The sequence below is a fragment of the Triticum urartu genome, chromosome 5A (assembly GCF_056163025.1).
Source record: "Triticum urartu cultivar PI428250 chromosome 5A, HENAU_Tu73, whole genome shotgun sequence".
Taxonomy (NCBI): Eukaryota; Viridiplantae; Streptophyta; class Magnoliopsida; order Poales; family Poaceae; genus Triticum; species Triticum urartu.
In genome coordinates, this window is record NC_141877.1 from 579723878 (window position 1) to 579795412 (window position 71535).

At 44.8% G+C, this 71535-nt stretch overlaps 3 protein-coding genes, 2 non-coding genes and 1 pseudogene across 8 annotated transcripts; 3 read left to right on the forward strand and 3 right to left on the reverse strand.

Moving 5' to 3' along the window:
• Positions 1-31151: 31151 nt before the first annotated feature.
• LOC125510727 (tubulin alpha-2 chain) lies at positions 31152-33605 on the forward strand. Its single transcript, XM_048675976.2, has 4 exons — positions 31152-31363; positions 31954-32188; positions 32293-32663; positions 32798-33605. Exons 1-4 carry the CDS (start codon positions 31271-31273, stop codon positions 33452-33454), a joined length of 1356 nt encoding a protein of 451 aa, XP_048531933.1. The 5' UTR covers positions 31152-31270; the 3' UTR covers positions 33455-33605.
• A 439-nt stretch (positions 33606-34044) lies between these two features.
• Positions 34045-36474, forward strand: LOC147973028 (uncharacterized; annotated as a pseudogene). The gene is made up of 3 exons (XR_015602726.1): positions 34045-34915; positions 35572-35721; positions 35935-36474. The product of XR_015602726.1 is annotated as an uncharacterized LOC147973028 (transcript).
• Positions 36475-39114: 2640 nt separating this feature from the next.
• On the forward strand, positions 39115-43126 carry LOC125510728 (pectin acetylesterase 9). Of its 3 annotated transcripts, XM_048675977.2 has the most exons (11): positions 39115-39446; positions 39567-39779; positions 40087-40166; positions 40248-40334; positions 40455-40579; positions 40675-40735; positions 40857-40913; positions 41037-41114; positions 41199-41304; positions 42608-42753; positions 42857-43126. In XM_048675977.2, exons 1-11 carry the CDS (start codon positions 39290-39292, stop codon positions 42962-42964), a joined length of 1218 nt encoding a protein of 405 aa, XP_048531934.2. In that variant the 5' UTR covers positions 39115-39289; the 3' UTR covers positions 42965-43126. The 3 variants fall into 3 exon arrangements, 2 of the variants coding, with proteins under 2 accessions (XP_048531934.2, XP_087377949.1); XM_087521823.1 differs by having other exon boundaries at positions 39116-39446; positions 40087-40334; XR_007284729.2 differs by lacking the exon at positions 41199-41304 and having other exon boundaries at positions 39117-39446.
• A 319-nt stretch (positions 43127-43445) lies between these two features.
• Positions 43446-43519, reverse strand: TRNAT-AGU (transfer RNA threonine (anticodon AGU)). Its single transcript has one exon. It is a non-coding gene; the product is annotated as a tRNA-Thr (tRNA).
• A 1101-nt stretch (positions 43520-44620) lies between these two features.
• TRNAT-AGU (transfer RNA threonine (anticodon AGU)) lies at positions 44621-44694 on the reverse strand. Its single transcript has one exon. It is a non-coding gene; the product is annotated as a tRNA-Thr (tRNA).
• A 488-nt stretch (positions 44695-45182) lies between these two features.
• LOC125510729 (uncharacterized) lies at positions 45183-48713 on the reverse strand. The gene is made up of 8 exons (XM_048675978.2): positions 48471-48713; positions 48234-48315; positions 47699-47752; positions 47504-47595; positions 47305-47418; positions 45848-45915; positions 45612-45723; positions 45183-45522 (listed from the first exon to the last, which is right to left on the reverse strand). Exons 1-8 carry the CDS (start codon positions 48522-48524, stop codon positions 45427-45429), a joined length of 672 nt encoding a protein of 223 aa, XP_048531935.2. The 5' UTR covers positions 48525-48713; the 3' UTR covers positions 45183-45426.
• Positions 48714-71535: the final 22822 nt, after the last annotated feature.

Sequence of the window (71535 nt, forward strand, 5' to 3'; positions counted from 1 at the left end):
CCACGAGGTAGGGGGCGCGCCCTAGGGGGGGCGCCCCCCACCCTCGTGGAAAGGGTGTGGGCCCCCTGGTCTTCTTATTTGGTGAGGATTTTTTATTGTTTTTTCTAAGACCTCCCGTGGAGTTTCAGGTCATTCTGAGAATATTTGTTTTCTGCACATAAAACAACATCATGGTAATTCTGCTGAAAACAGCGTCAGTCTGGGTTAGTTCCATTCAAATCATACAAGATAGAATCCAAAACAAGGGCAAAAGTGTTTGGACAAGTAGATACGACGGAGACGTATCACTTCTCCCTGCCCGCGCTGCTACTATTATTTCGTATTTTATTTCTTTTTTATTTCATGTTGTATTCGTACACCTTTACACAAGTTTTCATACAACATGAATTTAGAAATTGTTTTTACATCATAATGAGTTATTACATCATGGGGTGAAGGAACCGTGGACTAGTTTCAAGTGGATGGACATCCACTTGAAACTAATCCGCGGTTCTTTCAGCCAATGATATAATAAATATCATCATCATCATCATATCATTAACAACTTATCATCATAATACATCATTGTCATATAACACCTCCTCAAGATCATCGTTTTCATCAATGAGACATCACATAGCAAATTGGTCACTAGTCGTAATCACAAGTACTCCTCATCATCAACTCTAACACATTGTATCACATAATAAACATATTGTACCTCGTATGACCTACTACATTCTCTTAGGACCAACTATATTCTCTAAGGTAAAATAGCAAAAAACAAGATAGCCCCTGACTCTCCATTATGGAGAATGAAGATTATCCTATCTCCAATTCTTGCCTTTCGCTTAATGTTACTTCCAAGAACCTCCTTGCGAATGTCCAAACATTTTTCCATTCTTTGATTAGCATGTGTTCACCGGTTTTAGAAATCCGATATGCACAGGTGAGCTCCTTAGATTGACCTGGCTGTATGTTCAAAACTGCAAGGCGGCCATTCTGACACATCAGATGGGGCACACAATCCATCGGGATTTTCTATTGAAAAACATAGTAATAACTTCGTAGTTAGCAATGATGTACTAGTTTTAGAAGTATGCAAAAGATGCACAGATGTCGTAATAGTAAAAAATCTTACCAGGGTATCTCCATAGAAGTTACCATGGTTCAACACGTGCACTAGTGGCACGTATTCACCATAATTTGGAGGAGTTCGATAATAGGTATTGTAATTCTCAAGATAAGTACAATAAGCAATCAGATGACTTTTCTCCTTATAAGTTAATTCGGAGCCATCAGTGTAGTGGGTTTTGTCTACCATCTTCTGCACATTCTTTGAAGATTCAAAATAAGCTGTCAATGGAAATAAGTTGTTAACTATTTTGAAATAAACAATATAAATTAGTTAATAACTATGTTTGAGAAACTCACATTGCGGTAGAATCGGAAGCGTATCAACAAGGACCCAAATGTCCATATTGTGTTGCTCGATGTCAGGATCACCAAGATCCATGGTGACAATCATACCCTCATAAAAACCATACATTTTGCAAAGTGCTTCCCAATTTTGGCAACCAAAATGGGTTACGCTCTGAGAATTGTATAGATTTACTTCAACATCGATATCATGATGGGTCCTTAGGTGTATTTTCTTTGTTTGAAAATTTTCATGGTCTTCAAAACCCATCCTCTCCAAGACATAGCGTCTTGCATGGCATGGGATAAGCTAGTCGAATTGTAAAAGATGAAAATTAGACGTTGAAATAGTTGAAGTCATGCTTAATTACGAAAAAAACACTTGTCGTTGTTGCGTACCATTTCAACATCGAAGGTCTCCTCGAGCTTAATGCTTAAGCGCCGATCTTTGTCCAGCTCAACGAACCTGTCGCACATACCTCGATCGTCGTGGCACCAGCTGAACTCCCCCGAGAGACTGTCGTCGTCCGAGTACGACATTTCCTACGTTCATAATTCAAAGATTAAACTTGTATAATTAAATATATGTACTAAAAAACCTAAATTAGATCATTATTTTTCAAGAAAATCCAGGCCACTCGATATTTCCTACATATTTTTGCACAAGTCATGCCAGAATTCACGGAAAAATCCGGCATGACCTTTGCTAAAAAAGGACATATCGAGCGCCTGAAATTTGCCAGAGCGGAAATTAATCAACACTCTGGCAAAACATAGGCCACTCGGAGGTGTAAACTGAACATGAACGTCCACTTGGGCAACCACATATCCTATTTGAGCAACACAAGATATACATGGATATTTGGCTGGTCTCACCTCGATGTTGGAGGGGGTCGGTGACGGGGACGACGGCGGGGATGATGGAGGGGCTCCTTGATTTCTGCAAAAGCAAAAACCGTATAAGTTATCACTAATACATCCCGAATAATTGCTTAAACTAAAAAATAACAACAAATATGACATGTTCAACTAGTTTTATTAATTCAACTAGTTCTTACTAAATATAAACTTACTATAAATAGAAAAAACTAGTTCTTTCTAAAAATAAAGTAGTTCAACTAGTTATATTAATTATCTTACTAAAAATACATTAGTTCTATTAATTCAACTAGTTCAACTAGTTTATTAATTTACTTACTAAACTAGTTCAACTACAACTAAAGTAGTTCAACTAGTTTATTAATTTACTTACTAATTATTTTAAACACTTACTAAAAACAGTAAAAATAAACTACATTATACAATAGTTAACCAGTACCATCACTACTACTAATTAACATCTACTACTGCTAAAAATCATTATCTATGAACCCTAAATTAACATCTACTACTGCTAAAAATCATTATCTATGAACCCTAAATTAACATCTACTACTACTAAAAAACATCTAGTACTAACTAAGCAGAGAGAACGAGGGTGGGGGAGGGGTGGGGGCTTACAGAGAGGGGAGAGACGGTGGCGGGGAGGTGCTCGGCGACGGAGAGGTAGGGGCGGCGAGGGCGGGCTCGGGATCGAGAGGCGGCGGCGGGGTTGGGGGAGGCGACGACGACGGTGAGGTCGAGAGCAGCGGTGAGGTCGAGAGCGGAGGGGGTGGGGAGGCGGCGGCGATGATGAGGTCGAGAGCGGCGGCGGTGAGGTTGACGGCGGCCTCGGACGGCGGCGGTGAGGGTAGGCTCGGGCTCGGGCGGCAGCGACAGAGGAGTAGGGGAACAGTGGGGGAGGAGGACTTAGCGAAATTTTGAGCGGGCAGGCGGTTAAGTCAAACTAGGAGTAGCGCACTTCAGGAAACGCGCTATAGCTAAAGTAGCTATAGCGCGTTTTCAGGAAAAACACTACTGCTAAGTCTAAGCACGCGTTAAAAATATACGTTGGTCATCATTGATCTTTTTGTGTAGAATCTAAATAGTCAACATATTTAAGGTGGTAAACACCTTGTTCGCTTAGCAGTATGGGACTAAACTTAATTAGGTGCAACACTTAGCAGCAGCGAGTTTTGCAGAAACACGCTGCTACTAAGTACTTTAGCAGCAGCGCGTCTAGGGAAGGGTGCTACTACTATATCTAGCCTGGGGGCAAATCCATGGCAATTATAGTAATAGCGCTTGTTTCACCTAGAGCACTACTGCTATCTAGTTATTAGTAGCGCGGTTCCTTTAAGCTCGCTACTGCTAGTTAGCAGTAGCACCTATTTTTAAACTGCATTGCTGCTAAGATTCTGTGTATAACGTTTTCCCTAGTAGTGCTTCCTCTTTGGGGAAATATCGACGTAGCTTCAAGCGACATCAAATGTGCAAGGAAAAATATTTCTAAAGAATTAAACTGGAGCATCTTTCTTCTTGTGCAAGGTTAGATAGCGAAGAATAATCATTGCAAGATATCTAACCAACAGACATATAAAATCAAGGAATATATATTGTTAAGAGATGCATGATTTTCAATCTTCCTTGAAATGCTTTTACTTCCTTGCACGAGATATTAATATCGAGGATAATCATTGCTAGGGAGTAAACTTTCGGTAACACCTGCAAACGTATAGATGAAAGCAAATAGCATTGCAACGGGGGTTATTAACATTACACGATGACCAAGTATTTCAACACCACACGCAGTATGTTAAGTTTCAGAAGCAAACAGTTTGACGGGACCAAATTGTTCGGAAGAAAAGCAAATGACGAATAAAAAAACCCTGCAAATAGCCCGCCGATCTATCACTTGATGTACTACTCCCCTTTTTGTCAACAAGTGTCAAAAAGGAAAGAGAATGCATACGAGGAACTACTTGATACGTCTCCAGCGTATCTATAATTTTTGATTGTTCCATGCTATTATATTATCTGTTTTGGATGTTTAATGGGCTTTAATATGCTCTTTTATATTATTTTTGGGACTAACCTATTAACCGGAGGCCCAGTGCCAATTTCTATGTTTTTGCCTATTTTAGTGTTTCGCGGAAAAGGAATACCAAACGGAATCCAAACGGAATGAAACCTTTGCGATGATCTTTCTTGGACCGAAAGCAAACCAGGAGACTTGGAGTGGAAGTCTGGAACTCCGTGAGGTGGCCACGAGGCAGGAGGGCATGCCCCCCACCCTCATGGGCCCCTCGTAGCTCCACCGATGTACTTCTTTCGCCTATATATACTCTTATAGCCTAGAAACATCAGGGGGAGCCACGAAACCACTTTTCCACCTCCGCAACCTTCTGTACCCATGAGATCCTATCTGGGGACCTTTTCCGGTGATCTGCCGAAGGGGGAATCGATCACAGAGGGCTTCTACATCAACACCATAGCCTCTCCGATGAAGCGTGAGTAGTTTACCACAGACCTTCGGGTCCATAGTTATTAGCTAGATGGCTTCTTCTCTCTCTTTGATCTTCAATACAAAGTTCTCCTCGATGTTCTTGGAGACCTATTCGATGTAATACTCTTTTGCGGTGTGTTTGCCGAGATCCGATGAATTGTGGGTTTATGAACTTGATTATCTATGAATATTATTTGGTTCTTCTCTGAATTCTTATATGCATTATTTGATATCTTTGCAAGTCTCTTCAAATTATCGGTTTAGTTTGGCCTACTAGATTGATCTTTCTTGCAATGGGAGAAGTGCTTAGCTTTGGGTTCAATCTTGTGGTGTCCTTTCCCAGTGACAGTAGGGGCAGCAAGGCACGTATTGTATTGTTGCCATCGAGGATAAAAAGATGGGGTTTATGTCATATTGCTTGAGTTTATCCCTCTACTCATGTCATCTTGCTTAATGCGTTACTCTGTTCTTATGAACTTAATACTCTAGATGCATGCTGGATAGCGATTGATGTGTGGAGTAATAGTAGTAGATGCAGAATCGTTTCGATCTACTTGACACGGATGAGATGCCTATATTCATGATCATTGCCTTAGATATCTTCATAACTATGCACTTTTCTATCAATTGCTCAGCAGTAATTTGTTCACCCACCGTAATACATGCTATCATGAGAGAAGCCACTAGTGAAACCTATGGCCCCCGGGTCTCTTTCTTATTATATTGCATCTCTTTTATTATCGCATCTCATTTACTATTTTGCAATCTTTACTTTCCAATCTATACAACAAAATACCAAAAATATGTATCTTACTATCTCTATCAGATCTCACTTCGCAAGTGATCGTGAAGGGATTGACAACCCCTTTATCGCATTGGTCGCGAGGTTCTTGATTGTTCATGCAGGTACTATGTGACTTGAGGGTTGTCTCCTACTAGATTGATACCTTGGTTCTCAAAAACTGAGGGAAATACTTACGCTACTTTGCTGCATCACCCTTTCCTCTTCAAGGGAAAACCAACGCATGCTCAAGAGGTAACACTACTCGTTCGAAGAACCCTTAGAACCAGAACTCGAATTGTTCGGAGATGTGGAGTGAGAAATGGCCGAGGCCGGAGCAGGAGTTGGAGATGCAACACGAGCTTCGGGATTCACTTCGGGAGTAGCAACATGAGGTGCTTCTGGCTTGTATATGAATGTTACAACAGTTTCTTCAAGAACACCATCAGGTTCGACAAACAACAGATCAGTTGAGGCAGACCGCTGAGGGAGCACTGTTGTTTGCCTTTGAATCCAAGGTACTTCAAACTACTCCAGGTAATCATATTCCTTCTCGATGCCCTTGATACGTCTCCAACGTATCTATAATTTTTGATTGTTCCATGCTATTATATAATCAACCTTGGATGTTTTATATGCATTTATATGCTATTTTATATGATTTTTGGGACTAACATATTAACCCAGAGCCCAGTGCCAGTTTCTGTTGTTTCCTTGTTTTAGAGTATCGCAGAAAAGGAAAATCAAACGAAGTCCAATTGACCTGAAACTTCACGGAACTTATTTTTGGAAGGAAAGCAACCCGGGAGACTTGGAGTCCACATCAAGGAAGCTTCGAGGAAGCCACGAGGTAGGGGGCGCGCCCTCCACCCTCGTGGGCCCCTCGTGGCTCCCCTGACGTACCTCTTCCTCCTATATATACCCATATACCCTAAAATGATCAGGGAGCACAATAGATCGGGAGTTCCGCCGCCAGAAGCCTCCGTAGCCACCGAAAACCAATCTAGACCCGTTCCGGCACCCTGCCGGAGGGGGCAATCCTTCTCCGGTGGCCATCTTCATCATCCCGGTGCTCTCCATGACGAGGAGGGAGTAGTTCTCCCTCGGGGCTGAGGGCATGTACCAGTAGCTATGTGTTTGATCTCTCTCTCGTGTTCTTGATTTGGCACGATCTTGATGTATCGCGAGCTTTGCTATTATAGTTGGATCTTATGATGTTTTCTCCCCCATCTACTCTCTTGTAATGGATTGATTTTCCCCTTTGAAGTTATCTTATCGGATTGAGTCTTTAAAGATTTGAGAACACTTGATGTATGTCTTGCCGTGCGTATCTGTGGTGACAATGGGATGTCACGTGATTCACTTGATGTATGTTTTGGTGATCAACTTGCGAGTTCCGCACATGAACCTATGCATAGGGGTTGGCACACGTTTTCGTCGTGATTCTCCGGTAGAATCTTTGGGGCACTTTTTGAGGTTCTATGTGTTGGTTGAATAGATGAATCTGAGATTGTGTGATGCATATCGTATAATCATACCCACGGATACTTGAGGTGACATCACTACAAAAAAATACACTTCCGTGATGATACGTGTTTGTCACAGTAGGTCGCGTTTTTTGTCATGCATGTACATCCATGACGATTTTATGACAGAATCAAGATAGTCATACATGTGTTGTCGTAGAAGTGTTCCATGACATTACCAAAATTATCATCACGGAAGTGTCCACTCCAATGACGATAAATCGCGCGTCACAGAAGTGCTTTCGTCAAGGGTGACCGACACGTGGCATCCACCATAACGGAACGTCGTTAAGCTATCGGGACGGGTTTTGGATCCGATAACCCGTTAACAGCCCCGACCAATGGGGATTTTCCACGTGTAAAATCATCATTGGCTGGAGGAGACACGTGTCAGGTCCGCGTTGGCACATGTGTCACTCATCCAATGGGCGAGACGCGCCTATGATATGTTGACACGTGGACCGGCCCATCAAGTTTAAATGGGCCGGCCCAAATGAAGGCCCACAAGATTTTGCGGACCATAATGGGTCGGCCCAGCTAAAGGCCCACGAGATTTTGCGGACCATAATGGGCTGGCCCAGCTAAAGGCCCACAAGATTTTGCGGGCCATAATGGGCCGGCCCAGGTAAAGGCCCACAAGATTTTTGTGTGCCATAATGGGCCAGCCCAGGTAAAGGCCCACAAGATTCTTGCGGATCATAATGGGTCGGCCCAGCTAAAGGCCCACGAGATTTCGCCGACATTAATGGGCCGGCCCAGCTGTAGGCCCACAAGATTTTGAGGACCCTAGTAAGACGGCCCATTAACGGGCTGCCATGTTTTGGGCCAAATGCCGGCCCATATTTGATCCGGTCCATTAATGGCCTGCCACGCTCCGGGCCTAATAGTGGCCCATATGAGATCCGGCCCGTTAAAAGCCTACCACGTTCTGGGCCAAATTATGGCCTAGATCAGGTCCGGCCCTTTAAGAGGCTTTGGGCTCAATTATGGCCCATATCAGATTCGGCCCGTCAACTGGACACTATGCTTTTGGGCCCACTTGCTAAAGGCCCACTTAGTAATTCGGCCTGATATTAGTTTTTGGCCTGTTAAGGGCCCGTTTAACATTTTGGCCCTATATTAATTTCCGCCTGTTAAATGCCCGTCATATAGTTGGGCCTAACCGCGGCCCGGATTGCATCCAGCCTGCTCACAGCCGATATGTGATTGGGCCAAACAAGGACCGAGACAATTTTGGCCCATTTAAAAGCCTGTGATTTGATTCGCACAATCATGGGTCGGGGTTCATTTCGGGCTGCTGCCGGCCTGTGAGCTGTTCGGCATGTTTCAGGCCCAACCTACATCGTGATTGCATGATGGCCCGATTATGTACCATAATTTTACGGTTTGGCCGGTTTACTGCGAAGATAGGATATATATATATATACAGTAAAATAACTGGAACATCATGAATAAGAACAAACCTAGACTATACAATAAAGAAATTACGGCATATTACATCCACTGGGCATCAAAGTTCGCCACTATGATAATAAAGCACAAGCAGACAGCAGATTACATACACTGGGCATCAAAGATCGCCACCAGTGCAAATAAACACGCCGACAAAATAATATACAAAACCGACAGCACTTCAATAGAGTTCAAGAAAGGTTAGCCCTGCTGGGGAGCTGCAGCGCAAGCAGCTGAGCAAGATGATGAGACTGCGCTTGTTCAACACTTATATCTTCCTCACTCTGAAAGATAAACAAGCAGACAGATGACAGGTTTTGCACATAAAAGTATCAGTGCTGACAATTCATCACATTTCTTACTAACGAATAAAGTGACATGGTTTAAAATTTCATTAACACAATATTGTATTGTTCAGGTCAAGACATGGCAGGAAATGACATTGTGAAGGAGTTGGCAGCTTCACGACACCACTGGATTACAAATCAAGAACTCATAAGTATCAATGGTTAGTGTGCTCTCAATTTATACCATTTCAGATTGGAAAATAAAGAGACGGTTTAAATAATAGTAGAATGATATGACATTGTTCATAGTTAAGACATTGCAGAATATGACATTGTGTTGTAGTGGGTAGGTTCACCACACCACTGGATTACGGATGAAGAACAGAAGCATACATGTAGTGCAAAAGAAGATCACTTGCTCTGTATTATTTAATTTACATGGTATGGAGAAGGAACTTGGTTGTACAACTGAAAACTTAAATTGACAAAGGACAAACTTTTGTTTATGAACTACATAATAAACTTTAAACAAGCAATTTGATGCAAACACCAAAAATAAACAGCTGTTGCAGTCATGCCTAACCAAATATATAAAACAAAGTTTGAAGGCTTGAGATGGACAAACTTACATTATTGGTGAAGACAGGCTCTATAAAGGCCTTGTCCATGCTGATGGGGAGGCAATTCAAGAAGTTTACCACAGAATCTTCTTCAAAAGCATTGCCTTTATTCTACATTTTGTTAAGAGTAAATATAGATGTGATAATATACGAAAAAATGGAGAATATTTAAGATAAGATGAAGAGTAATGCTACATAACCAAGTAGCTATAAATGTAAGTGCAGCGATACAGGCAAAAGGTACAGCCAAGAGCAATGCACAGCTAAACTTCTTCAGTACCAACCTTATGGTAAGAGTAAATATAGATCTGATGTGTAGAAAATGGAGGGCAAAGGAAAATAAGCTGTAGAGTGATGGTACATGAACAACTACTTGTCATTATAAGTACACTGATAAAGGACAGCATGTACTTACAAGAACAATGCAGAGCTAAAAAAACATTGGCATTGGATATATTCTACACTATGTAACCATTCATACAGACCAAATAATTTGGAGTGAACAATTGATAAGCAAGCTATCATGCATACTGCTGTCACATAATGAACCAGGTATGTATGCAAGTACAGTGATACAAGACAACAGGTACTGAGCAAAGCAGCGGGCAGCATATTTGCGATATCCTGTCGTTCTTGTCAAACCGGAATTCATCTTCGAGCAGATTTCCTGCAAAAAAGATCCATAAGGCACATGCGGAAAAGTAGAAGTTCAAATTGTCATGTGATTTCATAGACAGTACCTCATCCTGGGAACAAGACCAGTGCATAACAAGGTTTTTCCATTCAATGTCTTGTAAATTTAGCACAGGAGACTTCACCGGAAATTCGTTTATAGACTTGCCATCAAAGTGTGATTTTCTCAGGTAACACCAATACTGTTGCAATGCTTCCTTGAAAAGCACAAGCAAGCTTTGCTCGTCGTGACTATCCAGATTGACCCTCACCTAGTTACAACAATGTAATGTAAATCATTGGTGTGTTCAATCAGCAGAAAACAGGAAAATAATAACCATGAATAATAGCACTTACACGTAAGTTGGACAAGAAGATGTGAAAATGGTGTTTGTCTTCACAATAATCTTCCCATGATGGGAATATATGCACGTAGTCCCTAACAACATTGAAAGCATTGTCTTTTAAACTGGGAATAAATGGAATGGGGTTCCAATCTGCAGGAATTGGCCGTCTCTGCAGTTGGGATAGGTCTTCGGTCGGTGGACTTGCTGTACTTTTTGCTCGAGTAGGATTTTTTTGTGGTACAGCTGGTACTATGACAAATGAAATCGGTATACCTTTTGCTGGAGTGCAGGTCCTGTGTGGTGGGGTTAGTGGTGTGGCCAGTGAAGTATGGGTACAGTCTGCTGGAGTCGGTCCTACGTTTTGTGTCACTTGTTGTATAACCAATATAAGTGGGGTGCTGTCTGATTTCTCTGGCACCACCACGTTTTTCAAGGACTTTGCTGGTGCTCCTTCAGGTTCGGCAATCACCCTCTTCCTTTTTGATGTCTGATGCACAAGAACAGCATTTGAGTGGAAAAACATGGTATGATGACAGATGGAATATGTATTGATAATGGATGGGCATGGCATCTCGACATATATGATGAGTAAACTAAGCAGATGGCGGTGCAACAAAGTAGAAGAAATGCAAGACAACATATGCAAGATACCCGCAATCAATAAAACATTGCCAAATTAGAATAGGCACCTTGATGGGTGAACAGGACATGCCATCTGCCTTCAACTCCTCGAGGTTAGAATAGTCATTAGGATCATATTCTGAACAAGAATCAACAGGTGGGGAGCGTATGAGTTTCATTGCATCCAGAATGGCACTCAATTCCTTGGTGCCAATTTTGTAAGTCATTGCAGTGTTTAGCTTCAAGAGTGGACTGCTGCTAGTGCGACACAAAGCAGCTAAACAGATCATAGTGTAGATATAACGGGAAAACCTTAAGCATCAGAGTAAAATCAGCAAAGTGGAACTTGTTGGAATATATGTGCTAGTATTGCCGGTACGGCTAGAAAGGCTTTGGATACGAGCTCTCTTCAAGTGAAGGTGCGGTACTGTTAATATCAGTGTAACTCTCAAAGGCGACATAGCTCCACGCATTTCCTTGCTATTCTTATAGGATTCAAGTGGGCAGGCCACTACAAATCATATTCCTATGTTTACAAGATCCTACGAATCAAAGAGGCTCAAAGTGTCCATCACAACCGACCGTATAGATCTCTACACTGCAAATGTCCCTGCTCATCTTCAGTACAAGGAACATACTGTACTACTATCATACTCCCTTCGTTCCAAAATATAAGTCTTGGTAGAGATTTCCACTATGGATCACATACAGATGTATCCAGATACATTTTAGAATGTAGATTCACTCATTTTGCTCCATATGTAGTCCATGGTGGAATCTATACAAAGACTTGTATTTAGGAACGGAGAGAGTACATATTAAAGAAGAACGGAAGAGGAACATGGTAAAGAAGAGCAAGCAGATTTTGGATAATAAAATGTTGGTTGTGCAGTGACCACACATGATGAACCAGAGCACATTAAGAATGCAACGCCCAGCTGTTTCTCGACCATTTCAGGCGGTTGGATGAAGATCCTACGTCTCCTAACCCTTCTTCTTCCTCGTCTCTGATTCTTCCCATACAGAACACCGCACGGGCCGCCGGCCGGACCACCGGCCCCCACCGCCTGTGTTCCTTCACCACCCCCACCCCCGCCCCACCCCCCACCCGCGTTGAGTTTTCTTCGTTCGGTGAGGCCCCACAACCACCCGAGCCCCTTCGATCGCACCGGCGAACTCCGGCGAGCTCTGAAAAATCGACTGACCCAATTTTGAAATTTAGTCTACTGTGATTTAACTAGTGTGGAATATAAAAGGGGAAAACCATAAGCATTGGGAGTATAGTGTTGAGCATGCCATGGCGGATCTGAAGGTGCAAACCGGACAAAGGAAACTTCGCAACCAAGACAAGAAATCAGAGTAAAGCAGTGGCGATCTATTTTCTTGCTGCGATAAATAAGTTGAGCAGATGCGAAAGAGTGCCGCCTCTGGTGCGGCGCCGTGTACGCATCTGCTGAGAATTTGACGGTGTTGCGGTAGCGATGGCTGTCGGCGGCGTGGAAGCAGATATAGGAGGTAGACGGTGGTGGCGAGGCACGGTGGACGAGACGGTCGTAGGAGCGGCGCCGGCAAGGTGGACGATGGTGGGGATGAAGCGTGAGGACGGGATGCAAGGATCCTGGTCCGAAGCCGTGGATGAGAGAGGTCGATCTCTTGTAATGGACGGCGGCATCGGGGTATCAGCTCCGGCATGGTGGAGGAGGACGGCGGTGGATGGGATGGCGGACAGCGGCGGACGGAGGAGGGTGGGGTGGAGAGGGTGTTTTGGCGCCCACGGAGTACGAATGGGGAAAAGGGAGGTAGAGAGGAAGGGGGAACCATGTATTCAGGGCGCGCTTGTCTCAAATGCGAGGAAATTTACAAACTTAGCCCCCGTTTCAAATTTCTACTACATCACAACAACATTAGTCGGTTGGGGATAGGAGGGTAATCTCGCATACACCGAATATTTGCCGACGAGAGTTTGTTTTTGGCGCCCACCGTGTATGAATATGAATCGGGGAGGGAGTCGATTTCGGCCGAGGACACACTGTGTTTTGGCGCCCACCGTGTATGAATCTGGGTGAGAGGCGGTTACATCATGTTTGGGTGAAATTACAAACCTACCCCTGTCAAAACCTATAGAAATCCAGCAGACAGGCTTTGCGTGGCAGGGATAGGCAGTAGTGATTTCCATCTTGCAGATTTTGGTTTCGGGCGGTTATTGCAACTTTCCCCGCTTTGTTCAAATTTTGCAGAGTGCATGTTTACCATGCCAACTCAATTCGAATCCCGTTTGTATTCTATTTTTTTCGGGCAGGATCCATTTTCAATTGGAATTACATTCTATATACATCATTTTTTTCTATATACTTTCAAAAGCACAACAAATAATTCTGCTCCTTTATATGTATAATATGATTTACAAATACAACGATCTCGAAATCTTAAGGTTGAATTTGAATTTTTTTTAACCAAATTATGTTCTACTAAAATGTATGGATTAGTAATATCTACATATTAAATAACATAGATGTGCGTGAATTCATATGAATATGCATGTTTGATAGATCAATTTTGGTTCGAGTATGGATTACATGTATCATCATCTCGAATTCAAATATTTGAATCCCTTTTTTGTTCACTCCTTTCACGCCCATCTCTCTCGCATGCATGCTCCTTCAGGTAGCTATCACTCTCTTTTCTCCAGCTCACCCGCATGCTCACTTCATGTTTCTCCTATCCTCGCAAACATGGTCTCTCGATGTCTCCCTTGAGAAGTGTCACACTCTCCCTATCATTATACATTACACGGTTTTCATTATCTCTCATGTCTCTACTGTTCTCTGGTATCACTCGGTACCTAAGCTTTCTTCTTCACCGCCACACACACAGTCTTCACTCGTCTTTCACTTTGTCTTTCTCTCTATGGGATTCTCTCACACACCCTATATGTCTCTACATATGACTCATACCACTAAAATTACTCTCTCTCTCTCCTGTAGACACAACATTTGTTGTGGTCTCCTTTTCGTCTCCATCCCAGACTGACATTATTCATTTGTTTACCGATCAGACAACCCCGACTGCCGTCTCCTCTCTCTCTCACAGACACACACACACAACTCCTGCTTCCACTCCCCTTCCCACTACCGTCTCTCTCTCTCTCTCACACACACACACAAAACTCTCGCTTTCGCACCCCGACTCGTATTTCTCTCACAAACATTTATCGACTAGCTAGCCTCTAGATAGGTTTATACACCCGCACACTCGTGCTTCCACCATCGCATACATGTCTCTCTCCCGCTCCTTGTATCTATGTAGATTTTTCTTCCCTTCTTGAGACACGCCATCTCGATCGTGCACACACACACTATCGCCTCATTTTAAGTTGATACATGTCGTACACACACTCCTTGTGTCTTTGTCACACATGCACTCCATCCTCCTCCACTCTCCCTCTCTCTCACACACACATGGGCTTTTTGCAACAACTAGCAAGATGCCCATGCGTTGCACGGAACATCAAGATGCATTTGTATGAGTAGTTTATCTTGTGGGGGAAAAGGATGAATGAGGGAAGGCCTTATTTGCAAATGTGTAGAGGGGTGTGGGTATCTTTTTGCAAAATTGCCATAGTTTCCTTCCTATCCGTCAGATATAGATCGGACGCCCTATATTGCAGGATGGCAGGCACACGATCATCACCGACAATGCTTTTTATAAGATAAGAGTAGGGATAAAAAATAGAGTTGGTGATGATGGTGGGCCTGCCATCCTGCAATGTAGGTTGTCCGATTTATATCTGACGGATAGGAAGGAAAATATGGCAATTTACCCACACTCTTCACCACATTTGCAGATAAGGACTTCCCTCATTCATCCTTTTCTCCCACAAGATCTTGATGTTCTGTGCAACGCACGGGCATCTTGCTAGTAAGAGTAGAAATTAGACATATACCACTTCTCGAATCTTGAAACCAACAAAATTCCTCCCTTATCTCATCAAAACCGCCAAAGGAATATATTTTGAGTGAAACATAACATATTTTTAGTGATATACGTATTTCAAAACTAGACTTTTTTTTCTATCAAATTGGTGAATATGTATTAATCTACTTTGATCGTGTGGCAATGCATTGGCACATTGCTAGTAGTTATTATAATTTTTTGGACACCAGACAAACGATGGAGTACATATACGAAGAGAAGAGGTGCACGCACGCAGTCGGCCTCTCGCTGTCTCGCACACATGAGTGTTACGTAAAGGCGACGTTAACAAATAAACCCTAAAACCCTAGGTGCACGATTGCTGCATTCGCGGGTACCGGGTACGTGGTGGAGCACCTTTGTAGGAATAGTCAGCTCGCGTGATAATTTGATCCATAGGAGTTGATGGTCGGGACCACAGGTGAACGACTTGGAGCGCGGTGGCTCGCGAGTTGCCACAGATCGAGTAGCCACGTTTAAAATATCATTTTTTAGCGGTGTTAAGAGTTCCGATTTTCAATGGCGTGTTATAAGTAGTAAGTAGTTTTTAGAACGATTGGTATGGAGCGAAAATGGAATTCATAGTACTACGTACCTCCTTGGCGTATGGTTGTATGGTTTTTTTTTGCGATGGAGGTTGTATGGGTTTATGTTGCGAGATGTTGAACCTGGTAGTTCTAGGGAAAATACTATGGTTTAGATTTAGATGCTGGTTTTCAGTAATGAAAATCGGAAGGGGAAACCCTTCTTTGATTAAAAAAACTACTACCTCCATTCTGGTTTACTAGTCCCCATCGTACTTTGGGTCAAAGTTTGTCCACGAATTTTACATGTAAAATGTGAATGGAAAACGAGATGCATGCATCAACACTAGTTACTCTAACCCCCCTCTAACCCCCTCTCTTCTTTAATTCTTTGCCACATCAGCATGTTTGCTATTCCCGTGTGCATGATACCAGCTAAGATACCACCATTATGGCCAGCCTTAATCATCGCATGCAATAATTTAGTGCACCTTGAAATATGAACATGTGTGGGGCATGTATGTTTTTAATGACTTGAGACTATACCTAGCCCGGCATGCAAGATGACTTATTATGCACCGTTCCCCATACCTGTAGGAAGCCCGTTCGTCTCCAAATCTTTTCCTCTCCATGTGTGGAAACAATATGCCTACCAAACTCTCCTTCTCCCTCCGGCGGTCCCACCACTCCACCCCATGTGAAAAAATCTGCATGCATGACTCTCCTCCCCCCCACTCTCGTCCAATCCGTTGTGACCAGCAATATTTCCACCCCTTTGCTCCCCCGTAATTTACTCCAACAAATATGCCCACGTAGCTGTTACTTAACTGCATGTGCATTGGGTCACTGACATATGGGCCCAACAGGGGTCTGGCCCACATATCAGTGACGCAACTGGACCTGCAGTTAAGTCAGTGCAGCTCAGTCCATATCTTACATAGGTGTGCCATTGCTCGCTATAAATACTGCGCCTCCCACGACATCGCTATCTCCTCCCCCTCACGTTCACGTTCATCCCTATCTCCTCCCCCTCCCTCTCACGTCGACCACCATGGCATCGCCCCTCCCAAGCCCTAGGAGCCCCTTGCTGCACCGCACGGACGGTCACGCGTCGCCGTTCCGTTCCTCGCCGCCACTAGTCGAGGAGGACGCGTCGGTGTTCCGCTCCTCGCCGCCACTAGTCGAGGAGGACGCGTCGGAGTTCCGCTCCTCGCCGCGACGCGATGCGTCGCCGTTCCGTTCCTCGCCGCCACTAGTCGAGGAGGACGCGTCGGCGTTCCGCTCCTCGCCGCGACGCGTCGAGGTGGACGCATCGGTGTTCCCAATCTCGCCAACACGCGCGCCGGAGTACGCGTCGGCTCCCCGCTACGAGGAGAACGCCGCGCCGCCCGCCGAGCCTCCCAGCCTTGAGGAGCTTTGAAAAGAAATGGATGTCGCCTTGTGGGAGGCTTTGCCTCCAGCAGAGCGCGCCAAAATAGAGGCGGAGAAGAAGGCCGAGGAAGAGAAGCGCACCGCGGAACAAGCTGCCTGGGAGGCCTATGTCGCGTCCGAGAGAGTCAGGCGATTAGCTCTTTGGCAGAAGGCTCGTGCGAGGGCCGTGAGGGTGGCGGAGGACGCCCGTGCCGATGCCCTGAGTGCAGTCGGGCCCAAGCGCCTCATCTACGCTTGGCGGTACGTGGACCGGGTGCACGCTTCCAGCGAGGAGGAGTACCTGTTGGCGCCGGATCACCACACCGGTGAGATCGCGCTCGCCCGCCGGCAAGCCACCAATCAGCACCTCGCGAGTTGCGAGGCTGAGGAAGAGGCGTTGTGTCGGCGCGCTAGGAAACGGCCGCGCACCAGGGCACTCGTGGCGCGCCGCAAGCGCTCCTGCGAGCGCCGTGGCTTTTAGGAGGAGTATAATTTTTGTTTCGTAAGGCGATCTCATTAGTTTTGGGACGCAAATGATAAATCCCAAACGTTCAGGAATTTTTAGCGTCCTTAATTAAGTATGTAAAAGGGAAAGTTTGGAAACCTTGTGTATTCGTACGCATTTTGCAAGTACGTGCATATAGCACAAACTTTACTATATACTATCGCACTACACGTCTCTCTCGATATATGCTTGCAGACTGTGCTACTCCCTCCGTCCAGGTCAATAAGTCATCTTTGGTTGTGCACCGTGACCAAGAAGGAGGGATGACTTATACACCTAGACGGAGGGAGTACTACTATTACTTATGTACGGGCAAATGCACGTTTTAACATTACGATGCGGTTTTTGTAAAAGTAGAAAAACAGCACCAGTCAAGCTTGTGAAACGATTCAATGCAAAACAAATGCAAAAATGCTCATTTGATTGTTTACTTTTAGCTTCCTTCTCTGTGGTTATTTCTCTGTCGTACTTTGTACGGAGTATCTCACTGGTTGGAAAGGCATGCAAATTCCCAAACCGCTTCCTACACCCTGTATCAAACTTTTTGCCTAACAAGTTGTGCCGTGCAATTGGAATTCCAACTTGAGTACTACTACTAGTACGAGTACCAGGGGCCGGTTCTTTTAGGCTTCTAGATTAGTAATCCCATAACTACTACCTCCGTCCTGGTTTATTGGTCCCCATTGTAATCTCTGTCAAATTTGGTCATAAATTTAACTAATGAAATGTTAGTGCATGTCACATGCACTACTCCATCCGTCTAGGTGAGTAAGTCATCTTAGAGCAAGGTTAATAGTAAAGCCTGCTGCCGGCTCTATAGTAGAGCCATGTCACCTGTAGCCTGTATTTGAAAAAGTTCATACAGTAGAATGGTTGTAGTGTTGGCTATACATTTAATGCATGCATGCTGTGCTAGGCAAAGGAAAGTGACCGGATTGGCTGGGGAAGCTGAACGCCGGCCGTAGCGCTCGCATGGGCTGCATGCAGGCTCCTTTTCCTCGTTGCTTGTGCTATCCCCCGGCGACCCGCGAAGCGCCCGCTTGGTCCTTTCTTCTCACTTCTCTCTCCTCCAGCTATGATTTTGCTGATGTGGAAGATGCTATAGCCTGCTGACTAGTCTCTCTTGTACTTGCTCTTAGGCGGTGCACCGTGACCAAGGAGGAGGAGAAAACGAGAAACGTTAGTGCATGTCAACAAAAACTATATCGTTGGATTCGTATTTGAACATAGTTTTGAATGATATAATTTTAGGTGACATGCATCAGCATTTATCATACTATATATAATGTTAGTTCAATTTTTGGTCGTACTAATCTATAGTAGTAAGGTGCCCGTGCGTTGCACCAAAGAGTGAAATGCATTGATCGGGGTGTTGTTTATTTTGACAAAGGATGTGGGGGTCATCTCATTGTAACGGGTATCGATAGGTTTCTTCGGATATTATTTCATCTCTAGAGCTCACAAACATCCGGGTGAAATAGATAAAAAGGTATCTTTTGCAAACAAAAGCATTCAACTGTTCAACCTGCACCCAAAACTTGTGAAGAAATAACACTTATTGTGCTTTGCAAGAAATGGTCTTTTCTATACTATCTATACTACTATAATAGTATATAGTATACGAGTCCTGGATTGCACCTAGAGCATCAATCCTAGCCACTCATCTCCTAAATCTAACGGCTGATATTGGAGGGATTCGCAGTGAACAGTGCCTGTAGCTGAATCTACTTGGTTCTAGAACCATCGCTGCACCGTGTCATACCTTCCTGAAAAGAAGACCTATGCCTCCTCTACTATGCTGCAATTGTCAGGTTGTGATGAGTAAAAAAAGAGTTGGTTGTGAGCCGATGTGAGATGATCTGGAGGAGAAACTAAAGTTGAAGTAAACAATTTGTGGGTTCCACCACGTACTTTTTTTTATATTCTTCGAAAATTTCTAGAACCGCAGGCAGTAGTTGCATTTTGTACAACCAATTAGTAAATTTCTAAACTCTATTTCGTGTGCATCAACAATATTTTTTTTGCTCGGAATTCATTTTTCAAAGTATTTTTTGGTGGAATCACACCATACTGTTAAGACGTGCATTGCACATGCATACACACTAGTAAGAATTAGTTTTTGAGTATCGATTGTTATACATGTTAGCTACAGATGACATGACACTTTCTTATAATCAACAGTTGGCTATACTATTAAGTAATATTAACCATGCCCTTATACACCTAGACGGAGGGATTAAATCAGGATGACTTGCAAGCGGGCAGAGGAGATGTAAGAAATGGTTCATCATAAGTCTTTCACCAGTATTGTAGTAAAAATCATGGAAGATTCTAGACTAAACCATAAACGGATACACTTTTATTCATGTGCGATACTCCAATAGAGCAAGATCCTGCATGGAAGTCTCCACATGCTTAGACAGCGGATTACATTGAGTGAAGACTAATGATCAACATTTAACTTGATAATGTGTATGTCCAGGTGAACCTCCTTGGAGTCCCCATGCACCGCGTCGGCGGGTAAAGGATGCCATGGGTTTTCCAAGTCCACATTGGTGGGATAGTCCCAGCTCCCCAGAGTCCAAGTCCATTCGATGAGGCCGGTGTCGCCGCCCACGCGACCCGGAGGGGTAGTAACACTGACCACGCACGCGTACATCGGCCTCGTGTCAGTGTCAGCGTCAGCGGTGTCGCCCCTGACGCACATTACAGAGACGGGGCGGCGGCCTGCGCGGGCCTCGCCGGTGCCCACGATCAAGAGGAAGACGCTGCCGTCCTCCTCCGAGACTAGCAGGCGGCGGTGATCCTCCAGCGACTCCGGCATGGTGAACGGGTAGCACGTCTCGTACTTGATGTTCTCCGCCAAGGGCCAGCAGTGACCGTTGCACACATCCATGAGGTGATGCACCATGTCCGTCGGCGAGCCACAAAACGGCATTGGACACTCATAGCAGTGGACGAAGGGCTCCTTGGAGGCATCGACCAGGCCGTCCATGAAACGGGAGTGGCTGTAGGGGGCGTTGCGCCAGTTGAGTATATGAGCAAGTTACTACGAGATTTAATCCAAATAAGCACAAAATAAATCATGACGGCTATAACAGAGATGAAACTAATCATGTGGACTAGCATAGTAGTAGGATACAGAGTAGAAACATGAATTCCACCACGATTTCGAACAGGAAGGACAGAAATACATACGGTGCAACGGGAGCAGCACCGTTGGTGTTGAGGTTGTCGCCCATGTCCAAACACCACATAGACACTTGAGCACGGTTCGTAGTCGTTCCACGCTCGGGCATTGAAGTTTGTAACTATTTTAGATTAGAATATACTACTCCTCCGGTGCTAGTAGTAGAGCAGAGTCCTACTCTACTACTCTACTCAAGCAAGTTAGGGCATAGCACTGTAGGGAGTACTAGTACTGTGATCACTCAAGCAAGTTGTCTAGCATCGACATGAACCTACGCTGCTGGTATGTGTCTCGTAAGTCAAGCGGCGTGCTATAGTCATCATCACCTGTCCACTTCCCGCAGCACATATTCGCTTCTACATCTTTGTCCGCACATAATCTCGTCCAATCTTCTATCCCCGCTAAGGCGCCTCCCCCCTTGTCCGAAACCCAAGCACTAACAATGGCAGAACCGAGCAGCGTCCGTCGAAAGAGTGGCTGGAATTCGCTCCCCACAGAGGTAATCAAGCTCATTGTTTCGCGTGTGGACAATCTCAGTACCATGCAAGGATCATGATGGCAGGGCGGTTTCGTTCATCAGGCAAAACTGTGTCTACACAGCGTACCATGCGTCTCTGCATGCACCATACCCTGATATGTGCCGCCACGCTCTGCAGCCAAAGTAGGAGAGAGGGTCGCAAGTATCAGACTTCGACCTGCTGGCTGAAGTTTCCCCCGTCAGGCACCCATCTGGTTCAATCCGTCAGCCAATCTCCACAGCTTAATAAATAGTAATGTCTAACTGAGCCAGTTAGTTAGATGCATACACTTGGTGTAGTAGGATCTTTATTTAGTTTGATGCATACACTTGTTCTTTTTTGGTAGCCCTTTTGTAATGATGGTTGATGTTTGGTTTGTAAGAGAGAGCTGTGTCTTCACTCTTCTGGCCTGCTTACTGCTTCTGTTGCACCCCCAGCCCTGGTTGTTGCTGCTGCTGTTTTCAATGTACAATCAGTAGTATATTTCGTCTATTGGTTGAATAAATGTGTTGTTAGAACGACAAACACAATGTTTTGGAAGTCGTTGCACGGTTCGATCCTTTAGTGCCCCGTCCCGTACGTAGCGCATACTATTTTTCGTATGGAACACATTTTCCACTTGTTGATAACATGCAGCCCACTGATGAAGGCCCAATAGAGAAGCCCATAATTAACTGGAAGGGAGGCTCTCACATGAATCCGGCCAAGGTACATGCTCATGGTCCCCTAAACATAAATAAGTAAATAAATAAATAAATAAATAAAGCTAAATGCTCATGCACCAGTTCTTTGGAAAAATAGGTAGCCCCGTATTTCTTTTTGAAGAATACCCAAGCTAGGCATATTTGTTTTCTCCGAATTACTGGGCTGCAAATCTTTCAAGACGAGGAGGGATGCATTCCGTCCTGACTTAAGAGTATGGTCAATGGCTGTTAAAAGTAATATCAAAAGGGTTGAAAATTCCAAAAAAAATATAGCAAACGGGATATAAGTTTCTTTTTTTGTTTTTGTTCTTCACCGATATCTTATACGTATTTCATTGGATTTAACATGACATAGTACTAATTTATTTTTAAATTTGTTTTAGTATGGCTACTAATTTTTGGATTAAGAATATTTCGTCGCCCAGCAAAAATTTGCGAATTTTCAAATTTTTCCACATATTTAGTTAATTTTTTGACCCTGGTACTGACCAGAAAATGGCCAGCAATTCTAAAAATGGAAAACGGGCTGCAATAAATTCCATATGAATTAGAAAATGAGTAAAATTATAAAAATAATAGCAAATGGGCTGTACACGCTACAAATTTCGAGGCTGACTTGTTTACCCAAGGCTTTGTCAGTGAACACACGATTCTAGCAGCAGTGATTGTTGGATGCCCATCCAACGGCCGACATGCCTCTTCAATCTCTGATCTTCCTGCTCTAGCCGCCTAAACTAGCGCCGGCGGGACTGCCTGCTCATTCCTCTTGTGGCCCGTTGTGATGCCGCGCAGGCTTCCCCGGCCCATCCTACTCCCTCCGCTGGCCTGGCCGCACGCAATCAACTGCCTCCTTATTACGTGAAAAAATGATTCCTCCCACTGATATCTGGGGCGCACCGGTTGGGAGGCTGACCTGTGGGCCTACTAAGTTGACGCGTACGCAGGGCTTGTCAACTTAGTCAACAAACGATTCTAGCAGTGGTAACCGTTGGATTTGAATCTAACGGTCATGCTGCTTCTTCAATCGTTGCTCTTCTTGCACCAGCCGCCCAAACCAGCGCCGGGGAGACCGCCTGCTCCTGCCTCCAGTGGTCGGCTGTGCTGCCGTTGAGGCCTCATCGCCCACTACTACTCCCACCGCTAGCCAGGCCCTGCGGCGATGACAGCCTCACACCGCAGCCGAACCAGTGAACCCTCGTACTCCTCTCCGCGTGGGCATCCACTGCCGTGTCTTCCCCGGCTCCCCATCGTCCCCTTCCTAGGCCTCACCGTCGCCCACCGCCTTGGTGCTCTCGGCGCGGCGTGGTCAACTTTGTTAACGACATTTCATCGGAAGAGTACTGTACGTGGAGAGGCTGACAGCTGGGTCCACGGCCACAACCCAGTTTTTTTGTGATTTGCCAAGTAAGTCGCTTTGTCAGGCCTGTTGGGCTGCAAATCTTTCAAGACGAGGAGAGCTTTCATTCGGCTGGCCGAGAAAATGGCCCATCGGTAATGAGAAATGGGCTGTACATTTTTAAAACACATCAAACCGACAATTAGTTTAAAATATCTTTTTTTTCATTTCGCGATTTTAAATTACATTAATTTTTATGCGTGGAGAATTTGTTGGATTTTATATTGATATACATTTATTTTTAAAATCAGTTTGAATGTGAGTCGAAATTTCCGGATTAAAAACAATTCGGACCGCACCGAAATATGCAAAATTTCGTATAATTTTTTAACTGTGGCCATAATATGGGCTGTAATGCTAACAAAAAGAATATAGGCTCCAAAAAAACCTTAATAATTAGCAAATGGGATGTAAATTATTAGAAATAATGGCAGATGGGTCGTATGCTGTTTTCCATAAATTTGAGGCTTTCCTAAAAAAAGGTTGACGCACAAGCAGTGACTGTTGGATGGCCATCCAACAACCGTTGTGCTTCTTCAATCTCTGCCCTTCCTGCTCCAGCCGCTCAAACAAGCGCCGGCGGGACTGCCTGCTCCCTCCTCCCGGCGGCCGGCTCTGCTGCCGCGCAGGCCTCACCGCCCCATCGTACTCCCATCGTTGGCCTAGCCATCCCTCTACTCACCCACACCCGCTGTTATTCTCCGGCAACGGCAGACGAACTAGTAAACCCTCATACAGTCGTACTTCCCTCCGCGTGGGAAACAACTGCCGAGTCTTCCCTGCCTCCGTGTCGTTCCCTTCCTAGGCCTCGCCGTCGTCCACCGCCCTGGTGCTCTCGGCGCGGCCTGGTCAACATGGTCAACGAACGACATGCATCTGAAGTGGACTGTACATGGAGAGGCCGACAACTGGGTCCACGGCCGCACGCAAGGAAATACCTCCTTATTACGCGCAAAATAATGATTCCTCCACCTGACATCAGGGACCCACCGAAAGGGCCTTTGTATTTCACAAAAAAAATGTTACCGCCGCTGACAACTCGGACCCACCAGCTATATCTTCGCACGCAAGGAAGTGCCTCCTTATTACGCACAAAAAAATGAATACTCCCCTTGTTAGTTGGGACCCAGTATAGTGGCAGGCTGACATGTGGGCCAACTAAGTTGACGGGGACGGAGGGCTTTGTCAACTTAGTCAATATGCACGATTCTAGCTCCAGTGATCGTACGATGTCCATCCAAGGGCCGTAGTGCTTCTTCAACCTCTGGTCTTCTTGCTCCAGCCGCCCAAACCAGCGCCGGTCGTGCCTCGTGCTCCTGCCTCCCGTGGCCGGCTGCGATGCGGTGGAGGCCTCACCGCCCCCTACTACTCTCACCACTGGCCAGGCCATCCCTCTACTCACCCACACCCCCTGTTATTCTGCGGTGACGGCAGCCTCACACCGCATCGAACCAGTGAACCCTCGTTCTCCTCTACGCGTGGGCATCCACTGCCGCGTCTTCCCCGGCTCCGCGTTGTCCCCTTCCTAGGCCTCGCCGTTGTCCACCGCCCTGGTGCTCTCGGCGCGGCATGGTCAACGTGGTCAAGGAACAGCTTCCATCGGACATGGACTGTACGTGGAGAGGCTGACAGCTGGGTCCACGGCCGCAGCAAGGAAGTGCCTCCTTGTTACGTGCAAAACAATTATTCCTCCACCTGACAGCGGGGACCCACCGGACAGGCCATCGTATTTCGCAAAAAAACGTTTGCCCCTGACTGCTGGGACCCACCAGCTACATCTTCGCATGCAAGGAAGTGCGTCCGGGCAAAAACAAACGATTCGCCCCCTGACTGCTGAGACCCACCAGCTACATCTTCGCAGGCAAGGAAGTGCCTGACAGTCGGGACCCATCTGGTCGAAGCATACGTAGCGTTGTCATTCTGGTCGCGAACGTGTACGTACATATATACTGGTGGATGTAGAGGGGCGCACGTGTCGTAGTAGAGGCGCGTACGTGTTGTAGTAGAGGCGCGTACGTGTCGTAGTAGAGGCGCGCACGTAGCATGTACACGTAGGTACAATGGCCAGGGTGCAAGAAAGAAAATACGGCCACGTATGTGTACATACGGGCGGGGTCTCGAACGCCTACTCGCGCATACGCACGGCCAGAGCTCGTGTACATGGCTGGGTCGGAACGGAGAAACAGCGTCGTCGTTGTGTTCATGGGGAGGCAACAGAATGCGTCATGTTCATGGGGAGGCAACGAAATGCGTCGTGTTCATCAGGAGGCAACGGAACGCGTGGGAGCCAACCGGCTGGGTCGGAACGGAATGCGTGGTCGTGTTCATCGGGAGGGCTTGGACGGAACAAGCGATGGAAACGAGGCTTGAACGAGGTCCTGTTGATTGGGAGGGGTCTGGCGTACCGTAAAACGGAGGAAACGGACCTCCTACGGTCGAAACAGGGTCCTGTTGATCGGGAGGGGTGTGGCGTACCGCAAAACGGATGAAACGGACCTCCTACGGTCGAAACGGGGGTCCTGTTCATCGGGAGGGGTGTGGCGTACCGCAAAACGGACGAAACGGACTTGTGTTGGAGCGCTACAGTCGAAACGGGGGTCCTGTTCATCGGGAGGGGTGTTGTGTACCGCAAAACGGGACTCCACGGGATACTGTTCATCTCCACCGTCGACCTCCTCCAGCGTCCACGGGCTACCGTCGACCTCCTCCAGCCTCCACGGGCTCCTGTTCATCCAGCCTCCACCGCGCGCTACTCCACCGGCTACTGTTGAACCACCCCTCCACCGTCTACTGTTCATCCAGCCCTCCACACCACGGGGTCATGTTCAACCACCCCTCCACGGGCACCCCTCCATCGTCTACTGTTCATCCAGCCCTCCACCACACCACGGGGTCCTGTTCATCCAGAGGCAACGCCACCGCTCACTGTTCATCCAAACCCTCCCGCAACGCTCACTGTTCATCCCAGAGGCAGCATCGATCGGCTTCAATTAGCAGCAGTAGCGAAGGAATCGCTCGATCGGGTTCAGTTAACAGCCATCGATCGATCGATCGGGTTCAGTTAACAGCCATCGATCGATCGCTCGGGTTCAGTAATGCGTAGCCTGCAGTGCGATCGCTCGGGTTCAGTAATGCGTAGCCTGCAGTGCAATCGCTCGGATTCAGTTAGAGACCAACACCTCGCTCGGGTTCAGTTAGAGCCAACGCCTCGCACACACGCGCGTACGTGTGTACGAGAGAAACGCGCATCGCTCGGCCCCCGACCTCCCACCGTAACCGGGAACTCCCTGAAATTTTCCTCGCCCTCGCTTCTACCACGTTATTTTCCGTCATGGACGGCCCAAAGAATGTCATGCAGCTGCGTCTCCAGCCCGCCTAGGACGAAAGCCCATTTTCTGTCATGATTTTTTGTCATAGAAGTAGGAGCCCACCACATCTATGGTGATACCGAGTTTTGTCACAATTATCATCATAGAAGTGTCATATGTATGACAATTTTTTTTCGTTCGACCCAAAATGTCACGGATGTGTCTTTTTTTGTAGTTCATTGGAGTATCTAGGTGACATTAGGGTTTTGGTTGATTTGTGTCTTAATGTGTTATTCTAGTACGAACTCTAGGGTTGTTTGTGACACCTATAGGAATAGCCCAGCGGATTGATTGGAAAGAATAACTTTGAGGTGGTTTCGTGCCTTACCATAATCTCTTCGTTTGTTCTCCGCTATTAGTGACTTTAGAGTGACTCTTTGTTGCATTTTGAGGGATAGTTTTATGATCCAATTATGTTATTATTGTTGAGAGAACTTGCACTAGTAAAAGTATGAACCCTAGGCCTTGTTTCCTAGCATTGCAATATCGTTTGTGCTCACTTTTATCATTAGTTACCTTGCTGTTTTTATATTTTCAGATTACAAAAACCATTATCTACCATCCATATACCACTTGTATCACCATCTCTTCGCCAAACTAGTGCACCTATACAATTTACCATTGTATTGGGTGTGCTGGGGACACAAGAGACTCTTTGTTATTTGGTTGCAGGGTTGCTTGAGAGAGACCATCTTCATCCTACGCCTCCTACGGATTGATAAACCTTAGGTCATCCACTTGAGGGAAATTTGCTACTGTCCTACAAACCTCTGCACTTGGAGGCCCAACAACGTCTACAAGAAGAAGGTTGTGTAGTATACATCAGCCCTTTGCTGAAAAGTTGCTTGCGAGAGTAATGCTTTCGAAGAAGACTCCATGAGCGCTTCTTCTATTCTTTCTCGTGCAAGAGAGCTTGCCGAGAATAATTATGAAGCAGATTTAATTCAATCATCATCTCGAGCTTTCCTTCCTGTCGAGCTTGATGTGGCTTTCCAATGCTTGCCGAGTGCGAAGACAAATATCATATAATGAAGGATTTTCTTCATGAGGAATATCAACTCTTGCTTTCTTGAATTTCAGAACTTCAGCAGAAGCAGAAGCAGTAGCATCCACTGGCATCTTTCCTTTGCCGATATCTTTCACAATTCTGAGCATGTTGCGGACCGGAGGCATGAAGACTTTCGGAACATATGGGCAGGAAAAGTGTTCTCTAGTGAGCTACTCGATTGCGTACATGATCCATGGAGCATAAGGCTTCAAGGCTTGAGGGCTGTCAGCTGCACATACCAAGTTAAGAATAAAAAGATCTGGGATATCGAAGCGAACACCCTAAGACATGGCAAGCAATGCATTTCCAACAATGGCATTGATGGTTTCTGGCCTGTTGGTAGGAGTGAGGGAGTTGCACAGGATATATAATAGAACTTTATTCTCATAGGCCAACTTCTTTGGATTTACTTCAATGCATTCATCACCACCAAGTGTTGGATCCATCAACATGTGCAGTTGGGCCTCAGAAACTTCCCAGTAGTGCAGCATGTGTTCGCTATTTGCATCAAATTCACATCGAGGCAGATTCAACAACACTAAGAACTGATCTGCCGAGCATTTTATCTTTTCCTCTCTAGTCATCCATTCGAGGATCCATGTGAAACTATCTCCAAGTACTCCTGAGATATACAGAGTGGCATAGAATTGATGAATTACTTCATGATTCCATCCATGGTTGAAATGGAGAAAACCCTTCAGAAAAGCATGCTCAATATGATCGATTGCATGATGGAAGCAAGGTAATTCTTTGAGCTCAGCAAAGTTCAAAATCTGGTGCTTGAAGATGCGATTCTTTTTGTATAGAATTCGAGCATAATACACAACTTGTTCTTTAGTCCAAAACCTTGGCGACAGTGAAGTTCTCTCTCCTTCATACGGACTAGTCCCAAAGAAAGCAAGTTTCGAGAGGTGAAACTGCTCGTTAAACGCAGGACCATTTGGGGCACCTTCAGCTGGGAGCAACGGAAGTGTTTCCAAATGATTTTTCAGTTGTTCTTAGCTCACATTCCGTGTCCGAATGTCATCTGGTGCTTGCACATCTTCTGCAATAAGCTTCAGTGGGGCACAAAGCTTTCTTGATTTCTCTTGGGCTTCAGTGGGGCACCAATAGCGGGACCTGGATGCCCATATTGTTTCCAACATATTCCACGGAGATCTTTATCAGTTGAACCACGATGTCGAGGATTCAGATAATCCCATATGCAATTCCCTTTGTCTAGCAATACGTCGGTATCTCCATACGTAGTTCAATCTCATTACTGGCAAGTCTCTTTACTCGTTCCGTAATACAATATCCCGTGACTAAACTCATTAGTCACATGAAGCTTCTTGTGATGTTGTATTACCGAGAGGGCCCGGAGATATCTCTCCGTTACCCAAAGCTACAAATCTCAATCTCGATCCATGCAACCCAACAGACACCTTCGGAGATACCTGTAGAGTACTTTTATGATCACCCAGTTACGAAGTGACGTTTTATAGCACACAAAGTATTCCTCAGGTGTCCGGGAGTGGCATGATCTCATGGTCCGAGGAATTGATACTTGACATGAAGGAAACTATAGTAAATAAATAAGCGATACAATCTGTTGCTAAGCTTACGGTTGGGTCTGTCCATCACATCATTCTCCTAATGATGTGATTCCGTTATCAAATGAAAACTCATGTCTATAGTTAGGAAACATTAACCATTTTTGATCAACGAGCTAGTCCACTATAGGCCTATTAGGGATACGGTGTTGTTTATGTATTCTCACATGTATATATGTTTCTGGTCGATACAATTCTAGCATGAACAATAAACATTTATCATAAATAAGAAAATATGATAATAACCAACTTATTATTGCCTCTAGGGCATATTTTTGTCAGTTCTCACTTGCACTACAATCAGTAATCTAGTTTACATTGTAATGTATCTAACACTCATAGAGTTCTGGTGCTGGTCATGTTTTGCTCGTGGAATAGGTCTAGTCAATGGGTCTACTATATTCAGAACCGTATGTACTTTGCAAATATATATGTCTCGATCCTTAATATGATTATGTATGGAACTGAAGAGCTTAATGTGTTTGGTCTTCTTGTGAAACCTTGGTTCCTTGACAATCGCAATGGCGCCAGTGTTGTCACAATGGATAGTCATCGCATCCAATACAGACCCGCGTATGTGGAATTGACGGTGCATGATTGTTTCAAAACCGTTGAATCTGACATGCGTGCCCAACCAAACCCATAAGTGTCTCGATGGGTACCGTCGCCAGGATACAGTCATGGTCAATGTTGACACCGCACTTTTCCAGTCTTCACGGCGAATTTGAGTCTGCTTGGTGATCCGGAACCACAATAATACATGCATATTGGTTTGTCGTGAGCACATTGAGGAGGTCGCACCACTGGAATTAGCCGAGGCACTGGTGCTCCGTCGCGTGGTCGATCTCACTCGTCAAAAAGAGTTCCAGAAGGCCATATTTACTTCAGATTGTCTCTCCATCATTGAGATGATTTGTTCTCAAAAGGCGAACCACTCGAGCATTGGAACCATAGTCTCGGATATCAAGGTTTTGCGTGGGTATCTTCTCATCTAGTCTCTTCAGTCATGCTAATTGTTTATCGAATGCCGCGGCTCATAGTTTAGCACATTTGTGTGTTTCTTTCTTCTCATGATTCTATCGTGCGCAATGTAACTTTGAGGAGTATCCGGGAAACTCCTTTTAATGATTTTTGATCAATAAAGAGTGGTATTCCCCCCCCCCCCCCCCCCCCCCTAAAAAAGAGTGGTATTTTTTTTTCTTAAAAAGAAACACATCTCGCAATTGTATCGAGCCTACCGTAAATTATTCAGATGGTGCTGTAATAGGTTTGCTAGTACATGCTCCAGCGAAGAAGTGCGTGTGTTCGAAAAAAGAAAGCCCAAAGAAGTGCGTGCTGTAATAAAAGAGAAAAGAGAAACAGAAAACAAAAACCAAGTGGGTGTCCACCGCTGGATCATTCATGGGCGGCCCGCGCCCCGTCAAACGTCCGTCGGCCGCTGCGCCTCCACTCGAACAGATATTTTCCCCAAGGGCAGCGCCGTCTTTTCCCCGTGACCGGCCGCGGCGCACATTTACGAATTTCAAATTTTGAATCGCGTCGGCGAGACCGGGGCCAACGTTCCCTTGCCGTCCCGCAGCATCCATCCTCCCCGACGCCCCCACGCTCCACTCCACCGATCCCCCACACCCGGCCCCCAGTGACACGCGGGCCACGCCCACGCACCCGACAACCCGGGCCCACATGTCCGCGAGCCGTCGCCGCGGCCCACCCTCGCGCGCGCACCAACCAGAGGCCGGCCAGGCTGGCGGCGTGGGCCACCGCCGCGGCCCGCCCGCCTAACGCCAGCGGAACGGCCGTTAGGTTAACCGGGGGCCGCCTATAAAGGGGCCGAGGGGGCCGAGCGGAGGAGCCACTACACATCCGGCGTCTTCACAAACGCCGGCTCGCTCTCGCTCCGTCTCCCTCCCTCCTCCCCCGCTCCGCGCCCTCCGCCGCCAGATCCCGTCGAGCCCCCCGCGCCCCCGCGTCGAAGATGAGGGAGTGCATCTCGATCCACATCGGGCAGGCCGGCATCCAGGTCGGCAACGCGTGCTGGGAACTTTACTGCCTCGAGCACGGCATCCAGGTTCGCCATACCCCATCTCATCACATCTCTCGCCCCTCCTCATGTCGAATTCGTATGCGGTTGCTCCGATGGTGTCGATTGGTTGGAGAAGGTTTCCCGTAGCGGGGCCTCTGGATCTGGGCTGCGATTCGGGTTGTGCTGCGAAATGTTTTGCGGTTCAGTTGTCAGATCTTCTCTGGTTTGGAATATTTAGGCTGTAATTGATGCGGGATTTGAACTGTGACGGGATTACTCGATTACCTTCCCGTGTAGGTCTAGTTGTTTTCACGCGGGAATGCGGCAATTAGTGTTCGATCTGCGCGACCCTTCTGAATTCGTCAGGAACATCAACTGTTCGTAGTTCCTAATTTAAGCCTGCGATCTGTGATGCTTAGTCGTTTCGTTTTGTATTTTAGATCTGATATGCAATTGGAGTCCTAGGATCGTGCTTTTCAGGAGACACGAATACACCTCTGTACTAGTTTAGTTTCCACTTTTGTGTGAAATCTCAGATCTAGTTAGGCCATGATCATGCTTTACTTGGTCAGTTTTGATGTGTTGTGATATTATGGTCTGCATCCAACTGAACACCTCACTGTTCCCTGCTGCAGCCTGATGGCCAGACGAACGGCGACAAGACCATCGGAGGTGGTGATGACGCCTTCAACACCTTCTTCAGCGAGACCGGAGCCGGCAAGTACGTGCCCCGTGCGGTCTTCGTCGATCTTGAGCCCACCGTGATTGACGAGGTCCGCACCAGCGCCTACCGCCAGCTCTTCCACCCCGAGCAGCTCATCAGCGGCAAGGAGGACGCCGCCAACAACTTCGCCCGTGGTCACTACACAAGTAATTAATTCCCCCAAAACCTCACTGCTTCATTACAATCAGCACTGATCTCTCAACCATGTTTGATTTGCTCATCGTGCCTTGTTTGCTCTTGTCCCCTGCAGTTGGCAAGGAGATTGTGGATCTCTGCCTCGACCGCATCCGCAAGCTGGCCGACAACTGCACTGGCCTGCAGGGCTTCCTGGTCTTCAACGCCGTTGGTGGTGGAACCGGGTCTGGGCTTGGGTCGCTCCTCCTTGAGCGCCTGTCCGTGGACTATGGAAAGAAGTCCAAGCTCGGGTTCACCGTGTACCCATCCCCTCAGGTGTCGACCTCTGTGGTCGAGCCCTACAACAGTGTGCTGTCCACCCACTCCCTGCTGGAGCACACCGATGTCTCCATCCTGCTCGACAACGAGGCCATCTACGACATCTGCAGGCGCTCCCTGGACATCGAGAGGCCCACCTACACCAACCTGAACCGCCTCGTCTCTCAGGTACTGATCACCTGACATTGTCAAAGTCTTTCATCTGGATCGAAGCATTTCATTGCTGTGCCTGTATTAGTACTGTTGTGCAATGTGTGATGTGAAGCTGAGACTTGGAACTTGTGCTGTTTGTCTGTGTGTAGGTGATCTCATCCCTGACCACCTCCCTGAGGTTCGACGGTGCCCTGAACGTGGATGTGACTGAGTTCCAGACCAACCTGGTCCCATACCCGAGGATCCACTTCATGCTCTCGTCCTATGCGCCGGTCATCTCGGCCGAGAAGGCGTACCACGAGCAGCTGTCGGTGTCTGAGATCACCAACAGCGCGTTCGAGCCGTCGTCCATGATGGCCAAGTGCGACCCGCGCCACGGCAAGTACATGGCGTGCTGCCTCATGTACCGGGGCGACGTGGTGCCCAAGGACGTGAACGCGGCGGTGGCCACCATCAAGACCAAGCGCACCATCCAGTTCGTGGACTGGTGCCCCACGGGGTTCAAGTGCGGCATCAACTACCAGCCGCCCACCGTGGTGCCTGGCGGCGACCTGGCCAAGGTGCAGAGGGCCGTCTGCATGATCTCCAACTCCACCAGCGTCGTCGAGGTCTTCTCCCGCATCGACCACAAGTTCGACCTCATGTACGCCAAGCGCGCCTTCGTGCACTGGTATGTGGGCGAGGGCATGGAGGAGGGCGAGTTCTCCGAGGCCCGTGAGGACCTGGCTGCCCTGGAGAAGGACTACGAGGAGGTCGGCGCTGAGGGTGGCGACGATGAGGATGGCGAGGAGGACGACGACTACTGATCTGCTCGTTCGCTACATGTTGCCGTGCTGTCCTGTTTTGGAAACTTGTGTTGGGTTGTTAAGCCGTCGGTGCTTTCTTTGTCGCTGTTGAACTGCATCATTAGTACTTTGTGGAACAAGTATCTCGCTTAATTTGTTCTGTCCTGCCCCATTACAGTGTTCTTTGCCGTCCTGTCTTTGCTCTTGGTGATCGGATCATATTTAGTAGCTGAATTTGATTAGCCCGGACGGTGGTCGAGATTCTCCCCGCGCGAACGGACCACCGGCGGTGATTATGTTGATGGGTGTGGACTGCAGTCGGGGCAAGTTGCAAGCAATCCGTTGGGGTGGATGGACGCGTTCGTTAGTCCTGATTCCATCGGTCGGAGAAGGGGCCTAGTTCTAGTCGGATTAGTAGTTTAGGGCCCTTCAGAAGCAATTATGCAGACCAATCTCGACAGGGAAAATAATACCCAGACGAGCATTGCCCCAAAGAATCACTCGTAAGATCATCCATCCAAAGGTGCAGAAGCCCCGTACGGTGTAAATCCTCTCTGTTTGGAACTTCTGAATTTATTTATTCATCAGTACTGAATGAGTCTGCCTTGTTTATGCAGCAACCAGAGGAGGAAGACAGACTCAGCGCGCTGACTGATGATATTTTGCTGTCTATCATAACCAGAATCGATGCAAGGACAAGTTCTCAACACGATGGAGACTTCTCCCTTGGTTGCTGCCTGAGCTCAACATTGATGTCAAGGATTTCCTGCCTGTTCCTCACCCGGACCCAATCGATGCAAATGACATGCATGACGCGATGGTGACCCTAACCAAAGCAGTCAGGAGCTTCTTTGATAAGCCTCGGAGAGAATCAACCCTCACAAACCTGCAGCTCAAGATCTACTCGATCAACACCTTCTCAAGCGACATCGGCCCGCTAGTGTGCGGCGCGATTGACAGCGGCTTACTGAAAGATTTGGACCTTGCGGTCCTCGATGAGACGAAGCCGCGCGACTGTGATGATCCTCATATGCTACGGCTTGCCAACGACACGGATCATTTCTTCAATGCCTACCCTAGTGTGTTCCATTGCCTCACAAGGCTTTCTCTCCACAATGTGTGCTTTTACAAGTTGGACATGCACCATCTCCTGTTTGACCGTTGCACACAATTGAAGTATCTAAGACTCTTTCATTGTGACGCTGGTCGTGGCTTTCTGTCGAAGATAGATGCACCAAACTCAGAACTCCGTGTTCTGGACCTCGACACGTGTTGCTTTGGGAGGCTTGAGCTGGTCTGCCTTCCAAAACTGGAGAAACTTCATTGGGATACTTGGGAATCTGAAGACGCGCCCTTGTCTTTTGATTCTGTTCCCTCTCTCCGCGAATTACACCTTGCAAATGGGCCCGAACTTCATCAGAATGTGATTAAATTAAGTGAACTTCTACGTGGACTCTAACACTGGATTTTATGGGAGAAAATGTAAGTGCTAGTTGAAGTTTTCTATTCGCCATGTTTTCACAGTTATCCTAGTGACATCGTAGATCTGTTTCTTTGTATAGGTAATGACATGGCTGTGTTTGGTAATTCCCATTCTGCATGTGTGTGTGTGTGTGTTTGAGTTTTCTGTACGAGTAATTTCGTGGAACTACAAACCTATCGGGCAGAAACTATTATGAAAACAAAACCTTTGGTATAAGCTTTTGGACAACTACGCATAGGTTGGCAAATGCGTAGAAAGCTACATTTTAACGAAACCCTGCCCTCGGACAATTATTGTATTTTATTTTGGTACATTCACAAGTGAAGTGTGACTTTTTTTTTTGAATAAAAAGGTAGATCATTTTCTACCTTATGCATTCAAAACGAGTAGGGTACCCGAATGACCAGAGTCATTTACATGAAAGTGATGCTAACGCCACACACTTTGTGCAGCAGGCCATCACCAGAAGTGTGACTTTTTCAAAAAAGAATGTGTCCCAATTGATTCAATCATTTCTTAGAATGGAGCTCTCTCACCAAGTACATTTTGCCAACATGTCAGTGATTTTGTACTTCTGTGACATATTTTTTAACTATGTAGATTTGCGTTTGCGCATCCTATGAAATTTAATCCAAATTTATTTATCTTTGGCCAGCTTTGGATGCAACCTGAAATGAAGGAACTCAGCTCTGCATTCAGCAAGCTAAGGATGCTGTCCATACTAGGTATCTTTATTGAATTCGACCTTATATGGACGACAGCCCTTCTTGAGGCAGCCCCCTCTGTTGAAATATTACAAATTCAGGTGAGTTGTGCCGTTCTGACTAAGAACGTTTTGCCAGCTTCAGTAATGAATATGTTTTTCCCATTTTAAAATACTTTTATGATCTTCGTAATCTCATATTCAACTTGTATGTTATGCTGTTTTTTCTTGCATTCTGTACATTGAACTGCCGCTGAACCTGAAAATTTAAACTACAAGCCTATATCGATATAACTATTCCTAATGCAAATGCAGGTACATGACCATTTATGCGATATCGATGGCCAGGTCAGACTGCGGTCCTTCCCTGAAAGAAGGAGCCCTCAGTGGGAGATGGACTGCCGCGGCTCCAAGAACCTTCTACCGAGAGAGCTCCAAATTATTTGGTTTAAGCCGCTAAAGCAGCAGCTGGCATTCACAAGGGCTATGCTGGAGCGAGCACCCAATTTGCAGAAAATAATTTTGAGAGATGAGTCATGTGAGGCATGTGATGACCTTGGGCAGCCGCCGCCTTGTTCTTGCGCAGAGCGTCTTTTTCCAGAGAGCAAGGATGAGCAGGAAAGGGTGGTCAGGCGAATTACAGATGGTGCGATCTTCTCAGGCCAAGTAATTTTTGACGATCGTAAGAAGCTGTAGATAGATACCTGCTATCTGATGGCTTGCTATATTCAGAGGCAAATTGTTTTCCATATTTAAGAAGCTGTCGAAAAAAATATGAATGCTCATTGTAGTTGCCGATGGCTTGTTAATTTGTGTTGAACGATTATTAATAAAATGCAAGCCAATCCTCTGCTATTTTTATCTCTCTTGATAATCTGTGCCCTGTAAGGTGTCTCCTTAGAGACAGCATCATACTGGACTTTCTTAACTCAATGATACTTCTAACAATAGGTTCTGCCAGCGCGTTTAAACTTGTTGTATCGACGTGGTGGTTGCTTTATAAGTATTATTTATAAAGCGAGAAGTGAGCTTGTTTCATTATTAAATGGACTCCGCCATATTTTGGATTCACACATTGTCCTGACATTTGTCCAGAACTCCAGATGATCTTCAGAAGATGGCTGCAGCAACTGATAAAAGGAGCAAGTCTAGTTGATTTCGATGCTTTTATGTACCTATAATCACCTTTCGTACTTCATTCTTGTACCAGTTGTCATCACGGCTGATCCTCGCAGAGATAATGTCGAGCAACTTCGTGACTATGCTCTATGGCACGTTCTCCATGCACTTTACATCGCTTGATGATCTCTACAGTTCATTCTGACATTCGTAGTTTTCCATCCCTTGAAGTTTATTGTATCTGTCCTAGATAGTGCTGGAGGCCTGGAGTCACAACATGCTTTGAACAATCTCAAGTACTCTTGGTTGGCCTCACATTTCGAACTTGATTGAGCAAGGACAAGAAGTGTCACACTGAAGGTAAGAGCAGGTTACCATGTTTGTGTTTGCTTTTATGTCAGTACAACTTCTATTGACAGGTTGTTGATTTTCTTGCTGTCTCGAGTCAAACTGGCCTAGTCTGTTTATTTGGAACTTGTTTCAGCTGCTGATGGGGAAATTTAGAACACCGGCATTCTGAACTTGTTGCAGCTTATGATGGAGCAAAGCTAAGATTGAGAACATTGATGTATTAGCTCTCATCCTTTTTAGTGGCTAACTGCCACCTACACAAATACTTCCTCCGTCCCAAAATATAAGAACGTTTTTCATACTAAGTAAGTAAAAGAATTTCAGCATTTGTTTTTTCAAGCGCTTCCATTATCCATGTGATGTGTTGAGCTGGGCCATGACTGAGTAGTGCCTGCCCCTGCCCAACTTCACATAAACTTGTTTTCCCTTTTGTAAATGTGTAAGTAATGTTGAAGAACAGATATCTGTGTCATTTGCATTGCACGTAGATCTGGAGTAGTACATAGTTATACCTTTTACACGTGCATGCTTAGGAATAATGACGAGGATCAAAGCCATTAAATAAGACGTACAATGCTGTATCGTGAATGTATGATCAGCGTCAGAGGATTCTATCATCTCCTTGATTTCCTGACTATTCTGTTATGAATTTCTCATGTAATATCATTTTCTCTGACCAGTCTTCTAGAGGTGGAGAATTGAGTAAGTGCTCTAAAGAAAGAACCATCGGTACCCACTGCAGCCATTGGCGGGCCATTCAAGCTTCTGCATAACGAAAACTTACGACCGGAAAGGACTTCTACGTGGACGTTTGAAGGATAATATTGGATGGCAAAAAGTGTCTGAACTCTTGCAAAGGACATATACGGTCGATTTGAGGGTCCGTGTCAGAGATGCCCTGACAACCATATCATCATACTCCCTCCGTTCCAAAATAAGTGTCTTGAGCTTAGTATAAATTTGTACTAGAGCTAGTACAAAATTGAGACACTTATTTTGGGACGGAGGGAGTATATGTTACTTCCACCGTGGATGGATTTAGCAAAACTTATTTATCTAAAAAATCTAAAATTTGTAAAATTAAAGTATGTGTGCCCCGTTATAACACGCGAGCACTTATCTAGTAAGAGCATCTCCAACGTTGTGCATCAAAAAGGACACATCAAACGTCCATCGACATGTTCGGACGTCTCCACAAACAGTAGATAGGGGACGGCCATCCAACCCGATGCACCAAATGTTTGCCCCATTTTCTTAAAAAAGAAATAGACCAACACATAGATCAACATTGATGCTTGTGAAACGAAGAATGCACATGTTGGCAAAATATTGTGCCCTTTTGCTTCATGCCTACAAACCCCATACTTGTGGCCAACCACGCGCTGCACAGCAACGCATCCTTCTCTCACTGAGTACTCCCCCACCCCCTCAATCATGCTTGCTTCATGTTAAGAAGAAAAAGGTCAAAAAAATAATCTCAATGACATTTGACCGAACACTTACCGACGTGGTGTCCATCATGGATGGCGTCAACAGGAGGCAGACGATACCTGGGTTGCGGACGGATCAGGGTGTAACGGGGGAGGGCTCCGAAGGGGGGGTTTGGATGGGCTGGGTGTGTCGAAGTCCAATGTGGCAGGCGTCTGGACTCTCTCAAACCTCCCACAAGTTTGTTTCCAGTTTGAAAAAATTCAAATGTACGAACTGGTTTGAAGACGTTTGATGCACCGCGGTGCATGACAAAAAGCGTCCAGATCATGTTGTCGGCGTATTTAGGAGCGTTTTGATGCACCGTGGTTCATGGCAAAAGTGTCCTGACCAACTAAACGTTCCTGCATCGGATCCACACACACAACTCACGAAACAAGCAAGTTTAAACATCGTGCTCATGTATGTGAGCGATTTTGATTATAGTGTGTTAAAAAAAAGTTAAAACACAACAACGCGGGCAGTGGATCTGTGGCCGCAAAAGAAACCATGATCCATACTACATCACCATCCGTTCCGCCCCAAGCCAACGAAGGAGCTGACGCCGACGAGACGCTGTTGTCCGCACAAGTTTCCATCGTCGACATCTGGTTCCGGTGCATTCTCTCTCGCCCTTGTCATTTCGCTTCCCAACTTGAAAGTTTTGCCTGCACACACACACACACGAGATAGCCGTCGGTTCTTGGCTTCTTGCGTGCCGCCGTTGATCGCCATGGCCCGGCGGCGGGTCCGGACGTGGGCTGCAGCCGTCGCCACGGGTGTGCTCGTCGTCGTCGTCGCTACTGCTTCTGCTGCTGCGGCGGCGGGGGCCGAGGAGAAGCTGATGGTGGAAATGACCCTCGTCCCGGGCGCCGCGTCGACGGGAGCAGGCATGTCCACGTCCCCTTGAACATATCCTCTTTTCTCCTCCAGCCGGCGGCATATTGTCTATGATGTGCAGTTGCATTACGGAGTACCAATGGTGGCGTGGCGTCTGTGTTCCACTGCAGTGTGCCTCGACGGGAGCCCGCCGGCGTACCACCTCCACCAGGGCTCCGGCGCCGGCGCTCGCGGCTGGCTGCTCCAGTTCGAGGGCGGCGGTTGGTGCAACGAAGCGCGGTCGTGCGCCCAGAGAGCCCGCACTTCACTAGGTTCGAGCAGCCTCATGAACAAGCTCGACACTTTCTCCGGATTGCTCAGCAACGATCCCGCCATGAACCCTGGTACCTCAACAGCTCAATCCCTGAATTGTTTTTCATTCAGCAACAAAGAAAACGTACACACACTTCAGAGTTCTTCAGTTACATGCGTGCACCAAACGGTCACAATAATCCGGTAGGTAGCACTACCAACAACCAAGCTAGCTAGGTCCATGGTGAATTCAAGCTAACGGTCTTGCAAGGATTGATTATTAGCCCACATCTGCATCAGTTTTTTCAGGCCACTTACAAGGCCCAAAAATTAAAAGCTCATCAAGTCTCGTCAATATTAGAATTTTTTTGATACGGCCTTGGCCAACAATTCGAGCAGATTTTTACAATTGGAATCGAGTGAAAATGCGATACTGCGATGGCGGCTCCTTCACAGGCAATTCAGAGTTCAGAAATGGTGTAAGTATGCTACCATTGTTTCTTGTTGCTGCATGGGTTCAACAGAAGTTTGCTGCTCAGTGCTTGCCTCTACATATGCAGTCTTCAGTCATCTACATGAGAGGCCAGAGGATATGGGATGCAATCATCACAGATCTCTTCCAGAAAGGCCTTGCGAAAGCCGAAAAGGTCCACCAGATCTCATCACTGATAACCTCTATATATACTTTCTGCATATTAGTTTTACTCCTCTCTGGCTAGACAACAATTAAGCCGGCCATGGTTTTGAGCAAGTTCTGAATCCTTCAGGTGCTGCTCTCAGGCTGCTCAGCAGGAGGTCTAGCTACATTCTTCCACTGCGACGACCTCGAGGAGCGTCTCCGAGGCACTGCCATGGTGAAATGCATGAGCGATGCAGGGTTTTTCCTTGATGTGTAAGTTGGAGCAAATCAAGAAAGAAAAAAAAATACTTCTGGGATGTCAACTCTTTTTGTCAAATGTGTTGAAAGGGTTTGGTGTCATTTTGCAGGGACGATATTTCCGGCCGCAACACCGTCAGGTCTTTCTTCAACGGGGTAGTCGATTTCCAGGTCTTTTTTCACTAGCAAAATCCCTCTTCCGGTCTTCCCACGGTAAACTGGGAATATCTCTATGATGCCTTGGACCTTCTTGTTTTGAAATACTTCTTGCAATTTTTCAACTTTCATCTAGGGGGTTCAGAAGAATTTGAACAAAAACTGTTCGGATTCAACAGTAAAATCTTATCAGGTGAAGACTCTTTGGATTCCTATACTCTTCCTTGCTAGTAGATCCTTGCTAGTAGAACCAAACCGCATTTTTACACAGCGCTTGTGCTAAACCATGCATAACTTTCCCACCCTTTGTGTGCAGTGCTTCTTCCCGCAATATGCGCTTCGGAGCATCAGAGCCCCCTATTTCATCTTGAATTCAGCTTACGACGTATATCAGGTAAAACAAGACATGATACTACCGTATAATTTTTTTCAGCATCCGATCACTGGTAACTACACATGCTTAACATTTTTTGGACAGTTTTTCCAAAATTTTGTGCCCCGTTCGTCTGATCCTAGAGGTCAATGGAGTCGCTGTAAAGCGGCCCTTAGTGCATGCAGCTCATCCCAAATTGCAACTCTCCAAGGTTACACTTTTGTGCTTTATACGGATCTGGAGTGAAGTCTGTTTTAAACCCTGATTTCATAGAGTGCGCATTAATGAACTCTCACGTCTAAATCCCTGAAATTTGTACCCTATACTTCTTAATCCCAGTCAATCTAAACCCTAGACTGATCCTATACTTGTTTGGAAGGACAATCCTGATCGGGATCGGTTGTTTCTCTCACGTACTACACGGGCCTACATGTCATATTTTATCTTCTTCCTCAATCTCCCCTACTCTCTCCTAAGCGTCCATCTTCTTCCTGGAATAGCAAGTATGGCGATCACGGCCACGAGGTCAGCGCGTGGAGCTGCGCATTTAGGACGCCGGAACCCGATCTCGACGGCGCCCTGGAGATCTTTCATTTGGCGGACCGTCAGTTTTTCCAGAGATCCTTGACCTGCGGCTTCACCTCCGCGCGAACGCGAGGAAAACAACAGATGCCGTCACCTCCCCTCTCGTGGTTGCTGATGCGTCATTCCTTTGTCTGCGTCGGTTGCACGTGGCCTCCCCTCCGTCCGCCTCGCCGCCCCTGCGGCAGGGTTGGGCACGGCGTGCGGCTCTCGGCCAACGCGCCCAGAACGAGCAAAGGTACGTCTGCACGGCCGCACGCGAGTCAGTCGACCCAAATCATGATGCGCGCATCAGGCTCGTCCTCGAGTACGCTGGGTGCGTTGGCCTCACCGTCGACTTGGACGAGCTGGATTTGCTAGTATGTTGCGGCTGTCCGCGCACACTACATCTCGGGTGCATGCGTTGCTTGTTTGTTTCCAGCAAAGAATCGATCAAGGCAGGGGGCGGCCTACGTCATGTACGTGGCTGCGTGCGCATCTTGCTTGGAAACAATCAAGATAGCTCCAGATTGTGTAGAACTTCGAGCGTTGGTTGTTGAGAAAGACAGAGAGATTAGAAGATAGAAGGTGAAGACATATGGACCCGGGTGGTCAGTGACTGTGGCGAGTGATCTCGGCCGGGATAATTATTTTCCCGGTGCGCCAAACGGATTCAAGGTTTGATTTGATCGGGATCGAGGAGTATAGGGTATCAACTTCAGGGATTTAGATGTGAGGGTTCATTTGCGTCTCACTCTACGAAATCAGGGTTTAAAATAGATTTCACTCTACGGATCTGTGAAATGTACATTAAACCAACGGGCGCAAGCTTCTTGATTTAGTTATTGCCTTAAGGCAATCCAACCAAGTTGTTGTCTTACATATATATTCTCTTAAAAGAAGATCCTTGATTTAAGTTGCTGCCTTGAGGACATTTCTGAACTCGTCTCCAGGCCTGAGAAGCGCAATGTTAATGGCTCTGAAACCGTTCGAAGGCGAATCGAAGGTGGGGATGTTCATCAATTCTTGCTTTTCACATTGCCAGAGCGAGTCCCAGGACACATGGTTTGCACCAAATTCCCCAAGACTACATGACAAGGTAGTAGTACTAATAAATATTTACTCCTGTAAGAATAAGCTGTACTTGTGTATGTGGGCTTCTAACAATGGGTAGTGTTTGCACTAAAATCTTTTTGTTTCAGACAATTGCGAAGCTGGTTGGTGATTGGTTCTTTGAAAGGGGTGCCGCCCAAGAAGTTGACTGCCCCTATCCTTGTGACTCGACTTGTCACAACATTATACCATTTTAATTAGGTTAGGCCACTGAGTTTTAGGGTTTATGCATTGGTCAGTGGCTAGAAATTCTATACGAAATTCATAGATATGCATCGTGTTAAAACTTGTGCACTTGTAACTCATGAGATAATATGATCAAATGTCTTATGACAAAGAAAGCACATTACTACGGAACACATGAGCGTTGACGCGTCAAAACCCGTCACCGTTGATGGGTGCCGACAGTCTAGCTTCAGCTTCTTGGCTTGCTTCTCTGTAGTCGAGCTTGCGCTCCAAGACATGGCTGACGATGGAATTTTGCCATTGAAACATGTGTTGTCGCCCTAAAAAAAGGAAAAGTTGTTTCATCAAACAAGGTAGAGATCAGAATGGCAGGAAATGTGCAGAAGGCCACCTATATAAGGGCTATCCGCTAATTACAACTCTAGTTATAGCCTATAATTTATTCAACAAATTTTTAACAGTTTGTCTTTGATACATGAAGAAGAAAAAAACTGCTTTCATTGAGAGTTGAACTCAAGACCTCCCGCTTACTAAACGGGTGCTCTAACCAACTGAGCTATGAAAGCTTTTGTTACAAAATTAATTATTTACTTAGACAACCTATAAAGCTTTTGCTAGATCTAATTATATCAATTCGGCATTGAGAATGTTGAGACTTTAGGAGTACATTCTAAGAGCTTGAGGTAGACAACATCATCGAAAGTTGTAGGTAGGGGTCACCATTGATGTTCCACTCATGGCCAAGGGGCTAGCTCTGAAATGAACTCAAACATTACTCATCCTAATGGATATGTCATAAATCGCCAAAAACAAATTAAGGGAATCTAAGAGATGCACTTTTAGTTACTTTGGCAACTTCGGAAGTCGAAATGAGTCCTTGGTTCTGGCCATGCTAGGGAGAGAATCAAAATCAACACAATCAAGTAGGCTTTGATTAATGTCGATGCCAGCTATGTGGAGAGATTAATGCGGCCAGTGTGGGGGTGGTTGTTAGGAACTCATCTGGCAAAGTTATTATATCTTCGTGGGACTTTCTGGGTCAATACTACAGCGTGAATGAAGCTGAGCTGCGTACTTGCCTGGCAGGCCTTTATATAGGTATTACTCTTCACCAGTCCATTATTTTGGAGACTGATTGTGCTTTTGTCTGTTCTTTTCTTGCAAATGAGAATCTTGACAGGTCCTCGCTCGTTGATATGAAGAAAGAAGCCTTGAGTATATCGAAGATGCTTAAGAATTTTAAAATTACGAAAATTAATCGGAATGTCAATAAGGTGGCTCATGAAATTGCGAAGTTGAGCTTTATAAGTAAATCTGATGGGATTCTTCTTAATAGCGTTCCGCCCTGTGTGGCGAATTTTGTAATGAAATGTTGTAATAACATTATATTAATTAATTGACGTATGGGGGTTTTTCAAAAAAAAAGTAGGCTTTGATTAGGCCATTTGTAGAAGGTGTAGGATTTTCAAACAAGAGGAACGAACGACGGTCCTTTAGCCTGGCATCATGAACACCTCACCAACGGCGAGGTCCACCTGTGGGCTGAGATGATCGGTACAATGCATTGATAAAACCACTTGCGTACAAACTGCAAAGGCCATATTTTTTTTGAAGAAACAGTACACTCTTGGTACACACGGAGAAAAACGAAAAACAAAAAATGAAATTGCTTTCATTGAGAGTTGAACTCAAGACCTCCCGCTTACTAAACGGGTGCTCTAACCAACTGAGCTATGAAAGCTTTTGCAACGAAATTAATTATTTACGTACACATTGTCTAAATTATGTTGTCACCGGACGACGGCTTCTTTTTCCTGTCACAGTGGGCCATACGAGGATCTGTCGCCTCTGCAGAATTTTGTTTCATGACTAAAGCCAGTTAACTTTATGGGGAACTCTTCTTAAAAGAAAAAAACTGTGCTGCGTGCACCACTTCTAAGATCTCAAATATGACGATTTTATGACTGTTGCCAAGCTGTGCCTACCTTCTAATGGCTGTTTATTTTCCTTATGCAAAATGTGAACTGTGTTAACTGTTAAGTACTATGCCATAAAATCGCTGAACCACAAGGTAATCGGATGGCTGTTTATTTTCTGTCAACTGTGTTTATTCTTGCATTGTGCTCAGTAATCCATAACTGATAATACATTTACGAACGGGCAATCTAGTCCAGACCAGTTCATAGCCGTGGTTGGTTAATCATTCATAACAAACGCGAACACAACGTATTGACAGGAAAATATAAACTCCACAACCAGTATATTGTTCACGATGCCATCAGAGTCGAAAATAGTTTAATAATTGCAAAAACATACCGTAAACCTTTACCCTGGAGCATGCTAGTACAACAGACGGAACACAGGCACAAAAACATGGCGCCTTGCTTTCAGGTTATGATACAGGTTTGCTTATTTATTGGCTAGTCGAGCAAAACAGGGGAAATGGCAGGTCCAATTTAATGGCAAGAGGAAATCAACGGTAAAGGGCCTCAGACTTCAAGTTCTCAGCAATCTCGGTCTCCCAGCGGTCGCCGTTCTCGAGCAGTTTCTCCTTGTCGTACAGCAGCTCCTGCACCATGGCAGAGAACGTTGTGTGTTATGATTCCCGGGGAATGTGTGGAAATAACATCATACGATAGAATCAACTGGATAGTTTACCTCGTGAGTTTCAGTAGAGAACTCAAAGTTAGGGCCTTCGACAATAGCATCGACAGGGCAAGCTTCCTGGCAGAACCCGCAGTAGATGCATTTGGTCATGTCAATATCGTATCTGCAAAACAAGATAAAATATGAATCGTCAGAATGGAGCTTGATTGCAGATTAAGAGCAGTAGATCAAAGTGGCATACTTAACAGTTAACATGGTTCACAGAAAATAAACAGCCATTCGATTACCTTGTGGTTCGGCGACTGCCATCTTCACGTTCTTCTGCCTCAATAGTAATTGCCTGGGCTGGGCATATCTGACCACATGTGAAGCCATGTGAGAAAAGGCATACTTATGCATCAATAACTACCACTTCAACTAGTATGAGAAACATCCAACATTCAAGCATCTTAAGCCAATCACACAGTTTTGCACTACTATACATGAGAATTTTCAGTAACTTTTGAAACTAATCAAAGGCCAAGACTTCAATAACTAAGATTGGCGAGAATGTTACAGACTTACACGGTACAGCAAGCTACTTCCAGAAACTATCAGTGTTCAACAAAGTTTACAGTAAATCTAGCACGGTAGTACTGGACACATGGCGCCATGGGGGGCTCATGAATTTTAGCTTTGTGTGTTCAATTGCAAAATATTATTAAATCTAGATACGATGATTCTTCAAGAGCTTCTCAAACCCCATATGTGCACCAGTTCCATACACCATACTCCCTCCGTCCGTAAAGGCTTGTCCCTCAAATGGATGTATCTAGCACTAACTTGGTGCTAGAAACATCAATTTGAGGGACAAGCTTTTTTGGACAGAGGGAGTACTAGATTGAAGAAGCATGTGGCCTAAGAAATTTGAGCTGCAAATATTTTTTAAATAAAAGCACCAATAAGCAGAAAGCTGTAATGCTCTTGCTGCCAGTGATTCAGAGCTCAAAGTTCTAACTGCTAACACCGTACACAATCTTACTGACTCAAGAGGTTTGCACCATCAGTGTTTCAACCCTGGAGTTGTGGACTCTTTTAGGACAGGTTCCCAATCAGTAACCAGCAATTTTCTTGGTGGTTTTGACTTGTCCGTTACCCTCAAAGAATGACCGACATCTGTCTGATTCACGGCCATAATTATGCCATCAATTGTACTTCAAATTGCAATTTAGATTTTAAATTAAATGTTTCCAGGCCACGATTTGTTCTCCTTGTACCCACGGGAAAAAGTGATCAATCCCAGGAACTGAAACCCTTCATACAATGGCCAGACTATTCTGAATACTCACAGAACATCAATCTTAATGCTTTACTCCACAAGCACTAACAACTACGATGACTACCACAAACAAGAACAAAACCATCATGTATTGTAAATAACTTCAAGCAAGTAAGGGATCAAACTTTTCTTAAAAACTTTAATCAATTTCAGTCAGATATATTTGAAAGAAACCAATTTTGCAAAGTAAATAATGGGAAAGAGAAGATGACCCTAAGAACTCATAATTTAATATGGAAAACATGGCATCACTGTTATAACATTGCGTTGAGTAGTATTACTGGTGCAAACACCAAATTTTCATATAAGCATGGCCTGCTATTACTATGGACCGTTTAGAACTCAATTTCATTCGGCAGAAGATAAATTCATATGGTTTGCTAACTAATCCACTACTATTGCGAGATTTAAGAGAACACAACTTACAGCTTCACAGAGTTTACAGGCAATGCAACGCTCTTCCCCAGTATCATAACGTCTGAGAGCATGCTCCCCTCGGAAACGGGGGCTCAAAGGGCCCTTCTCAAATGGATAGTTAATCTACAAGGAGTCAAGATAAAAGAACAGTCAACAGAAGCAAGCACGACAATAAGACTAATAGCATGTGTGAAATTCGCCACTTAACTGTAACTTTCCTCTCGAAGAAGTACTTGAGCGTCAGCATCAAACCACGGACCATTTCAGTCAAAAACAATGTATTGATACTCCTTTCAAACACTGAAGAAAGAGCATTAAAATGAGAGGTGAAGCAGTATCCTAACAGCAACAAGGAAAATAGCCAACATACAATTGTATGCCCATATAAAAAACATATACTCACCAGCACTCCAATCTTTGGCGAGCTCTTTCGCAAGCTGTTCTTTCTCCTCATCCTCTGATCATTAAAGAGGGCAGCGCTTTCAGAGAACAGTAGCATCGCACAAATTTAAATTCAAGATGCAACTATGCACACACAAAATCATAGCATGGAATTAGTGTTCGAAAGAATAAGGCCAATTAGAATTCGATACTATAGTCCATCATCATCAGCAAATGGCTTTAAGTTGTAAAGAACAGGTTCTCCTAAAACCAACGGGAGGCAGCATGGCACAATTTTTGACCATTTCATACTGGGTGTCAGGCATCAGTGTGCAACTAACTAATACTCTATAACCGAAGATCTGTTCCAAAGAGTTTCAGGTACAACCCTAATTCCTCGCTCACACGCTACCGTATGCACCACAAGATATAGAAAATCAATCACTTTGAACACACGAAATGCATGGAAATGGTAAGGTAGAACCGAGATAGCCCGAACCACATTTCCGAAATAATCATAATACCAAAAGCTCAGGAAGAGGGGAGAGGGTGGATACCTTTGAACCTCTTGGGCGCCCCCGCGTCCATGTAGGTCCGGAGGTGGCCCTGCATCGCCGTCGCGGACGGGCCGAGACGCGCCTGAAACACCGGCAAACCACGAATCAGGCGCAAGTCACAGCAAACAGGAGTGCGGGGCGGCGTGCCTCGATCTGAAAGCCGGAGGGCGGACGGCGGAGATCTAGGAGGGCGACGGCGGGCAGGGGAGGCGGGGGAGGGGTAGAAGGGCTGCTCACCGTCTGCCTAGCGCGGAGGGCCATCGCTGCCTGCCGGGCTAGGAGCGCCGCCATGGTGGCGTCGTCGGCGACGAGGAGACGGTGGATTCGGATCGAAAGGGGGTTGAGGTGGGCTGTGCACTGTGGTCTCTAGTTAGTGGCTGGGGGATGTCCGGGTGTGTGGAGAAACAGGAACTTACAGGTGGGCTAGGCTGGGCTGGGCTGGGAAGTGCAGCACCGCCCAGAAGACAGGGGGGCCTTCCGTGTGTTCAAGGCACTAGAGGTATAGAAGTGCCCCGTGCCCATCCAAAACGTTCGAGATCGATTGCCTGTTTTTTTTTCCTTCTCGCTCGCGAGTTAGGGTTTCTTCTCCCTGGGGCGATCTCTTCGTCGCCATCGAATTCGTTCACCTCCCCTCCCTTGGCAGTGCCATCGGGGCTGATTCGGGCTGATTACGGGGTGGTTCTGGACCATCACCCGGCCTTGGTTGGACCTGACTGGTTACGGGCAGGGAGCTAGGGTTCGTTTACAATGCTCGATCGGATCTCCTTCAGGTTAGGGTTTCAAGAGGATGGCAGAGGAAGGCGCGTCAGCGGCTGCAAGACGCGTCGCAGGCCCCTCTGTCGAGTTGGAGAAGATGATGACAAAGCTGGGCCTTCGCGATGAGGACTTGGACGACGTCGTCTATGATGAGGAAGCTGCACCGCCGAAGGCGGCTCGGTGGAGCGCCGTGACGCGGGTGCACATAGACAAGGAATATAGCCAATTTTGGCTCTTCAAGAACATGCGAGCGGCATGGGATCTTGCTCAGAACTGCAAGTTTCATCCCTTAGAGGATAATCTCTACACAATACAATTCTTTTGCTTAGGGGATTGGGAACACGTCATGCAGGACGGCCCGTGGAACTTCCGTGGTCACACGATGATCCTTACACCCTATGATGGAATCACCCAACCCTCCAAAGTAGCGCTGGACACACTTGATATTTGGGTGCAGATTCATGATGTCCTGGACAAGTACGCCCATCTAGTTCCAGCCTTGGCAGGGAAAGTTGGGGAAGTTCTGTTCGTGGAATCGTGGAATCGCAGTCTCAAGACTTCGCCGGCAACTTCTACCGAGTCTGGGTTAAGATCAATGTCTTCAAACCACTCAAGAATGCGGTGTTGATGATTCGCGATGGCAATCGTCAGATATAAAGGGTGAAGTATGAGAAACTTCCTGATTGGTGCGCCGTTTGTGGGCGTCTAGGCCATGTTTTCAAAGAGCACGGTGATGGAGTTCATGCACCGGATGCGCTCTTCTTCAAAGACCTGCGGGCTTCCTGGACCATGAGGACGGGGACTGGCCCCGGGGGAGGCCGAGGTCGCCGCGGTGGGCAGGGAGGAGGCCGAGGTGGCCACACCAACAATGCTACTGCGAGAGGGGCGCCGTCTACGGCTCCGGGTTATGATGATCCTGTTGACACTGCTAGCCGTGTGATTGTGGACACTGATATGATGGAGGGTAACAGGAAGCGTCCGGAGAGAGCAAGTCAAAGTGAACAACAATCTGTTGGAGGATCCACAAACAGTTAACTTGCAATCATTCCGGCTGAACTAAATGCAATGAGTCCTCCACCAAGGAGAGAATCAAAAAGGGCAAAGGCGGCTGATGGCAATGAGGGAGTTAGGGCGTGTTCTGATCTCCTCCAACTTCACAAATCCAGCTTCCCTAACTAGCTTCTTGCTTCACACAGCGATTCGCAAGTGTTCGACGCCGAGCATAGCTTCTCGCGTCGCTAAAGCCAAGCTAGGAGGTTGTTGGGCCTAGTTGGGTGCCAGTTTGGGCCGTTGGAGGTAGCCTAGAGAGCCTTTGTACCTATTCGATCGAGAGAGAATGACCAGCGATATGTCTGGGCAACGTACCGATTCGATTACCTTCACTTGGTGGTGGCACTTCCAATGTAATATTGGCTAACTTCAGCTTTTCGTATCGGTGGAGCTGGGCCGACCCTGCTTCACGTTTTGTACTACGCTTGATGGTAGCTTCCTGAAGCTAGCTTCTCGGTCATATTTCGTTCGGCACGAATCCGCTCCAATATTTGTGAAGCGTGGAGTGAGAGGAGATCAGAACATGCCCTTACTAATGCAGCAAAACCAAATAAGACGGGCTCCGGCGAGGAGCGCCGCCGAGCCCAATGAGTATCTTATGTTGGAACTGTCATGGTGCTGGCAAACCCGCGGCGGTTCGAGAGCTTCGCGATATGGTGAGGCAGTTTGCCCCTCTATAATATGCATTGTTGAAACTCAAATAGAGGGTGAGAGAGTTGAAAAGCTTGTTGATACTTTAGGCTTTAATAAGAGTTTTGCTATTAGTAGTTCTGGTAGAAGTGGTGGTATTGGGATTTTCTGGAACGATTCAATAAAGCTTGAGATAATTGGTTACTCTGAGTATCATGCCGATGTTGAGGTTGACTCCTTTAATGGTACCAAGGCCAGGTTCACCTTCATCTATGGAGAAGCTCAGGTTAGCAAGCAGTACAAAACTTGGAACATGCTTAGGGACATTGCGAGCTCGAGCCAGCTGCCCTGGGCTGCTCTAGGCGACTTCAATGAAGTGTTGCATGCCTATGAACATGATGGAGTAGGAAGCAGAAGCCAGGCTCAGATGGACGCCTTCCAAGACGCCCTAGATACTTGTGGTTTAGCAGATATCGGCTACCATGGGAGTACGTGGACCTTTGAGAAGAAGGTCGCCAGTGGCACTTTCACGCGTGTAAGACTGGATAGGTGTGTCGCCACACCGGCGTGGTCACTAGCGTTTCCCGCAGCAAAGCTTGAGCATAAAAATTCAGCGTCATCCGACCATGCAGCGATCCTACTCTCGTTATCTAATGTGCATACACAAAAGAAGGGGCCACATACGTTTAAATATGAGCTGATGTGGGAGCGGCACCCACAGTTCATTAACTTCGTTTCAGAGGACTGGAGCAAAACACAGGCCAACTCAGTGGCAGATTTGCATGAAAAGTTGAATGGGCTATCACACGGCTTGCATCATTGGGACCACATTGAGTTCAGTTCTCTTCTTGGCGAGATAAAAAAGCTCAAGGGATAGCTAGATGTGCTGCGGGCGCAAATGGGGAGGATCGGCCCTTCCCATGTGGAGATCAAAATTTCAGACTGCCTAGTAGAGTTATATCATCGGGAGGAGATTCTTTGGCGACAGAGAGCAAGGCTAGAATGGTTGGCTCATGGAGACAAGAATACTTATTTTTTTCATCTCAGAGCCAGTCGGAGAAGAAGAAAGAACCAAATAAAAGCATTGCAAGGCCCGGATGGTAGTTTAACCGAGGGTGCAAATGAGATGGCCAATCTTACCAGCGTGTTCTATGAAAACCTCTACACTTCTGAGGGAGTACAGAATATGGAGACAGTCCTTGATACAGTGCCATGCAAGGTAACGCCCGAGATGAATATCCAGTTAAATGCTCCATACACACAGCAGGAAGTGAAGGAGGCTCTTTTCCAAATGTTCCCTATAAAAGCCCCGGGGCCGGACGGGTTCCCCGCCCATTTTTTCCAACGTCATTGGGATGTGTGCGGTGATGAGGTAACAAAGGTGGTGCTTCGAATAGTTGAAGGGACGGAGTCTGCGGAATGTATTAACGAGACTATCCTAGTTCTCATCCCCAAGGTAAAAAGCCCAACGCAGTTAACTCAATTCTGGCCTATATCCCTCTGCAACGTCCTTTACAAAATTGCATCCAAGGTGATTGCAAATCGTCTCAAGCTGATATTGCCCGACATAATTTATGTAGAACAGTCCGCCTTTGTTCCTGGAAGGTTGATTACTGACAACATAATTCCAGCTTATGAGTGTCTCCATTTTATGAAAAGGAATAGGGCAAATAAACACCAACACCGCGCACTGAAATTGGATATGATGAAGGCCTATGATAGGGTGGAGTGGTCATATTTACAAGCCATCCTGCTAAAGTTGGGATTCACTCAGAGATGGGTTGAGATAGTTATGGGCATGGTAACGTCGGTCAAATTTTCAGTCATGTTCAATGATAGTAAACTGCAACAATTCAATCCTTCACGAGGGATCCGGAAGGGGGATCCAATCTCCCCATACTTGTTCTTGCTAGCAGCAGAGGGCCTTTCGTGCCTTTTAAAATCAAATGAGTCATCTAAACTCCTTGGTCTACAAGTGGCACCTTCAGCGCCACCGGTAAGTCATTTATTATTTGCAGATGACAGCCTGCTGTTTTTCAAGGCCAATACTATGGGTGCAGATGAGGTCAACCAATTGTTGGATCATTATTGTCAAGCAACGGGTCAAAGAATTAACTATGATAAATCTTCCATATTTTTCAGCAAGGGTGTTCCTGAAAGTTTCGAGCGGAGGTCAAAGGGTTGCTCCATGTACCAAACGAGACTCTGAATGAGAAATACTTGGGCATGCCATCTGATGTGGGTCAGTCAAAGAATGGAGCCTTTAAATTCTTGAAAGATCATTTATGGAATAAAATACAAGCTTGGATAGAGAAGACTTTGTCTACTGCGGGGAAGGAGGTCTTAGTCAAACCAGTGGCCCAAGCAGTTCCTGTCTTCTCTATGTCTTGTTTCAAGGTCCCAAGAGGGCTATGCGAACATCTCAACATGCTCATACAGAAGTTTTGGTGGGCTCAAAGGATGGCCGTCGGAAGCCCCATTGGGTCTCGTGGAAGGATATGACATAACCTAAATCAATGGGAGGGCTAGGCTTTAAGGACTTTGAGTTATTCAATTTGGCAATGCTTGCGAAGCAGGGGTGGCGACTCCTCCAATAACCAGAGACTCTCAGTGCGCGGATCCAGAAGGCCGTGTATTATCCTACAACATCTATATTGTAGGCAACCATTGGGTCCCATCCTAGCCAAATTTGGAGGGCGATCATCGAGGGGGTCGAAATTCTCAAACAGGGAATCATCATGAGGATAGGCAATGGAACTACCACAAATGTTTGGGTGGATAATTGGATTCCTAGGAATGAGATGTTGCGCCCCTACGGAAGTAGGACGATGAACCCACCGAGGCTTGCGGCAGATTTCATCGACCACACCTTGGGAAAGTGGAATAGACAGATTTGTTGGGGAACGTAGTAATTTCAAAAAAAAATCCTACGCACACACAGGATCATGGTGATGCATAGCAACGAGAGGGGAGAGTGTTGTCCACGTACCCTCCTAGACCGAAAGCGGAAGCGTTAGCACAACGCGGATGATGTAGTCGTACGTCTTCACGATCTGACCGATCAAGTACCGAATGTACGGCACCTCTGAGTTCAGCACACGTTCAGCTCGATGACGTCCCTCGAACTCCGATCCAGCCAAGCTTTGAGGGAGAGTTGCGTCAGCACGACGGCGTGATGACGATGATGATGTTCTACCGACGCAGGGCTTCGCCTAAGCACCGCTATGATATTATCGAGGTGGACTATGGTGGAGGGGGGCACCGCACACGGCTAAGAGATCCAAGAGATCAATTGTTGTGTCCAGAGGTGCCCCCTGCCCCCGTATATAAAGGAGGGAGGGGGCGCGCCAAGTGTGAGGAGTCCTACTAGGACTCCCAAGTCCTAGTAGGATTCCCCTTTCCTTTCTGGAGTAGGAGAGAAGGAAAGAGGGGGAGAGGGAGAAGGAAAAAGGGGCTGCACCCCTTGTCCAATTCGGACTAGAGGGGGGGGGGCGCCTCCTTCCTTTTGGCCTCTCTCCTCTATTCCCGTATGGCCCAATAAGGCCCAATACTTCTCCCGGTGAATTCCCGTAACTCCCCGGTACTCCAAAAATACCAGAATCACTCGGAACCTTTCCGATGTCCGAATATAGTTGTCCAATATATCGATCTTTACGTCTCAACCATTTCGAGACTCCTCGTCATATCCTCGATCTCATCCGGGACTCCGAACTACCTTCGATACATCAAATCACATAAACTCATAATACAATTGTCACCGAAATTTTAAGCATGCGGACCCTACGGGTTCGAGAACTATGTAGACATGACCGAGACACATCTCCGGCCAATAACCAATAGCGGAACCTGGATGCTCATATTGGCTCCCACATATTCTACGAAGATCTTTATTGGTCAAACCGCATAACAACATACGTTGTTCCCTTTGTCATCGGTATGTTACTTGCCCGAGTTTCGATCATCGGTATCTCAATACCTACTTCAATCTCATTACCGGCAAGTCTCTTTACTCGTTCTGTAATACATCATCCGCAACTAACTCATTAGTTGCAATGCTTGCGAGGCTTATAGTGGTGTGCATTACCGAGTGGGCCCAGAGATACCTCTCCGACAATCGGAGTGACAAATCCTCTCGAAATACGCCAACCCAACAAGTACCTTCGGAGACACCTGTAGAGCACCTTTATGATCACCCAGTTACATTGTGACGTTTGGTAGGACACAAAGTGTTCCTCCGGTAAACGGGAGTTGCATAATCTCATAGTCATTGGTACATGTATAAGTCATGAAGAAAGCAATAGCAACAAACTAAACGATCAAGTGCTAAGCTAACGGAATGGGTCAAGTCAATCACATCATTCTCCTAATGATGTGATCCCGTTAATCAAATGACAACTCATGTCTATGGTTAGGAAACTTAACCATCTTTGATTAACGAGCTAGTCAAGTAGAGGCATACTAGTGACACTATGTTTGTCTATGTATTCACACATGTATTATGTTTCCGGTTAATACAATTATAGCATGAATAATAAACATTTATCATGAAATAAGGAAATAAATAATAACTTTATTATTGCCTCTAGGGCATATTTCCTTCAGTCTCCCACTTGCACTAGAGTCAATAATCTAGTTCACGTTGCCATGTGATTTAACACCAATAGTTCACATCACCATGTGATTAACACCCATAGTTCACATCGTCATGTATCCAACACTCAAAGGGTTTACTAGAGTCAATAATCTAGTTCACATCGCTATGTGATTAACACCCAAAGAGTACTAAGGTGTGATCATGTTTTGCTTGTGAGAGAAGTTTAGTCTACGGGTCTGCCACATTCAGATCCGTATGTATTTTGCAAATTTCTATGTCAACAATGCTCTGCACGGAGCTACTCTAGCTAATTGCTCCCACTTTCAAAATGTATCCAGATTGAGACTTAGAGTCATCTGGATCAGTGTCAAAATTTGCATCGACGTAACCCTTTATGACGAACCTTTTGTCACCTCCATAATCGAGAAACATATCCTTATTCCAATAAGGATAATTTTGACCGCTGTCCAGGATAACTTTATAGAAACTATGGCTGATGCATAGGGAATGCCTTTCATTCTCTTTCTATCTTCTGCCGTGGCCGGGCTTTGAGTCTTACTCCATTTCACACCTTGTAACACAGGTAAGAACTCTTTCTTTGACTGTTCCATTTTGAACTACTTCAAAATCTTGTCAAGATATGTACTCATTGAAAAAACTTATCAAGCGTCTTGATCTATCTCTATAGATCTTGATGCTCAATATGTAAATAGCTTCACCGAGGTCTTTATTTGAAAAAATCCTTTCAAATACTCCTTTATGCTTTCCAGAAAATTCTACATTATTTCCTATCAACAATATGTCATTCATATATATTTATCAGAGATGTTGTAGTGCTCCCACTCACTTTCTTGTAAATACAGGCTTCACCACAAGTCTGTATAAAACTATATGCTTTGATCAACTCATCAAAGCGTATATTCCAACTCTGAGATGCTTGCACCAGTCCATAGATGGATCGCTGGAGCTTGCACATTTTGTTAGCACCTTTAGGATCGACAAAACCTTCAGGTTGCATCATATACAACTCTTCTTTAAGAAATCCATTAAGGAATGTAGTTTTGACATCCATTTGCCGGATTTCATAAAATGTGGCAATTTGCTAACATGATTCGGACAGACTTAAGCATCGCTACGAGTGAGAAAATCTCATGTAGTCAACACCTTGAACTTTGTCAAAACCTTTTTCGACAAGTCTAGCTTTGTAGATAGTAACACTACTATCAGCATCCGTCTTCCTCTTAAAAATCCATTTATTTTCTATGGCTTGCCGATCATCGGGCAAGTTAACCAAAGTCCACACTTTGTTCTCATACATGGATCCCATCTCAGATTTCATGGCCTCAAGCCATTTCGCGGAATCTGGGCTCATCATCGCTTCCTCATAGTTCGTAGGTTCGTCATGGTCAATTAACATGACCTCCAGAACAGGATTACCGTACCACTCTGGTGCGGATCTCACTCTGGTTGACCTACGAGGTTCGGTAGTAACTTGATCTAAAGTTACATGATCATCATCATTAGCTTCCTCACTAATTGGTGTAGGAGTCACAGAAACAGATTTCTGTGATGAACTACTTTCCAATAAGGGAGCAGGTACAGTTACCTCATCAAGTTCTACTTTCCTCCCACTCACTTCTTTCGAGAGAAAACTCCTTCTCTAGAAAGGATCCATTCTTAGCAAGGAATATTTTTCCTTTGAATCTATGATTAGAAGGTGTACCCAACAGTCTCCTTTGGGTATCCTATGAAGACACATTTCTCCGATTTGGGTTCGAGCTTATCAGGTTAAAACCTTTTCACATAAGCATTGCAACTCCAAACTTTAAGAAACGACAACTTTGGTTTCTTGCCAAACCATAGTTCATATAGTGTCGTCTCAACGGATTTAGATGGTGCCCTATTTAACGTGAATGCAGTTGTCTCTAATGCATAACCCCAAAATGATAGTGGTAAATCGGTAAGAGACATCATAGATTGCACCATATCTAATAAAGTACGGTTACGATGTTCGGACACACCATTATGATGTGGTATTCCAGGTGGCGTGAGTTGCGGAACTATTCTGCATTGTTTCAAATGAAGACCAAACTCGTAACTCAAATATTCTCCTCCACGATCAGATCATAGAAACTTTATTTTCTTGTTACGATGATTTTCCACTCCACTCTGAAATTATATGAACTTTTCAAATGTTTCAGAGTTATGTTTAATCAAGTAGATATACCCATATCTGCTCAAATCATCTGTGAAGGTCAAAAATAATGATACTCGCCGTGAGCCTCAACACTCATCGGATCGCATACATCAGTATGTATTATTTCCAAAAAGTCAGTTGCTTGCTCCATTGTTCCGGAGAACGGAGTTATAGTCATCTTGCCCATAAGGCATGGTTCGCAAGCATCAAGTGATTCCAAAATCCCATCAGCATGGAGTTTCTTCATGCGCTTTACACCAATATGACCTAAACGGCAGTGCCACAAATAAGTTGCACTATCATTATTAACTTTGCATCTTTTGGCTTCAATATTATGAATATGTGTATTACTACGATCGAGATCCAACAAACCATTTTCGTTGGTGTGTATGACCATAGAAGGTTTTATTCATGTAAATAGAACAACAATTGTTCTCTAACTTAAATGAATAAACGTATTGCAATAAACATGATCAAATCATATTCATGCTGAACGCAAACACCAAATAACATTTATTTAGGTTCAACACTAATCCCGAAAGTATAGGGAGTGTGCGATGATGATCATATCAATCTTGGAACTGCTTCCAACACACATCGTCACTTCACCCTTAACTAGTTTCTGTTCATTCTATAACTCCCGTTTCGAGTTACTACTCTTAGCAACTGAACTAGTATCAAATACCGCGGGGTTACTATAAACACTAGTAAAGTACTCATCAATAACATGTATATCAAATATACCTTTGTTCGCTTTGCCATCCTTCTTATCCGCTAAATACTTGGGGCAGTTCCGCTTCCAGTGACTAGTCCCTTTGCAGTAGAAGCACTTAGTCTCAGGCTTAGGTCCAGACTTGGGCTTCTTCACTTGAGTAGCAACTTGCTTGCCGTTTGAAGTTCCCCTTCTTCCCTTTGCCCTTTTCTTGAAACTAGTGGTCTTGTTTAACCATCAACACTTGATGCTTCTCTTGATTTCTACCTTCGTCGATTTTAGCATCACGAAGAGCTTGGGAATCGATTCCGTTATCCCTTGCATATTATAGTTCATCACGAAGTTCTAGCAACTTGGTGATAGTGACTAGAGAACTCTGTCAATCACTATCTTATCTAGAAGATTAACTCCCACTTGATTCAAGTGATTGTAGTACTCAGACAATCTGAGCACATGCTTACTGGTTGAGCTATTCTCCTCCATCTTGTAGGCAAAGTAATGTCAGAGGTCTCATACCTCTCGACACGGGCATGAGTATGAAATACCAATTTCAACTCTTGGAACATCTTATATGCTCCGTGGCATTCAAAACATTTTTGAAGTCCCAGTTCTAAGCCATAAAGCATGATGCACTAAACTATCAAGTAGTTATCATACCGAGCTTTTGTCAAAACGTTCAAAACGTCTGTATCTGCTCCTGCAATAGTTCTGTCACCTAGCGGTGCATCAAGGACATAATACTTCTGTGCAGCAATGAGGATAATCCTCAGATCACGGAGCTAGTCCGCATCTTTGCTACTAACATCTTTCAACTTATTTTTCTCTACGAACATATCAAAAATAAAACAGGGGAGCTAAACGCGAGCTATTGATCTACAACATAGATATGCTAATACTACCAGGACTAAGTTCATGATAAATTAAAGTTCAATTAATCATATTACTTAAGAACTCCCACTTAGATAGACATCCCTCTAATCATCTAAGTGATCACGTGATCCAAATCAACTAAACCGTGTCCGGTCATCACGTAAGATGGAGTAGTTTTCAATGGTGAACATCATTATGTTGATCATATCTACTATATGATTCACGCTCGACCTTTCGGTCTCAGTGTTCCGAGGCCATATCTGCATATGCTAGGCTCGTCAAGTTTAACCTGAGTTTTCCGCGTGTGCAACTGTTTTGCACCCGTTGTATTTGAACGTAGAGCCTATCACACCCGATCATCACATGGTGTCTCAGCACGAAGAACTTTCGCAACGGTGCATACTCAGGGAGAACACTTATACCTTGATAATTTAGTGAGAGATCATCTTATAATGCTATAGTCAATCAAAGCAAGATAAGATGCATAAAAGATAAACATCACATGCAATCAATATAAGTGATATGATATGGCCATCATCATCTTGTGCTTGTGATCTTCATCTCCGAAGCACCGTCATGATCACCATTGTCACCGGCGCGACACTTTGATCTCCATCGTAGCATCGTTTCGTCTCGCCAACTTATGCTTCTACGACTATCGCTACCGCTTAGTGATAAAGTAAAGCATTACAGAGCGATTGCATTGCATACAATAAAGCGACAACCATATGGCTCCTACTAGTTGCCGATAACTCGGTTACAAAACATGATCATCTCATACAATAAAATATAGCATCATGACTTGACCATATCACATCACAACATGCCCTGCAAAAACAAGTTAGACGTCCTCTACTTTGTTGTTGCAAGTTTTACGTGGCTGCTATGGGCTGAGAAAGAACCGTTCTTACCTACGCATCAAAACCACAACGATAGTTTGTCAAGTTAGTGTTGTTTTAACCTTCTCAAGGACCGGGCGTAGCCACACTTGGTTCAACTAAAGTTGGAGAAACTGACACCCACCAGCCACTTGTGTGCAAAACACATCGGTAGAACCAGTCTCGCGTAAGCGTACGCGTAATGTCGGTCCGGGCCGCTTCATCCAACAATACCGCCGAACCAAAGTACGACATGCTGGTAAGCAGTATGACTTATATCGCCCACAACTCACTTGTGTTCTACTCATGCATATAACATCTACGCATAAAACCAGGCTCGGATGCCACTGTTGGGGAACGTAGTAATTTCAAAAAAATTCCTACGCACACACAGGATCATGGTGATGCATAGCAATAAGAGGGGAGAGTGTTGTCCACGTACCCTCGTAGACCATAAGCGGAAGCATTAGCACAACGTGGATGATGTAGTCGTACGTCTTCACGATCTGACCGATCAAGTACCGAACGTACGACATCTCCGAGTTCAGCACACATTCAGCTCGATGACGTCCCTCGAACTCCGATCCGACGGAGCTTTGAGGGAGAGTTGCGTCAGCACAATGACGTGATGACGATGACGATGTTCTACCGACGCAGGGCTATGCATAAGCACCGCTACGATATTATCGAGGTGGACTATGGTGGAGGGGGGCACCGCACACGGCTAAGAGATCAAAGAGATCAATTGTTGTGTCTAGAGGTGCCCTCCTGCCCCCGTATATAAAGGAGGGAGGGAGAGGCTGGCCCAAGAGGGGGCGCGCCAAGTGTGGGGAGTCCTACTAGGACTCCCAAGTCCTAGTAGGATTCCCCTTTCCTTTCCGGAGTAGGAGAGAAGGAAAAAGGGGGAGAGGGAGAAGGAAAAAGGGGCTGCACCCCTTGTCCAATTCGGACCAGAGGGGGGCGCGCACCTCCTTCCTTTTGGCCTCTCTCCTCTATTCCCGTATGGCCCAATAAGGCCCAATACTTCTCCCGGTGAATTCCCGTAACTCCCCGGTACTCCGAAAATACCCGAATCACTCGGAACCTTTCTGATGTCCGAATATAGTCGTCCAATATATCGATTTTTACGTCCCGACCATTTCAAGACTCCTCGTCATATCCCCGATCTCATCCGGGACTCCGAACTACCTTCGGTACATCAAATCACATAAACTCATAATACAATCATCACCGAAACTTTAAGCGTGCGGACCCTACGGGTTCGAGAACTATGTAGACATGACCGAGACACATCTCCGGCCAATAACCAATAGCGGAACCTGGATGCTCATATTGGCTCCCACATATTCTACGAAGATCTTTATCGGTCAAACCGCATAACAACATACGTTGTTCCCTTTGCCATCGGTATGTTACTTGCCCGAGATTCGATCGTCCGTATCTCAATACCTAGTTCAATCTCGTTACCGGCAAGTCTCTTTACTTGTTCTGTAATACATCATCCCGCAACTAACTCATTAGTTGCAATGCTTGCAAGGCTTATAGTGATGTGCATTACCGAGTGGGCCCAGAGATACCTCTCCGACAATCGGAGTGACAAATCCTAATCTCGAAATACGCCAACCTGCTACCTCTTGAGCACTGCGTTGGATTTCCTTCAAGAGGAAAGGATGATGTAGCAAAGTAGCGTAAGTATTTCCCTCAGTTTTGGAGAACCAAGGTATCAATCCAGTAGGAGGCTACGCGCGAGTCCCTCGTACCTGCACAAAACAAATAACTCCTCGCAACCAACGCGATAAGGGGTTGTCAATCCCTTCACGGTCACTTACGAGAGTGAGATCTGATAGATATGATAGGATAATATTTTTGGTATTTTTGTGATAAAGATGCAAAGTAAAATAAAAAGCAAAGGAAATAACTAAATATTAGAAGATTAATATGATGAAGATAGACCCGGGGCCATAGGTTTCACTAGTGGCTTCTCTCAAGAGCATAAGTATTTTACGATGGGTGAACGAATTACTGTTGAGCAATTGACAGAATTGAGCATAGTTATGAGAATATCTAGGTATGATCATGTATATAGGCATCATGTCCGAAACAAGTACACCGACTCCTGCCTGCATCTACTACTATTACTCCACTCATCGACCGCTATCCAGCATGCATCTAGAGTATTAAGTTCATGAAAACAAAGTAACACCTTAAGCAAGATGACATGGTGTAGAGGGATAAATTCATGCAATATGATAAAAAAACCATTTTGTTATCCTCGATGGCAACAATACAATACGTGCCTTGCTGCCCCTACTGTCACTGGGAAAGGACACCGCAAGATTGAACCCAAAGCTAAGCACTTCTCCCATTGCAAGAAAGATCAATCTAGTAGGCCAAACCAAACTGATAATTCGAAGAGACTTGCAAAGATAACCAATCATACATAAAAGAATTCAGAGAAGATTCAAATATTGTTCATAGATAATCTTGATCATAAACCCACAATTCATCGGTCTCAACAAACACACCGCAAAAAAGAAGATTACATCGAATCGATTTCCACAAGAGAGGGGGAGAACATTGTATTGAGATCCAAAAAGAGAGAAGAAGCCATCTAGCTAATAACTATGGACCCAAAGGTCTGAGGTAAACTACTCACACTTCATCGGAGGGGCTATGGTGTTGATGTAGAAGCCCTCCGTGATGGATGCCCCCTCCGGCGGAGCTCCGGAACAAGCCCCAAGATGGGATCTCATGGATACAGAAAGTTACGACGGTGGAATTAGGGTTTTTGCTCCTCTTCTGATCGTTTGGGGGTACGTAGGTATATATAGGAGGAAGGAGTATGTCGGTGGAGCAACAGGGGGCCCACGAGGGTGGAGGGCGCGCCTGGGGGGGGGGGGGTAGGCGCGCCTCCTACCTCGTGGCCTCCTCCTTTATTTCTTGACGTAGGGTCCAAGTCTCCTCGATCATGTTCGGTGAGAAAATCATGTTCCCGAAGGTTTCATTCTGTTTGGACTCCGTTTGATATTCCTTTTCTCCGAAACCCTAAAATAGGCAAAAAAACAGCAATTCTGGGCTGGCCTCCGGTTAATAGGTTAGTCCCAAAAATAATATATAAGTGGATAATAAAGCCCAATAATGTCCAAAATAGTAGATAATATTGCATGGAGCAATCAAAAATTATAGATACGTTGGAGACGTATCAAGCATCCCCAAGCTTAATTCCTTCTCGTCCTCGAGTAGGTAAATGATAAAAACAGAATTTTTGATGCGGAGTGCTACTTGGCATAATTTTAATGTAATTCTTCTTAATTGTGGTATGAATATTCAGATCCGAAAGATTCAAGATAAAAGTTCATATTGACATAAAAATAATAAACTTCAAGCATACTAACTAAGCAATTATGTCTTCTCAAAATGACATGGCCAAAGAAAGTTCATCCCTACAAAATCATATAGTTTAGTCATGCTCCATTTTCGTCACACAAGAATGCTCTCATCATGCACAACCCCGATGACAAGCCAAGCAATTGTTTCATACTTTAGTAATCTCAAACCTATAAACTTTCACGCAATATATGAGCGCGAGCCATGGACATAGCACTATGGGTGGAATAGAATATGATGATGGGGGTTATGTGGAGAAGACAAAAAGGAGACAGTCTCACATCAACGAGGCTAATCAATGGGCTATGGATATGCCCATCGATTGATGTTAATGCAAGGAGTAGGGATTGCCATGCAACGGATGCACTAGAGCTATAAATGTATGAAAGCTCAACAAAAGAAACTAAGTGGGTGTGCATCCAACTTGCTTGCTCACGAAGACCTAGGGCACTTGAGGAGGCCCATTGTTGGAATATACAAGCCAAGTTCTATAATGAAAAATTCCCACTAGTATATGAAAGCGACAAAACAAAAGACTCTCTATCATGAAGATTATGGTGCTACTTTGAAGCACAAGTGTGGCAAAGGATAGTAGCATTGTCCCTTCTCTCTTTTTCTCTCTCTCTCTTTTTTTTGGGCCTTCTCTTCCCTTTTTATGGCCTTTCTCCCCCCCCTTTTTAATTCCTCACTTGGGACAATGCTCTAGAAAATGATGATCATCGCACTTCTATTTATTTACAACTCAATGATTACAACTTGATGCTAGAACAAAACATGACTCTATATGAATGCCTCTGGCGGTGTACCGGGATATGCAATAAACCAAGAGTGACATGTATGAAAGAATTATGAACGGTGGCTTTGCCACAAATACTATGTCAACTACATGATCATGCTAAGAAATATTACAATGATGAATGTGTCATGATAAACGGAATGGTGGAAAGTTGCATGGCAATATATCTCGGAATGGCTATGGAAATGCCATAATAGGTAGGTATGGTGGCTGTTTTGAGGAAGATATAAGGAGGTTTATGTGTGAAAGAGCGTATCATATCACGGGGTTTGGATGCACCGGCGAAGTTTGCACCAACTCTCAATGTGAGAAAGGGCAATGCACGGTACCGAAGAGGCTAGCAATGATTGAAGGGTGAGAGTGCATATAATCCATGGACTCAACGTTAGTCATAAAGAACTCACATACTTATTGCAAAAATCTACAAGTCATCAAAAACCAAGCACTACGCGCATGCTCCTAGGGGGATAGATTGGTAGGAAAAGACCATCGCTCGTCCCCGACCGCCACTCATAAGGAGGACAATCAAAGAACACCTCATGTTTCAAATTTGTAACATAACGTTTACCATACGTGCATGCTACGGGACTTGCAAACTTCAACGCAAGCATTTCTCAAATTCACAACTACTCAACTAGCACGACTTTGATATTATTACCTCCATATCTCAAAACAATCATCAAGCACCAATCTTCTCTTAGTATTCAAAACACTCATAAGAATTTTTTTACTAATCTTGAATACTTAGCATATTAGGATTATTTAAGCAAATTACCATGCTATTTAATACTCTCAAAATAATCTAAGTGAAGCATGAAATATCAATAGTTTCTATAAAACAAATCCACCACCGTGCTCTAAAAGATATAAGTGAAGTACTAGAGCAAAACTATATAACTCAAAAGATATAAGTGAAGCACATAGAGTATTCTAACAAATTCCAAATCATGTATGGCTCTCTCAAAAGGTGTGTACAGCAAGGATGATTGTGGTAGACTAAAAAGCAAAGACTCAAATCATACAAGACGCTCCGAGCAAAACACATATCATGTGGTGAATAAAAATATAGCTCCAAGTAAAGTAACCGATGGAAGTGAAAGAGGGGATGCCTTCTGGGGCATCCCCAAGCTTTGGCTTTTAGGTGTCCTTAGATTATCTTGGGGGTGCCATGGGCATCCCCAAGCTTAGGCTCTTTCCACTCCTTGTTCCATAATCCATCAAATCTTTACCCAAAACTTGAAAACTTCACAACACAAAACTTAAAGTAGAAAATCTCGTGAGCTCCGTTAGCGAAAGAAAACAAAAGACCACTTCAAGGTACTGTAATGAACTCATTATTTATTTATATTGGTGTTTAACCTGCTGTATTCCAACTTCTATATGGTTTATAAACTATTTTACTAGCCATAGATTCATCAAAATAAGCAAACAACACACGAAAAACAGAATCTGTCAAAAACAGAACAATCTGTAGTAATCTGTAACTAGCGCAAGATCTGGAACCCCAAAAATTCTAAAATAAATTGATGGACGTGAGTAATTTATCCATTAATCATCTGCAAAAACAATTAACTAAATAGCACTTTCCAAATAAAAATGGCAGCAGTTCTCGTGAGCGCTAAAGTTTCTGTTTTTTACAGCAAGATAACAAGACTTTCCCCAAGTCTTCCCAACGTTTCTACTTGGCACAAACACTAATTAAACACAAAAAACACAACCAAAACAGAGTCTAGGTAAATTATTTATTACTAAACAGGAGCAAAAAGCAAGGAATAAAAATAAAATTGGGTTGCCTCCCAACAAGCGCTATCGTTTAACGCCCCTAGCTAGGCATAAAAAGCAAGGATAGATCTAGGTATTGCCATCTTTGGTAGGAAATCCATAAGTGGCTCTCATAATAGATTCATAAGGTAATTTAATTTTCTTTCAAGGAAAGTGTCCCATGCCTTTCCTTAACGGAAATTGGAATCTAATATTTCCTTCCTTCATATCAATAATTGCACCAATCGTTCTTAGGAAAGGTCTACCAAGGATAATAGGACATGACAGATTGCAATCTATGTCAAGAACAATAAGATCTACGAGCACATAATTCCTATTTGCGAAAATAAGAACATCATTGATTCTTCCCATGGTTTCTTAATAGTGGAATCCGCAAGGTGCAAGTTTAAAGAGCAATCATCAAAATCACGGAAACCTAACAAATCACACAAAGTCTTTGGAATCGTGGAAACACTAGCACCCAAATCACATAAAGCATAGAACTCATGATCTTTAATCTTAATTTTAATAATTGGTTCCCACTCATCATAAAGTTTTCTAGGGATAGAAACTTCCAACTCAAGTTTTTCTTCATAAGATTGCATCAAGGCATCAACGATATGTTTAGTGAATGCTTTATTTTGACTATAAGCATGAGGAGAATTTAGCACAGATTGCAACAAGGAAATACAATCAATCAAAGAGCAATTTTCATAATTAAATTCCTTGAAATCCAAAATAGTGGGTTTAGCAACATCTAGGGTTTTAATTTCTTCAGTCCCACTTTCATCAAATTTAGCATCAAGATCTAAAAACTTTGAATTTTTGGAACGCCTTCTAGGTAAAGGTGGATCATATTCAGTCCCATCATTATCAAGATTCATATTGCAAAACAAAGATTTAATAGGGGACACATCAATAACTTTTAGATCTTCATCTTTATTTTCGTAGGAACTAGAAGAACACGATCTTATAAAGGCATCTTTCTTAGCACGCATCCTAGCGGTTCTTTCTTTGCACTCATCAATGGAAATTCTCATGGCTTTGAGAGACTCATTGATATCATGCTTAGGAGGAATAGATCTAAGTTTCAAAGAATCAACATCAAGAGAAATTCTATCAACGTTCCTAGCCAACTCATCAATCTTAAGCAATTTTTCTTCAATCAAAGCATTGAAATTCTTTTGCTAAGTAATAAATTCTTTAATATTAGATTCAAAATCAGAGGGCATCTTATTATAATTTCCATAAGAATTGTTGTAGGAATTACCATAATTATTAGAGGGATTACTAGGATAAGGCCTAGGATTAAAATTTCCTCTATACACGTTGTTACCAAAATTGTTCCTACCAACAAAATTTACATCCATAGATTCATTATTATTCTCAATCAAAGTAGACAAGGGCATATCATTAGGATCAGAAGAAACACTCTTACTAGAAAATAATTTCATAAGTTCATCCATCTTTCCACTCAAAACATTAATTTCTTCTATCGCGTGCACCTTTTTATTAGTAGATCTTTCAGTATGCCATTGAGAATAATTAACCATAATATTATCTAGGAGTTTAGTAGCTTCTCCTAAAGTGATTTCCATAAAAGTGCCTCCCGCGGCCGAATCTAAAAGATTTCTAGAAGCAAAATTCAATCTGGCATAAAAGTTTTGTATAATCATCCACAAATTCAAACCATGAGTAGGGCAATTACGTATCATTAATTTCATCCTCTCCCAAGCTTGTGCAACATGTTCATGATCAAGTTGCTTAAAATTCATAATATTGTTTCTAAGGGAGATGATCTTAGAGGGAAGAAAATACTTAGAGATAAAAGCATCTTTGCACTTGTTCCAAGAATCAATACTATTTTAGGCAAAGACGAAAACCAAGCTTTAGCACGATCTCTAAGCGAAAAAGGAAATAGCTTCAACTTAACAATATCGTTGTCCACATCTTTCTTCTTTTGCATATCACACAAATCAACAAAGCTATTTAGATGGGTAGCGGCATCTTCACTAGGAAGGCCGGAAAATGGATCTTTCATGACAAGATTCAGCAAAGCGGCATTAATTTCACAAGATTCAGCATCGGTAAGAGGAGCAATCGGAGTGCTAATAAAATCATTGTTGTTGGTATTAGTAAAGTCACACAATTTAGTGTTATCTTGAGCCATCGTGACAAGCAAGCAATCCAACACACAAGCAAACAAAAAGCAAGTGGGCAAAAAGAGGCAAATAGAGAAACAGAGGGAGGATAGAGAGAGAGGGCGAATAAAACGGCAAGGGTGAAGTGGGGAGAGGAAAACGAGAGGCAAATGGCAAATAATGTAATGCAGGAGATAAGGGTTGTGATGGGTACTTGGTATGTTGACTTCTGCGTAGACTCCCCGGCAACGGCGCCAGAAATCTTCTTGCTACCTCTTGAGCACTGCGTTGGATTTCCTTGAAGAGGAAAGGATGATGCAGCAAAGTAGCGTAAGTATTTCCCTCAGTTTTTGAGAACCAAGGTATCAATCCAGTAGGAGGCTACGCGCGAGTCCCTCATACCTGCACAAAACAAATAACTCCTCGCAACCAACGCGATAGGGGATTGTCAATCCCTTCACGGTCACTTACGAGAGTGAGATCTGATAGATATGATAGGATAATATTTTTGGTATTTTTGTGATAAAGATGCAAAGTAAAATAAAAATAAAAGGAAATAACTAAATATTGGAAGATTAATATGATGAAGATAGACCCGGGGGCCATAGGTTTCACTAGTGGCTTCTCTCAAGAGCATAAGTATTTTACGATGGGTGAACGAATTACCGTTGAGCAATTGACAGAATTGAGCATAGTTATGAGAATATCTAGGTATGATCATGTATATAGGCATCACATCCGAAACAAGTAGACCGACTCATGCCTGCATCTACTACTATTACTCCACTCATCGGCCGCTATCCAGCATGCATCTAGAGTATTAAGTTCATGAAAACAGAGTAACGCCTTAAGCAAGATGACATGATGTAGAGGGATAAATTCGTGCAATATGATAAAAAAAACCCATTTTGTTATCCTCGATGGCAACAATACAATATGTGGCTTGCTGCCCCTACTGTCACTGGGAAAGGACACCGCAAGATTGAACCCAAAGCTAAGCACTTCTCCCATTGCAAGAAAGATCAATCTAGTAGGCCAAACCAAACTGATAATTCGAAGAGACTTGCAAAGATAACCAATCATACATAAAAGAATTCAGCGAAGATTCAAATATTGTTCATAGATAATCTTGATCATAAACCCACAATTCATCGGTCTCAACAAACACATTGCAAAAAAGAAGATTACATCGAATAGATCTCCACAAGAGAGGGGGAGAACATTGTATTGAGATCCAAAAAGAGAGAAGAAGCCATCTAGCTAATAACTATGGACCTGAAGGTCTGAGGTAAACTACTCACACTTCATCGGAGGGGCTATGGTGTTGATGTAGAAGCCTCTATGATGTATGCCCCCTCCGGCGAAGCTCCGGAACAGGCCCCAAGATGGGATCTCGTGGATACAGAAAGTTACGGTGGTGGAATTAGGGTTTTTGCTCCTCTTCTGATCGTTTGGGGGGTACGTAGGTATATATAGGAGGAAGGAGTACGTCAGTGGAGCAACAGGGGGGCCATGAGGGTGGAGGACGCGCCTGGGGGGGGAGGCGCGCCCCCTACCTCGTGGCCTCCTCCTTTATTTCTTGACGTAGGGTCCAAGTCTCCTGGATCATGTTCGGTGATAAAATCACGTTCTCGAAGGTTCCATTCCGTTTGGACTCCATTTGATATTCCTTTTTTTCGAAACCCTAAAATAGGCAAAAAAACAACAATTCTGGGCTGGGCCTCCGGTTAATAGGTTAGTCCCAAAAATAATATAAAAGTGGATAATAAAGCCCAATAATGTCCAAAACAGTAGATAATATAGCATGGAGCAATCAAAAAATATAGATACGTTGGAGACGTATCACAACCCAACAAGTACCTTCAGAGACACCTGTAGAGCACCTTTATAATCACCCAGTTTTGTTGTGACGTTTGGTAGCACACAAAGTGTTCCTCCGGTAAACGGGAGTTACATAATCTCATAGTCATAGGAACATGTATAAGTCATGAAGAAAGCAATAGCAACAAACTAAACGATCAAGTGCTAAGCTAACGGAATGTGTCAAAAGTCAAGCACATCATTCTCCTGATGAAGTGATCCCGTTAATAAAATGACAAATCATGTATATGGTTAGGAAACTTAACCATGTTTGATTAACGAGCTAGTCAAGTAGAGGCATACCAGTGACACTATGTTTGTCTATGTATTCACACATGTATTATGTTTTCGGTTAATACAATTCTAGCATGAATAATAAACATTTATCATGAAATAAGGAAATAAATAATAACTTTATTATTGCCTCTAGGGCATATTTCCTTCAATATTGTTGAACAAACCTTCCTCCCGATCGATGTTCCTGCTATCATGGCCATCCCTATATGCACAAGGAACATTGATGACTACTAGGCCTGGAACTTTGAGAGAAACGACGCTTTTTCAGTGCGTTCAGCGTACAGGATGCTTGTGGCGACTAGACAGTGAAGAGAAGCTTGGTTAGACGGATCATCCAGCTCATATACTGCTCATATTGAGGAAACAATCATGGAAGCAGTTGTGGAATACCCAAGTTCCAGCGTAGATAAGGATATTCCTGTGGTGCGTGGCTAAACAGTCGCTACCGACTGAAGATGTACGAGCACACCATCACATGTCGACCATGAGTTCATGTGGTCTTTGTGGCTCGCCGGATTCCTGGAGACACTCGCTCCTAGAGTTCCCATTGGCGAGATGTATATGGGCGCTGGATAAAGGAGATATAGTAGACCGGATGATCACTAGCACGGAGCTGAGGGAAAAACACGGGATCTTTGCGCTCATGGATGCGTTACCTCACGTGGAATTTGTGAGAATGGCATTCACACTTTGGGCTATTTGGGATGCACGCCGGAAATTCATTCATGAAGGTATCACACAAAGTCCTCTTTCCACCCACCTGTTCATCCAGCGATTTATAGCGGAACTAGATATGCTTCAGAAGAGAAAGCCGACATTTTCACAGCCAGGCCCCCCGAAGTTTGCCAGGTACATGCAAGGCCAAAGGCCCCTCCGATGGCTTTGCCAAAATTCACGTGGATGGCATGGTCCGGCGGTACCAGGGTGGCTCGGCCGCGACTGTGTGCCATGATGAACAGGGCAACTACCTTGGGAGCTCCTCACTGGTGATTGATGGACAACTAGATCCCGCCACCCTTGAAGCAATTGCGTGCAGGGAAGCAATGGCCCTTGCGGAAGATTTGCTAGTTCAAGACTTCGCAATCTCTTTGGACTGCAAACAGGTTGTGGAAGATATACGAGAAGGAAATCAAGGTCCTTATGGATCCATCATTACAGAGATAAAACTTCGAGCTACTAGTTTTAGATGTAGTTTTATTTTTGAAGGGTGAGCCGTTAATGGCGAGGCCCACAGTTTAGCTAAGCACTCTCTTTCCCTCGGTCCGGGACACCACGTCTGGTTGGCTAATCCCCACGATTGGAATTGTATCCCACTCCTTGTGGATTATCATCAATAAAGCTTAGCTTTCCCCTAAAAAAACAAAAAACTAGAG

What these genes read in the sequence shown, in the direction of transcription:
- LOC125510727 (XM_048675976.2), top strand. Translation starts at nt 31,271, where the DNA reads ATGAGGGAGTGCATCTCGATCCACATCGGGCAGGCCGGCATCCAGGTC. An exon ending in CGCCCGTGGTCACTACACAA is followed by an intron (nt 32,189 to 32,292) that starts GTAATTAATTCC and finishes TGTCCCCTGCAG; the next exon opens with TTGGCAAGGAGATTGTGGAT. An exon ending in TGAACCGCCTCGTCTCTCAG is followed by an intron (nt 32,664 to 32,797) that starts GTACTGATCACC and finishes GTCTGTGTGTAG; the next exon opens with GTGATCTCATCCCTGACCAC.
- LOC125510728 (XM_087521823.1), top strand. Translation starts at nt 39,290, where the DNA reads ATGGCCCGGCGGCGGGTCCGGACGTGGGCTGCAGCCGTCGCCACGGGT. An exon ending in CGATCCCGCCATGAACCCTG is followed by an intron (nt 39,780 to 40,086) that starts GTACCTCAACAG and finishes CAATTCGAGCAG; the next exon opens with ATTTTTACAATTGGAATCGA. An exon ending in CCAAATTGCAACTCTCCAAG is followed by an intron (nt 41,305 to 42,607) that starts GTTACACTTTTG and finishes ACTCGTCTCCAG; the next exon opens with GCCTGAGAAGCGCAATGTTA.
- LOC125510729 (XM_048675978.2), bottom strand. Translation starts at nt 48,524, where the DNA reads ATGGCGGCGCTCCTAGCCCGGCAGGCAGCGATGGCCCTCCGCGCTAGG. An exon ending in TCTTCGAGAGGAAAGTTACA is followed by an intron (nt 47,419 to 47,503) that starts GTTAAGTGGCGA and finishes GACTCCTTGTAG; the next exon opens with ATTAACTATCCATTTGAGAA. An exon ending in CCTGTAAACTCTGTGAAGCT is followed by an intron (nt 45,916 to 47,304) that starts GTAAGTTGTGTT and finishes ACATGTGGTCAG; the next exon opens with ATATGCCCAGCCCAGGCAAT.